Source organism: Cryptomeria japonica, chromosome 2 (assembly GCF_030272615.1).
Source record: "Cryptomeria japonica chromosome 2, Sugi_1.0, whole genome shotgun sequence".
NCBI classification, from domain to species: domain Eukaryota; kingdom Viridiplantae; phylum Streptophyta; class Pinopsida; order Cupressales; family Cupressaceae; genus Cryptomeria; species Cryptomeria japonica.
In genome coordinates, this window is record NC_081406.1 from 287,234,087 (window position 1) to 287,306,175 (window position 72,089).

Consider the following 72,089-nt stretch of genomic DNA (forward strand, 5'->3'; position numbering starts at 1 on the left):
ATATATTACAAACAAAATTCATATCGACTTCTATGCCAGTATGCTTCCTTTTGCTATCAGTGGTCTTTGTGCCAATGTAGAGTCTGTTATTGCCGGTGCCGGTGAATTGTCTTTGCCAGAGTCATAGGATTGTAAGGTTTCCATCAATGACAAAACCTTCAATCACCTACAATGTCTCATTGGAGTGTGAATTTGCCAATACTTGCAAGGTGTTCGAAAAGTGGGAGATTTTTTGGGAAAATGGTGTCTCAATCCTGCATTTACATGTGGTCACTATTTATAGTAATTTTTTATTTGAGCACGAAATGGTATGAAATTCTCCCTGAAGCTTCTCATTGGCTAGATAAGTATTCTGGTAAAGATACGTTGCAAGATCACAACTAGTTTTGAAGATATTAAATTTTCCATTTTGGAGGGGTCTAATAAAAGATTTAAATTTGATTTTTGATGACTTTAGAGGCCCCAAAATGCCCTAAAAAGTGGGCATAAATGATGTAGCGGTTTATGAGGCAATGCAACACTTTATGAGCTTTCTGGTGCTTCAAACAGTTCATCAATAGAACACATGGTTCTCAAGTTATATCCTCCAGAAGTTTGTACTCCTAAAATAGGAAATATTAAATACATCAGACACATAAATGAGCTATAAAAAGGGAGGGACATGTCATTGGGCATCTAGAAGGGAGATAAGGTTGGCTATACCTTAATGGGTGGTTTTAGCCAATAGTTTTGTAATACCATTGTAGCGTCATAAATTGTACGCACTTGCTAGGGTGGTACAATTTCACACCTAGTTTAGCACTCGCCTTGGCACATTTTGCATTTTGCATTGCATTTCCCCTTAGCACTTAATTAATTAAATTAATTAGGTCTAAGGTTCTATTTTATCATCTCCCATATCATAAAGTTGGGCCCTTTTCATTAAAGTGTGCCCCTTTCATTTTATTCTTCCAATACATCATTTAATCAAAAACCCTAATTAGGTCCTATTTTGAACTTGGGGGCTTGATTTCGGGGGTCTAAGCATCTCGAAATCACTTGTAACTTTGGGATTCTCTCTAAAATAATCATATCTGACGGCCCTGAAAATTTGGTGAAAATTTGTCGGGACCATGGCGCCCGACGTGCACATGGTCCCGGACATTTTTTCTGAAATTTTAGGAGCACGATCCAATCATAAAATAAAGCTTAACCCCAAGAAATTGGCGGGATATTCAATCTCTAGGTCGGCCAAAAGTTGAAATTAAGACCTAGGGTTTCATATATAAGAGCTCTCTTTCTTCATTTGAAAGGATCCGAGATTTTTGGTTTTCAAGGACCTTCTATGCAGAGAACGAGTAGATCTTTGAAGACTTCAACAACATTCAATATCCATCCATCAAGCATTCATCAATTTCATTCATCCATTTAGGGCTTTGAAGACATTGAAGAGTAATAGGGGATTACCGACTGAAGATTGGCTTGTACCCCTCCCTTGGGGTTGGGTATGATTTCATGTTGTTTTCATGTCTTTGCATAAGCTTCATTATATCATTTGTATTCATGCTTTAGATCACTTTGCATCTTGATTTGGAGCATTTACATTATCATTTACAAGCAATTAGGGTTTACTTTCTAGGTTGCTCTAGTTTGCTTACTTGCATTTTAGGATCTTGCACACACACAAGGTCTGCACTATAATGCCCCGCCAGGAACCCTAAAGGATAGCAACACAATAAGGCAACTAAAAGGTGCAAATTTTTTTTTTTTTTAAGATTAAATGAATTAATCATAACTTTGCACAATAATTAACATAAGCGGAAGACTAACATTTACATCCTAAAGGGTTACCAACGAAGATTACTTCTAATTAAAACCACATCACAATATTAATCCAATCATCCATCGAAAGTTAGAGAAAGACAATAACGATTAAATAACTCATATTCATAAATTGATCTCCAAAAGATAGGCTTAAATAATTACAGCATATATACTTCCAATGATTCATTTATACATATTAGGAAGATAATTGAAACAATATATATCCCATGAACTTAAATTACAATATTCCATAAATTACATGGCTTCCATAGAACAATAAAATACAAAGGTTACAAGTTGTTGATACAATGACCACACGGGCCTCAAGGGTACAAAATCAAGAACAAAAGTGCTACACGAAGCAAGAACCAAGATGCACCGGCGAAGCCAATCCTCGCGTGAAGGTACGAACAAGATATCCGATGGGAAGTGGCACTACCACCCGACCATGTGATCCCATAATGGAACCACCCCACCGTGCTAGGAGATAGCAAAAGACCCTCAAGCAAGCAAGAAAAGTACAACAGTACACATGACTCCGCAGTACACAAGTGACTCGACTCACAAAACACTAGCGACCCTAGAGAGAGAGTGTCATCACATGGCTTAAGATGGTTACCCTAGGTAGGTCTCTATAGGTCCCGGCCCCCCTCTTGGTTTATCCTGGTAACCTCTCCCGAACCCCCGATTCCATCTAAGCATCATGCGGACCCTACCATCCTTTCGTGAGGACAAGGTGATAGGTTTGCCATTCCAAGCCTTCACAAACAACTTGAGCCTATACAAGCACTCAACCGTGTACGGGGTACATTATCTTAATTAAATTAATAACTACCCACCCCCTAAAAAAATTATTAGGTTATCACTTAATAGCTGACTTTCGAGGGGTTATCCTGCCATCCACTTCGGGTGCAGCCCCCGTCTGAAAGCACCTCTCTCTACTAGGTCACTAACTGGATAAGACTATCTATGAGAACTCTATGGTGGGCTAACAACCATAAATTATCCAGACATAACACAGGTGGAGGACTCACAGTCACAAACCCAGGGTTGACCATTAGGGACATAACACATAATAGCCCACTTCCTCAAGGTTTGAACATCGACACCTGACCAAGGGTAAACATTGACAACATAATGACAATTTTAAACATAATGCAACGACATTAAAACAACTAGACTGCAATTGTTAAAAAACACAAGATCCTACACAAGCAATCTTTCTATAAGCAGTCAACATTTAAATCAAATAAACAAATATATACAAGCTAATATAAAATAATTCCAAAATAACAACTATTCGTCGAATACAATCATCATACGATTATTTTGCAATACTCGGATAACAAACACTAATATTAAATTTAACCCAACTTCCCCTTTATTCCAACGTTAATGCTAACCTCCATATTATTCTATTTATTTTCAACATATAAAGCAATTAAATTCTAATCACTAAATCGAGGAATAATTAATTAATCTTAATAACATTATAAACTAACAATTAACTTAATATTATTATTTAATATTAAATGATAACATATTATTATTTTTATTTAAATAACAATATATTATCACGTAATATTAAACACAAAATAACACTAAGGATTTTATTTTAACCACTAACAAATTATAATATTATTTTCTTTTTTTAAAACTAAAAAAAAATATTAAAAAAAAAACAAATTTCAAACAAACAACGTGGGGCCCATAGCACCCACGGCAGCATGCGTTGCTTTTCCCAAGCTGGGGAATGTAGCGCTTGCTGCATCCTCAGACTTGGGGAAAGCAGCGTTGCTGCTAACCCCAAGCTGGGGAATGCAACGATCTACAGGGAAAGGGGGGTGCGTGGCTGGGTTGAGCCCAGCTCCCCGCCACCGCCCCCAATGAATTTGATTTCAAATTTAATTAAATTTTTTTTGTTTAAGAAAACAATTTAAATTTCATTTTTAAATAAAACGCCCGAGACCATAAAAAAAAAAGCTATTAACAGAGACAGAGGTGGAAATCTCTGTTAGAACAAAATTAACAATTAATTCCCCAGCCACATCATTTTTTTTTTTTATCAAACATACAAACGAAAAGATAAATTATAAAAGTCATTGGTAATGCCAATTTTACCAGCAAATAAAAATCTTCTGAGACAAAACAAGGGCAATAAAATTTCATCCAAATCAGCCCAGTTCACTCTAAAATTTAAATTAAATGGGAATAAAATTAATCTCTAACCTCCAATTGAATTTCTTTGCTCCCAACAAGCATGAACAAGAAAAATTAACTCATAATCATCATTTTTAAACTGAAATTTACTAGGGAGAGGTATTTTATGAATGCTTGGCAAAATTTTGCCAGCATAACACTACTAAAACCCAACAATATTTCCAATTACAAATAGCAAAACAAACCAAGAATTTCTTGCACAAGCAAAAATGAAACAACATAAATTAAGTTATGAAACTACTTGGAGAGAGCTTAAGTTTGAATTTGATAACAAATTGATAGAATCCTTCTTCCACAAACCCATGACAAGCAAACACTCAACACCCAAAATTCATAAATCAAGCTTTTAAACAAATAACAGAGAATTGGAAGAAAGCAAGGATTTTTTTGTTGAAATAAACAAGGATTCAACCAACCTCTAAGATTTCCAAGAAGGAGTGGTATGCTTCAGCAGAATTCCCAGCTAGTTCAAAACCCAAATCCACCCTTCAAGCAATTTTTCCAGAATTTCTTTTTCCTCCTCCAAACAAGCATAACCCCCAAAATCTCCTCCAAGGTAAATTAGTAAGACCATCTTTTAACCTAATTTTTTAGGTTGCAATATTTTCTATTTAAAAAAAAACATTAAAATCCTACAACTGACTTTCTTTTTTTTCTTTTCTTTTTCATATCCCTCAAAACAAATAAATGAAAATTCCCTTTTTGAAAATTACATTTTTCATATATAGCAATCAAATCAACTTTTCTACTAAATAGGAAAACAATGAGTTAGCTTTATTTGCATATATTAAAAGCAATTAACTCTATTTATTCTACCTCTTCCGTTGGATCTAAACACGATTACTTTTCCAGAATAAACACCTAAAAGTTAAAATCTAATAAACTAGTCAATTAAGCTTGATTCAAGACATAAAGGCATAATAAGGAATAAATCGCTCAAGCCAACAAAAAATGACAACTTATACTTTAAATAAATAACCGAACCACTATGGCATGCAAATCGAGGAAAAGTAAAAAGACTCAAAATTCGAACAAAAGGGATGAACGACCGACTGACGGCACTCACAAAATATAGACTGAGGTAAGGACTAGGGTCAAAAGCTATCTCGTCCACTCCCATCGGACATATAAGGCACGCTCAGACCTGTGAAGCCAGGTGGAGACGATACCCCGTACCTACCCGGTACTTGTACCTGCAATATCCTGCATCATCGAAGCACACATACATGCGTATAAATATAGAATACACGACACGCACACTGATGAAGGAGAATCGTGACGTTCCCTGTCTCATCGAAACGAGTGAAGGAAAATCGTCCCCTTGCATCCAATACAATAGCAAACACGCAACATATATATGACACATCGCCTAGATAAAGTAAGATGTCAGTACAAGCAATAATCCATGAAATACTAGAAATCACCAATACTGAAATACTGAAAATAACTCATGCATCCAATATCCAGATAAACATGAAATAATATCAAATACGTCTGCAAAATGTCGAGCAATAAAGTGTCGACTGAATAGTAAACTGCAACACAAAGTCAGTCTAATAAGTCCGATCGAAAAGGGGTACTACATTCTCCCCCACAAAACTAGGCTTACTCCTGGAAGCCTAAAACAGATAAGGATAGAGCTCTCTCATCTTCGCTGCATCCTCCCATGTCACCGAGGTCTCATCATTTAGGTCCCATAGGACCCTTACCTAGTCGATGGTGCGTCCCCTGAGGGTCAAATCCTGACGCTGAAGAATGCGCACGGGCTCCATGGAAAGTTTCCCGTCCTCGACCTGCAAAGCGTTCCAATCAAGAACATGAGTCACATCTGGGTGATAAGGTTGAAGAACTAAAACATGAAAGACATCATGGATGCGGGATAGACTCGGTGGCAAGGCAAGATGGTAGGCAACAGGTCCTATCCTCTCAAGGATCTCAAACGGGCCAACAAAATGAGGTGCCAACTTAGAACCCTTTCCATAACGGATCGGACTCTTTCGCGGATGCACTCTCAAGAAAACACGGTCGCCAACAGAAAACTGATGATCTACCCTGTGAGCATCTGCATACTTCTTCTGCCTATCCTGTGCAGCTACCAAATGCTCACGAATCCACTCTACCTGCTGCTCCATCTCTCGAAGGATATCCAGGCCTATAAGCACCCTGTCCTCTAGCCAATCCCAACTCAATGGAGTACGGAAAGGACAACCATACAATGCCTGAAAGGGAGACATACCTATGGAGCTATGATATCTGTTGTTATAAGCAAACTCCACAAGATAAATATAATCCTCCCAACATGACTGCTGGTCCATAACATACATGCGAAGCATGTCCTCTAAAACCTGATTCACACGCTCAGTCTAACCATCCATCTCTGGGTGATAAGTTGAACTGAAGTTCAGCTGAGTTCCCAAAGCATGCTGAAGTGAGGTCCACAATGCTGAGGTAAAGACTGGATCTCTATCAGAGATTATCTACCTCGGAATCCCATGCAATCTCACCACATCTTCCAAGAAGACACGAGCCACCACTGCTACTGTATAGGAAGCTCGGATAGGAACAAAATGAGCAACCTTCGTCAACCTGTCAACAATGACCATGATGGCATCATGACGACGTGAAGAAACAGGCAACCCAACAATGAAATCCATGGAAATGATGTCCCATTTCCAATCCAGTACTAAATTAGGCTGTAAAAGCCCTGCTGGGTGCTGATGCTCCGCCTTCACTCGCTGACATTCCAAACACTTCGACACAAAATCGGCAATGTCACGTTTCATACCAGCCCAATGATAAATCTGTCTAAGATCTGCATGCATCTTCTTGACACCTGGATGTGCCAAATAAGGTGCACGATGGGCCTCAGTCATGATCAAAGTGCAAAGACCCTCCAAACGAGGTACGTAGATCCGACCAAGATGACGTAGAATGCCATCCGCCTCAAGACTATACCCAGTGAATCTACCCTCTAAGGGCCTTCCAGATTCCAACACGGCTCTAACATCCTGATACCAAGAGTCTTGAGGAAGAACTCCAAGGATTCTCTGTCTCAAGTCCACTCCAAGGGACAATGCTGAAACTTCATGCCACCTACGACTCAAGGCATCAGCCACTACATTCTCCTTCCCCTGAATATATCGAACCTCAAAATCATACTCGCAGAGGAATTCCATCCACCTTCGCTGTCGAGCATTCAAGTTCGGCTGCGTGAAGATATATTGCAAACTGCGGTGATCACTATGCAGCTCAAACCGACGCCCTAACAGAAAGTGACGCCACCTAACCAACGCATGCACTACAGCTGCCAACTCCAAATCATGAACTGGATAGTTCAACTTGTGGTCCTTGAGTTTGCGAGACTCATAGGCAACCACACGTCCATCCTGCATAAGCACCGCACCTATACCTTCTAAAGAGGCATCTGTGCATACCATAAACTCTCTGGATGGATCAGGGACTGCCAAAATCGGAGCACTGACAAGGAGTTCCTTCAAGGCACGAAACGCTGACTCACACTGCTCTGACCAAACAAACTTCTTCCCTTTCCTCTGAAGAGAAGTAATCGAGTGACCTATACGGGAAAAATCTTTAACAAAGCGACGGTAATATCCGGCCAAACCCATAAAGCTCCGAACCTCTGAAACATTGGTCGGCGCTGGCCAATCCACTATGGCTTGGATCTTTGAAGGATCCACAGATACACCCTCTCCTGAAACCACATGACCAAGATATTTCACCTCAGTCTGGAAGAAATCACACTTTGCCAAATTGGCATAAAGCTGATTCTCCCTCAAACACTGCAAAACTAGACGCAGGTGACCCTCATGCTCTTCCATAGATCTAGAATAAATCAATATATCATCCAAGAACACAAGGACAAAATGATCCAGGTATGCATGGAAAACCCCATTCATGAGGCACATGAAAACTGAAGGCGCGTTTGTCAACCCAAATGGTACTACTGTGAACTCATAGTGACCATAACGAGTGCGAAACGCTGTCTTATGAATGTCTGCATCATGAATGCGCAACTGATGGTACCCAGATTTCAGATCAATCTTAGAGAACACCATGGCTCCCTTCACCTAATCGAAAAGATCATCAATACGAGGCAATAGATATCAATTCTGGATGGTTACCTTATTCAGCTGTCGGTAATCAATGCATAACCGAAGAGAACCATCTTTCTTCTTTACGAAGATAACAGGCGCACCCCAAGGAGAGACGCTAGGACGAATGAATCCCTTGGTCAACAATTCCTCCATCTGCAACTTCAACTCACTCAACTCCTGAGTAGTCATCCAATATGGAGCTCTCTAAATAGGTTCTGCACCAGGAACCAAGTCAATGCGGAAATCTATGTCTCGCTTTGGAGGCATACCAGGAATCTCCAATGGAAACACATCAGCAAACTCTCGAAGAATAGGGTGACCATCAAGAGCGATTTCTCGACTCTCTCCCTCATCCATATCCTCAAGAGTTACTGCAAAAAGCTGACATCCTCTACGCATACACCGCTTAAGTTGCATAGCGGAAATCATATGTAAGGATATCGATCTCTGAACTCCAACGATCCCCACTTTCCTGCCATGGTCATCTAAACACTCTACTGTCTTCTGACGACAATCCACATGAGCACTGTGAGATGATAACCAATCCATCCCCAACACTACTCCATAGGATCCCAAAAGAATGACATGAAGGTCAACAGAAGTCACAAAGGGACCTAGATCCAACTCACAACTAGGAACAAAGACATCTACGAACACGCGCACCCCGATAGCCAACTCTACCTGCCACCTATCCGCCTGCTTAGCAGATGTGAGTCCACACCGCTCCACAATGGACGAAGAAATAAAAGAATCCGATGCACCGGAGTCAAAAAGCACTAAGATAGGGATACCACACAACACACCTGCGGCCTCAATAATTGTCCCCTGATGCTCAGCCTGGCGGTTATCAACCGCTGCAAACACTCTGTGGGACCTACCAGCATCCCCTATTGTAGGCTCTGATGCAGCTGGCCCCTAATTCCCTGTCTGGTGGATACGCTGAGGACACTGCACGGCTATATGACCATACTACCCACAAGAGTAGCAAGCTCCTCTACCTGGTACTCTTCCTCCAATCGGCCCACTGGACTGCTGAAAGCTTCCCCTACTAGGGGCCTGTGATGCACTCTGAGAAGACTGTCCTGGAAAACCCTGTTTGCTCCTCCGCCAGTTCCTGTTTCTTCTATGAGGAGGGTTGCCACCTTGCTGGCCCTGAGACTGTTTCGGTTTCTGCTGCTACGGTTGCTGTTGTGGCTGCTGCTGCTGCTGTCCACCCTTAGCGGGTGCCTGAGGAACCCTGAATGGTGCTGCTGACTGGGACTGATTCCCATGAGCTCTGTTCCCACTGGAAGGAACACTCCCTATCTGAACTCCTGTCTGTCCACCATGCGCACAGATGAGGTTCTGCTCAACCAATCTGGCTTTCGCCACTGCTGCCTCCACTGAAACTGGCTCAAAAACTCTAACCCCTCCACTAATGCGGTCGTTAAGACCTCTCAAGAAGTGTTGTACGAGCATAGTCTCATCGTTGCCAATCCCAGCATACTGCTTCAGCTCATAGAATCTATGCTCGAACTGGTCAACTGACATACCAAACTGCTGCAATGCATAGAATTCATCTGCCCGAGTCTGTCTCCACTGCGGTGAGAGAAACCGTGCTCTGAACCTCTCTAAGAAGATCTCCCAAGAAACAGTATTGATATTCATACCAATCTTCTCCTCCTCTAACTTCCACCATATAGAAGCAAAATCATCGAGACGCATGATCGCACATCTCGCTCGGGTGTTGCTACTGTATGGGAACATAGCGAAACACCTATCCAAACTAATCAACCAAGTCTCTGCCTCGAGACCTGTGCCTCGACCATCGAAGAAAGGAGGGTTGGTCCTCAAAAGATCCTTGATGTGACTCGAGGGAGCTGAATCATGGCCAATAGGAACCTCTCTCCTCCTAGGAGACCTCTCTCTCTCTGTCTCCTCTGAAACATGCTGATGCGACTCCCCAACCTGAGCATGGATGGGCTGCTCACCTTCAGGCCTGGGGCCTAGCCTAGCTAGAACTTCCTGAAACATCTGCCTCAGCTCTTCCCTTTCAGGAACCTGCTCTTCTCAATGCGGTAATTCCTGATGCACTGACTGATCCTTCTCCACACTCACATGAGCGGGAGGTGGTGAAGGACTATGGCGGTCTGAACCTCAGCCCCATCTCCCACCTCTACCTCTATTGCGGCCACCAACACAGCCAACTCCCCTAGCTTTCCTAACCATGACCAAAACTGCAAAAGAGAAAATGGTTCAGATCAATGACAAGGATACAGCAAGGGAAATTCAAACACTAAGATCTACACACAAGGTCAAACTGAATGGGCTCACTACAATCCCAGAGTACCCAATGTTGAAACATGGGCTCTGATACCAAATGTAATGCCCCGCCAGGAACCCTAAAGGATAGCAACACAACAAGGCAACTAAAAGGCGCAAATTTTTTTTTTTTTAAAGATTAAATGAATTAATCATAACTTTGCACAATAATTAACATAAGCGGAAGACTAACATTTACATCCTAAAGGATTACCAACGAAGATTACTTCTAATTAAAACCACATCACAATATTAATCCAATCATCCATCAAAAGTTAGAGAAAGACAATAATGATTAAATAACTCATATTCATAAATTGATCTCCAAAAGATAGGCTTAAAGAATTATAGCATATATACTTCCAATGATTCATTTATACATATTAGGAAGATAATTGAAACAATATATATCCCATGAACTTAAATTACAATATTCCATAAATTACATGGCTTCCATAGAACAATAAAATACAAAGGTTACAAGTTGTTGATACAATGACCACACGGGCCTCAAGGGTACAAAATCAAGAACATAAGTGCTACACGAAGCAAGAATCAAGATGCACCGGCGAAGCCAATCCTCGCGTGAAGGTAGGAACAAGATATCCGATGGGAAGTGGCACTATCACCCGACCATGTGATCCCATAATGGAACCACCCCACCATGCTAGGAGATAGCAAAAGACCCTCAAGCAAGCAAGAAAAGTACAACAGTACACATGACTCCGCAGTACACAAGTGACTCAACTCACAAAACACTAGAGACCCTAGAGAGAGAGTGTCATCACATGGCTTTAGATGGTTACCCTAGGTAGGTCTCTATAGGGCCCGGCCCCCATCTTGGGTTATCCTGGTAACCTCTCCCGAACCCCCGGCTCCATCTAAGCATCATGCGGACCCTACCATCCTTTCGTGAGGACAAGGTGATAGGTTTGCCATTCCAGGCCTTCCCAAACACCTTGAGCCTATACAAGCACTCAACCATGTACGGGGTACATTATCTTAATTAAATTAATAACTACCCACCCCCTAAACAAATTATTAGGTTATCACTTAATAGCTGACTTTCGAGGGGTTATCCTGCCATCCACTTTGGGTGCGGCCCCTGCCCGAAAGCCACTCTCTCTACTAGGTCACTAACTGGATAAGACTATCTATGAGAACTCTATGGTGGGCTAACAACCATAAATTATCCAGACATAACACAGGTGGAGGACTCACAGTCACAAACCCAGGGTTGACCATTAGGGACATAACACATAATAGCCCACTTCCTCAAGGTTTGAACATCGACACCTGACCAAGGGTAAACATCGACAACATAATGACAATTTTAAACATAATGCGACGACATTAAAACAACTAGACTGCAATTGTTAAAAAACACAAGATCCTACACAAGCAATCTTTCTATAAGCAGTCAACATTTAAATCCAATAAACAAATATATACAAGCTAATATAAAATAATTCCAAAATAACAACTATTCGTCGAATACAATCATCATACGATTATTTTGCAATACTCGGATAACAAACACTAATATTAAATTTAACCCAACTTCCCCTTTATTCCAACGTTAATACTAACCTCCATATTATTCTATTTATTTTCAACATATAAAGCAATTAAATTCTAATCACTAAATCGAGGAATAATTAATTAATCTTAATAACATTATAAACTAACAATTAACTTAATATTATTATTTAATATTAAATGATAACATATTATTATTTTTATTTAAATAACAATATATTATCACGTAATATTAAACACAAAATAACACTAAGGATTTTATTTTAACCACTAACAAATTATAATATTATTTTCTTTTTTTAAAACTAAAAAAAAATATTAATAAAAAAACAAATTTCAAACAAACAACGTGGGGCCCATAGCACCCACGGCAGCATGCGCTACTTTTCCCAAGCTGGGGAATGCAGCGCTTGCTGCATCCTCAGACTTGGGGAAAGTAGCGCTGCTGCTAACCCCAAGCTGGGGAATGCAGCGAGCTGCAGGGAAAGGGGGGTGCGTGGCTGGGTTGAGCCCAGCTCCCCGCCACCGCCCCCAATGAATTTGATTTCAAATTTAATTAAATTTTTTTTTGTTTAAGAAAACAATTTAAATTTCGTTTTTAAATAAAACGCCTGAGACCATAAAAAAAAAAGCTATTAACAGAGACAGAGGTGGAAATCTCTATTAGAACAAAATTAACAATTAATTCCCCAGCCACATCATTTTTTTTTTTATCAAACATACAAACAAAAAGATAAATTATAAAAGTCACTGGTAATGCCAATTTTACCAGCAAATAAAAATCTTCTGAGACAAAACAGGGGCAATAAAATTTCATCCAAATCAGCCCAGTTCACTCTAAAATTTAAATTAAATGGGAATAAAATTAATCTCTAACCTCCAATTGAATTTCTTTGCTCCCAACAAGCATGAACAAGAAAAATTAACTCATAATCATCATTTTTAAACTGAAATTTACCAGGGAGAGGTATTTTATGAATGCTTGGCAAAATTTTACCAGCATAACACTACTAAAACCCAACAATATTTCCAATTACAAATAGCAAAACAAACCAAGAATTTCTTGTACAAGCAAAAATGAAACAACATAAATTAAGTTATGAAACTACTTGGAGAGAGCTTAAGTTTGAATTTGATAACAAATTGATAGAATCCTTCTTCCACAAACCCATGACAAGCAAACACTCAACACCCAAAATTCATAAATCAAGCTTTTAAACAAATAACAGAGAATTGGAAGAAAGCAAGGATTTTTTTGTTGAAATAAACAAGGATTCAACCAACCTCTAAGATTTCCAAGAAGGAGTGGTATGCTTCAGCAGAATTCCCAGCTAGTTCAAAACCCAAATCCACCCTTCAAGCAATTTTTCCAGAATTTCTTTTTCCTCCTCCAAACAAGCATAACCCCCAAAATCTCCTCCAAGGTAAATTAGTAAGACCATCTTTTAACCTAATTTTCTAGGTTGCAATATTTTCTATTTAAAAAAAAACATTAAAATCTTACAATTGACTTTCTTTTTTTTCTTTTCTTTTTCATATCCCTCAAAACAAATAAATGAAAATTCCCTTTTTGAAAATTACATTTTTCATATATAACAATTAAATCAACTTTTCTACTAAATAGGAAAACAATGAGTTAGCTTTATTTGCATATATTAAAAGCAATTAACTCTATTTATTCTACCTCTTCCGTTGGATCTAAACACGATTACTTTTCCAGAATAAACAACTAAAAGTTAAAATCTAATAAACTAGTCAATTAAGCTTGATTCAAGACATAAAGGCATAATAAGGAATAAATCGCTCAAGCCAACAAATAATGACAACTTATACTTTAAATAAATAACCGAACCATTATGGCACGCAAATCGAGGAAAAGTAAAAAGACTCAAAATTCAAACAAAAGGGATGAACGACCGACCGACGGCACTCACAAAATATAGACTGAGGTAAGGACTAGGGTCAAAAGCTATCTCCTCCACTCCCATCGGACATATAAGGCACGCTCAGACCTATGAAGCCAGGTGGAGACGATACCCCGTACCTACCCGCTACTTGTACCTGCAATATCCTGCATCATCGAAGCACACATACATGCATATAAATATAGAATACACGGCACGCACACCGATGAAGGAGAATCATGACGTTCCCTGTCTCATCGAAACAAGTGAAGGAAAATCGTCCCCTTGCATCCAATACAATAGCAAACACGCAACACATATATGACACATCGCCTAGATAAAGTAAGATGTCAGTACAAGCAATAATCCATGAAATACTAGAAATCACCAATACTGAAATACTGAAAATAACTCATGCATCCAATATCCAGATAAACATGAAATAATATCAAATACGTCTGCAAAATGTCGAGCAATAAAGTGTCGACTGAATAGTAAACTGCAACACAAAGTCAGTCTAATAAGTCCGATCGAAAAGGGGTACTACATGCACACACATTACTATTACAATACAACTTGGCTATTCGTGGAGGTGGAAATCACCGAAGCGGGGGTTTGACTAAGGCAAAACCCTATATAGCCGCCCACCATCCCTTTTTAGATATAAGTGCAGGTTTCAAAATTTGGACGACGCCGCAAGTTGCAGATCCAGAAGAAGCAGACCAAGACAGAACTTCACACCAAATTCCAGCCCAGAAAGCTAGGACAGGGGCGTGGGGCACCCTGGTCCTACCAGGACAGGGGCGCTAGGCACCCTGGTCCTTGGGACAGGGGTGTTGGGCGCCCTGGTCCTTCTGTCAGACAGCAACTTTCAGCAACTTTCAGATAGCTTTTCAGGTTGCAAAAATAGCAGTTTCAGGAGCAGAATCAGGACAGTGGTGCCCGCACCCCCGTCTCGAACATTTTCACTCATATTTTAACACCGGGTACGCATTTTCATTCTTGTTTTGTCCTTGTGTTTATAGCTTTCCATTATTCAAGTTCAATTCTGCAATTTTGTTATTAGTTCATACTTGCACTTTTGGGTTAGGGATTGAACTTGCATCATTTTATCTATCATTTGCAACAAAGGAATAGAAATCCTAATAGGTAGCCCGTGGCTCTCTCTTCCACAAAAAGAAGTAGCCAATTGTGTGATACCTCTAGGCTCTTTCGTATTCCACAAATGTGTGATTGAAAGTGAGATTAGGGCATGTTTGCTTAGTGTCACTTTTTCCCCCACACATTTTGGTGAACCCGACGTGAACTCCAATTTTCTCTAATTCTGATCTATGTTTTCAAATTTGAGTGTTTATGCTATTTCAAATTCAAATTTGTATTTACAAGTTTTAATTTCTTGCAAGATTCAAAAATCTAGAGGAAATTTTTGCTAAAACCCTAATTTTTCAATTCAAAGTTGAACTTGTGGATAGCTTAATTGGGATCAATAATTTCAAATCTGATTTAGGGACTCATTTGAATCATAAATTTCATTTTCTAAATCTACATTCTAAGTGCTTGCATTTGTTAAAATTAAACATTTCCTTCTATTTTTCATGTGTTATCATTTGAAAAAGGAAAATTGTTGTCATGATGCATTCATTTCATAGATGTGATAATGGGTTAGCTTCCCTTGTTTCAATTTTTCCTTCTCCTAAAGAACCTCCCCCCATCTATAACAACATTTTAGTGCCTGAAAGAGTTTCTACCAATCCCTTTGAGACTCTCCCATGCTCTAAGGATGAAGACTTTAAGAGTGATCTTGACAATTCTCCTAAAATGTGTCTTTCCTATTTAGCTATCCTAGAGGAAGAGAATGATATCATAAACACCTTTCTTAATGTTACTTCACCTTCCCTACATTTATTGATGGATATTGACTTACTTTTTCCTAAAGTTGGTCCTTCCAATGGGGGCATGTTAGCACAACAAGAGGTTATGAACACTTCTTTCAAAGATCTTCTTCCTAAGCATGAATCTTTGGAGAAATATGTTCATGTTCCTCCTAAAAAACACTCCCTTCATGAGGATCCTTTTGTGCAAGAAGATGATATTATCCCTACATTTCCTAGTGATGTAATTTCCTTTTCCAACAAAATTCCCACTAGAGATGATGAATTAATGATAAATGCTTACCCTTCTCCTAAAGTTTGTCTTACCCATAAGCATCCCTTAGAGAAAGAAGATGAAATAATAAGCAATTTCCTTAATTCTCTCTCCTCTAAAGATCATATTGAACATATTTTGAGGAAAGAGGATGAGTTTAACACATCTATTGATGCTCTCCCTCCTAAGGATGAGGAATTAATAAACAATGTTATCTCCTCTCCCGAAATTGACAATACTTCAAACATTCCTTTCAACAACCTCACTATTTGGGATGAACCATTAGAAGAAGGTGTAGATTATTCTCTTCCCCATGAGAGAACCCTAGCCAAAGGGGATGAAATCAAGATTGAAAACTCCCTTGATAGTTTCTCACCTTCCTTGAATCTCAATTATTCTCCCTCTAAAAATAAAGCATCTCCCTCTCCTCAACTTGGTTCTACTCATAAGGATACCCTAGTTCAAGGCAAGATGGTTAACATCTCTTTCAAAGATCTCCCTCTCAAAAGTGAGACTTTAGAGAGTAATGTTGATCCTTCTCCTAGAGAGTTTATTCCCCATGTAGATCCTTTGATGATAGAGGATGATATGACCTTTCCTAGTATTACTCTTCCTACTGGAACATCAATGCCTACCCCTTGTCTCTCTCCTAAAATTGATTTAATCCGTGATGAGATTTTAGTGCAAGAGAAGACTATCAATAATTCTTCCAACACTTTTGTTCATTCCTCTAAACCATCCTCAATCAATTTGATACATGTGAATGAAACACCTAACAAACCTCTCCTCACTGTCCAAGGTGCTTGTCCCTCTCAAAATTCTCAACCTTTAAATAAGCCTATCTTAGTGGTCCAAGGTGGTTATGCTAATGATTCTTTTTGCACTCCTAAGAAACCTATTATTACTGTGCAAGGAGGTTATTCTACTAAGAGCCCTTATGAGTATGCTAAGCAACTGACTAGAGAGAGTTATAATGCGGTTGCTCATACCTATAATACTAGAAATAATAGGCAGCCTAATCCTCCTCCAGTTATCCCAACTTCACTTCCTCCTTCCCAACCTATTCTTCCTCAAGCTCCTCGTATTTCACAAATGCTTAGTAAGGACTATGATCTCATAGAACAACTTAAAGCTACCCCTGCTAAGATATCCCTTTGGGATTTGATCCAAACTTCTTCTGCTCATCATGGAATGTTACAAGATGCCTTGAAAGATTTGAATGTTCTTCCACCTAATACATCTAGTAATATAGTGTCTTTGGTTAACTTTGTGATGAATTCTAAAGCTCAAATTGTGTTTACTCAAGATGAGTTGCCTACTAGTGAAATTCGACATCAATATGATCCCTTGATGATCGTGGTTATCATAAATGACACTGCTATAAGACGAACACTGGTAGATAATGGCGCTGGCCTTAATGTGTGTAGCATTAATCTATTGCATAAGATGAATGTGGATACATCCCTTATTGAGCTTGACTCTCATCCCATTCGAGGCTTTGATAATGTGGCTAAGTCTTCATTAGGTATTATCACCTTACCCATCACAGTGGGGCCTGTTACTTTGCCTACTCCTATCCATGTTATGTCAGGAAATCTAACATACAACTTGCTATTAGGGAGACCTTGGATTCATAGTATGCAAGCTGTCCCCTCTACATTGCATAGACAAGTTAAATTTATTTACAATAATAAGACATATACCTTGATAGGTGATACTAATTTTCAAGCTTGTTTGCAAAAATCTACTTCCAAAGGGAGTTCTTCTAAGCCTTCCTCTTCTAGTGATGACTCGTTAAACAAGATACCTATGGATGAGTCTAAAGTTCCTGAAGAAGATTCTTCTCAACTTGAATCTACACATGAAAAGGCTTTTGATCTTGAGAAGGTTCTCGCAGAAGATGATTGGGGATCTCTTGATTTCAATCCCACCTTTGTAGGTGAGTATAGGGTTCCTCCTAGGGAGCTTAAAGTTAAAAAGAAGGAAGAAACTAGAGATCAATTAGTCTTACCTGAGCCTATGAGCAATAATTTTGTGGCCGCTTCTCAAACTTCTTCTCCTCACACCTCTAATTCTGAAGAATTTGATTCTTTGTCTTATGAAAAACCACCTTTTCTTTCTGAAATGGCTAATCGTTATGGTCATGGTTTTCATATTTTGGCTAAGAGTGGCTATAGTGGAAATGGTTGTGGCACAAATGAACAAGGAATTAAAGTTCCTTTAGAACATAACATGCATGAATATTCATTTGGACTTGGATATAATCTTTCTAAGCCCACCAAAGCATCTAAAAGACCATCTCTCAATGTGAATGCTATATTTAGTAGTGATGATGATCTCACTTCAACTAAATCATCTTCTACTTCTATCAACTCTCATTCCCCTCATAAGGAAATCTTGGCGATAAACAAATCTCTTTATGAATCCCCTCAAATTTCTAAATCCACTTATGAATCTTTATCTCCTATTCATCATAAAGTCCTTTCCTCCAGGGATAAGGCTCTAATAAATTACACTCATCTTTCTTCTAAGATTTCTCGTAACTATCCTTCTTCAATTTTTATCACTTTATACATGTTTTTGATCTCACTTATAGTTGAGCATTCAGCATGTCATATTCAAATACCTCATTCAATCTATCATGTCTTTAAATAACATTAATGGCTATTATGTTTCTCATCATTATGTGACATTGGTAGCTCATTTACTAGGGGCTCATTTTCATTCATGATGGTACAATTTCAAGTGCAATCATATTTTTGAAGCAACATAATAGCCTAATTTTCTATGTTATCTCTTGTTCCTATGAAGACAAGAGTGATTTCATACATCTCTTCTTTTTATGGTTAAAATTTACCTTTGGGGTAATAGTGTGGAAATATTGATCATCTTTTCTTTAGAATCCTCTTTTCCTAGATATGGGAGAAGATGTGTATTCTCTTTCTTACCTTACCCACTTCTTGTGAGGAGCATTTTACATACACTAATGTCTTGCTTGCATGAACTCATGTGAGTATGTAGTACATTTTGCTTATGTCTAAAACTCCCTCTTGAAGATTGTGTAAGTCCTTCCCATTGTCCTTATCCTTGGGAGGCAATGATCTTTCCTTATTTCTTATCTAAGGATCCACTTTTTCCTATTTCGTGGATGGTGTGAACTTTATTACTTGATGTTATTCCTTGTATGCATTTGTTGTTGTTTGTTCAAGGATTCTCTCTTACAAGAGGTGTAAGTCCTTGACTACAACCTCTTTTGCACTTGGTAAAATACATCCATAATGAATTCACTCTCTCAATTGGGTTAAAAAGAGCGTCATCCTTCATTAAGAATCACTTTCACCTCGCAAAAGAAGGAAGTATTGCATTCTTATTCTCTTCTTTGTCTAAGACAATTCCTCTTGAGGATAGGTGTCTTTTGTACAAAGATCTCTTCTCCTCTAAGGATCTCCTTTACACATACTACAAGATATCCCTTTTTCAACTATCTTATCCTTGCTTAAAGAGTGCAAAAACTCCCTTGCTTGGATCTATGACATTGTTGCATTTTTGGGGTATCTTCTTTTGTGATGAAGGTAGGTATCCTTGTTCTAATTTTCTTATGACATAAACATTACACTTTTTGAGCAATGGGTCATTCTCAGAACTAGAGCACAGACTCTTAGAGCAAGATGTCTCCATTTTTTTTTCTTTTATGCAAGGTGATTATTCTCGGAACCAGAGCACAGACTCTTAGAGCGAGATGTCATGCTTTTGTACTATACATATACAGGTTGTAGCATACTCGGGCATAGAATCCTATGAGGTGCTTCTAACCTCCCTTACACACACATGCACGAGGTTGAGTGGAACTAGCGGCATAAGGCTAGACTTTCTCACTCTCCTCCCTTACATGGATCACCTAGACAAACTCTAGGGGCTAGTTTTCCATGTCCTTTCTCTCATGGATCACCTAGACAAGATCTAGGGGCGAGAAGTCCATGTTTTCTCTCTCACTATTCTTCTCATGGATCACCAATGGGTGTATTCATGCTTTTTTCCTTTCTTTTCTTCTCTTTGCATTTTGTTTCCATTTACATCCTTCATCTTGTGTTAGAGAACTCTCAAATCCTCACACTCTTTGTTGTGTTGGAATTGAGATTTAGTCCTCTTTCTTACCAAATGATTCTCCATTAGTTTTTGATCTCATATCAAATCTTCTTGTGAGCATTTGTCATCAATATTCTTTAACAATTCGAAGTGGTATACATGATACCTTGTTTCAACTCACTAAAATTAGCAAGCCGAAACAGGGGGGGACATATAGCTACCCTTGAATTTTCATCACCTTCCTTAGTAAGCATTAGGCGATTTTGTGATCTAACATGTGTTTTGTAGGGTGCGGTTCCTAACTGTGTACTGCAGATACCGCTGGGGGCTTCGTTCGAGAAACTTATGGATATATCCTTTTTCAAATAATGTTTACTTTTCTGTACTTTAGCTTGCATATGCACATAGTGTTCATATGACCGCTAAAGTGGGGGCTACACGTAGTGTTCATATGACCGCTAAAGTGGGGGCTAAATGTAGCATCGTAAATTGTACGCACTTGCTAGGGTGGTACAATTTCACACCTAGTTTGGCACCCGCCTTGGCGCATTTTGCATTTTGCATTGCATTTCCCCTTAGCACTTAATTAATTAAATTAATTAGGTCTAAGGTTCTATTTTATCATCTCCCATATCATAAAGTTGGGCCCTTTTCATTAAAGTGTGCCCCTTTCATTTTATTCTTCTAATACATCATTTAATCAAAAACCCTAATTAGGTCCTATTTTGAACTTGGGGGCTTGATTTCGGGGGTCAAAACATCTCGAAATCACTTGTAACTTCGGGATTCTCTCTAAAATCATCATATATGATGGCCCTGAAAATTTGGTGAAAAGTTGTTGGGACCATGGCGCCCGACGTGCACATGGTCCCGGACATTTTTTCTGAAATTTTAGGAGCACGATCCAATCATAAAATAAAGCTTAACCCCAAGAAATTGGTGGGATATTCAATCTCTAGGTCGGCCAAAAGTTGAAATTAAGACCTAGGGTTTCATATATAAGAGCTCTCTTTCTTCATCTGAAAGGATCCGAGATTTTTGGTTTTCAAGGACCTTCTATGCAGTGAAAGAGCAGATCTTTGAAGACTTCAACAACATTCAATATCCATCCATCAAGCATCCATCAATTTCATTCATCCATTTAGGGCTTTGAAGACAATGAAGATCAATAGGGGATTACCGATTGAAGATTGGCTTGTACCCCTCCCTTGGGGTTGGGTATGATTTCATGTTGTTTTCATATCTTTGCATAAGCTTCATTATATCATTTGTATTCATGCTTTAGATCACTTTGCATCTTGATTTGGAGCATTTACATTATCATTTACAAGCAATTAGGGTTTACTTTCTAGGTTGCTCTAGTTTGCTTACTTGCATTTTAGGATCTTGCGCACACACAAGGTCTGCACACACATTACTATTACAATACAACTTGGCTATTCGTGGAGGTGGAAATCACCGAAGTGGGGGTTTGACTAAGGCAAAACCCTATATAGCCACCCACCATCCCTTTTCAGATATAAGTGCAGGTTTCAGAATTTGGACAACACCGCAAGTTGCAGATCCGGAAGAAGTAGACCGAGACAGAACTTCACACCAAATTCCAGCCCAGAAAGCTAGGATAGGGGCGTGGGGCACCCTAGTCCTACCAGGATAGGGGCGCTGGGCGCCCTAGTCCTTCTGTCAGACAGCAACTTTCAGCAACTTTCTGACAGCTTTTCAGGTTGCAAAAATAGTAGTTTCAGGAGCAGAATCAGGATAGTGGCGCCCGCACCCCCGTCCAGAACATTTTCACTCATATTTTAACACCGGGTACGCATTTACATTCTTGTTTTGTCCTTGTGTTTACAGCTTTCCATTATTCAAGTTCAATTCTGCAATCTTGTTATTAGTTCATACTTGCACTTTGGGGTTAGGGATTGAACTTGCATCATTTTATCTATCATTTGCAACAAAGGAATAGAAATCCTAATAGGTAGCCCGTGGCTCTCTCTTCCACAAAAAGAAGTAGCCAATTGTGTGATACCTCTAGGCTCTTTCATATTCCACAAATGTATGATTGAAAGTGAGATTAGGGCATGTTTGCTTAGTGTCACTTTTTCCCCCACACAACCATTTTATGGTTTCTTGTATTGTATCCCCTATATATGAGGTGCATGAGATAGAGGTTGTGTGTAAGAACCTTATGTCTATTGAGTTACCTTTGAATCTCTGATTAGTGGTACTCCTATGAAGAGATTTCTCTGCAAGTATATTGTAATCTGTTTTGGTAGCTGAATAATATATTGGGCGGCTTTTGGAGTGTGGTGTTTTTTTTCCCAAAAGGGTTTTCCCCACATAAATCATTGTGTTATGGTTTGAATTTTATTATATCTATTTGAGTTTTCTATAACTGTTGTGAAGATCTATTAAAAAAAATTCATTACCCTCCTCTCAAGGTTAGTGTAGGAAGTTGTTCTTCTACTTCTTCCTTACATAGTCCTATGCTTTGGAGAATGAAATAAGGTCCCACACATACTTTAAATCTAGGCTGATACCTAACCTACAAGGAATCATGAATCATAAACTCATAAATTAACTCACAACAAAAATTTACGACATAATGCACTTGATGAATCACAAAGCAAGGCTTAACCACAAAAGATAGACTCAACCACAATGCACAAACTCCCTAGAGGCTTCCATAGAAATAAAAAGACTAAAGTAGTAGGACACATATAGGGAAGAGCATCATCACAAGCCACCAACAAGGATTATCCTTGCAGTCTGACCCTCTCCAAACTCTAGTCCCTAATGTCCATTTCATGCACATAATTAAAAAACCAACTCAACCTTTCACGAGGACAAGAAAGCACAATCATTCCATCAAGTCCTTCCCATTCTCATTCGAAGCCTCTACTAGCACTCTAGGCTATGAATGGGACACCCAAATTATCTTGTTTAATGTGAAAGAACTACCAAACACTCCTAGATTAATTTATTAATGTTCTCACTTGATTACAAAAACTTCCAATGAGATATCCTAGCAACCACTTGGGGGACTGAACACCCACTTGGAATCCGCATCCCCTATCATGTTCCTAAAACCTATGGTGGAAACATGAATATAAATAATCTCATTAAAATTATATAATACACCATTATAAAGGTTTCATAATAACATTTGAATTTTCAATAACTTCTGATCTTTCATACATGTTCTAATTAATCGATAGAATAATAATAATACAATTTGGTAAATCAATATACAAGGTCAAAACATATATCCCTCAAAACAATAAATCAAAATAGGAAAGAACATCATGGAAAGACATAAAATTTCAAAATTAAGCTTTTGGTCTAACTCAACATGACACAAACTATGAAAATCAAGTAGAAAGGTTAAAGCAAAGAAGTAGCACTTTTGTTGAATGTTTTTGACACATTTACTAATTTCTCTAACACTTTAAAAGGTTATTCTAGAATATTTTAACTCATAAAAGCACATACAAAATATATAGTAGCGCATAGATGTCTTAGAACGATACATACATTAATCAGAATACTACATACGTGACTCAGAATAACACATTAGTTAACCATACTAATGCATTTATTCACCAGATTATCGCATTTTTAACTAGAATAGTGCATACGGTAGGTATATTGGTGCATTCGACTCCCACTTTAGCACAGTTGTGACAAAAGGTAAAAAAGAACTAAGAATCAAAGCAACTTTATCGACTAACATAAAAAATTGATTGATAAAAACTCGCACTTAACAAAATACGAGTAAAGATGTTAAACAACCCAAAACATAACTTAAAAATTATAGAACGGAAAGTATAATCGATAAGCTTCAATTCTCAATTACATCCTCAAAATGAAACCCAGAAACTCCATATCTTTCAAAAACTAAAATATTGAATATAATATATAAAATTCTTAGAATACACAAAAGACATCCCCAACTACACACAACAACCAAAGGAACAATAACCATAATTATTTTATGCAATTATAAACATAAGGATGGAAAAACACATATTTTTTTTAGAACAACAAAAGACATATTTTCAAACAATTAGCATATTATCCTTTCGAGAATGCATAAACAAAATAAGATTAGTTCCACCAACCTCAAATAATGAATGGACAATAAAGTTTAAAGAACAATGATGCACAAAAATGTTTGAAAATACCAAATGATCCATAGCCCAACAAGATCCTTCAATGTGCATGCAACAAAAAATACAAATTCAAAAAGGAAACTCCACTCACCTAAAATGTATGCATAAAATCTGTTAGTATTTTGGTATGGTTTTGTCATTGATGTCAACACCTACTAAAACACTACTACTCTGGAGATCTAGTAACATTCACCGACAAGCAAGTAACTATTGCACAGTTACTGGTATATGGTTCACCGGAAGGATATAATGATCACCGACACTTGGAATGATATGGAAGATACCTGGTAATGTCAAAGACATCATGTGACACTTTGTTTTGAAGAATTAATCATTGTTATATTCATACTTGCATATTTTCTTTTACCGACAAATAGGTCCAGGGTGATCTAGGGTTTCACCGGCAAGTTTATCTTTTCTAGATCAGCATGGCATGCTATGAAGATGATTTATTATTATTGTAAATGCATTAAGCCAACATGTTTAATCGGTTATTGCATCAGATATTATATTGATTGTAAAATGTTTTTATTGTAATATCTTGTAGAGCCGACCTACTAAAATTGGTCCTAGGTTATGGTATAAATGTAAGATCTTATTTGTAAGATCAAATGTGGAATGCAAAAAAGAATTGTGTGAAGGTATATGCGAGATTAAGCAGAGGTATACATGAAGACATCATTTGAAGGTGAAGCTAGGTTTTTGTGAAAGCATATCAGCATTACACCGGTACTGAATCCAGCATATGAAGATGCTATTTTGTGTAGTACATTCTTATTGGATTTAACCATCCAATTGTAGTCAGTGTGACTCCCATTTTGTTATTGAGTAGTGAGTTCTAGGCTGTTGGCCTTTCTGCATGTGCAAACCCCATTTATGTACACTTACTATCTGCAGTAGTATCATCTGATTGTGGTTAAGGTTTCCCACCATGGTTTTTCCCCTTACAGGGTTTCCACGTACAAATATTGGTGTTATGTGTTGTGGATGACTTTGTATTTATGTTTCATGCATTAATCTTTACCGGTATAACAATTTATTGTTAACACTGTCTACTGGCATACTTAACTAGTTTACCGGTATTAAGCATTAAGTTGGTTAAGTGGTTTTTGGTTTGAATTTATTAGACAATTGATTCACCCCCCCTCTCAGTTTTATCTGGGACCTAACAATTGGTATCAGAGCTTAGTCCTGTTTTTGCAGAATTTTAACAACTTGAGGAGATCTAATGTCTACTAATTATTTCAAGAAGGACAATCCTAAACTTGATGGAACCAACTATGGAATATGAAAGATCAGAATGGAGACACATCTAAATTGTATTGGTAAAGACATCTGGGAAGTTACAAATAATGGTTATACTGCTGCTGTAGTTGGTCAGACTACTCCAACTACCTTAGCTAAAGATGAGGAGAATGATTGCAAAGAAAGAGAAGCACTTTTAAGCGTATTATCAGATCAACAAATCATGGGATTATCAGATAGGTCTACTATTAAAGCTATTTGGGATCATTTGGAACCACTGAATGAAGGAGATTCTATAATCAAAATTGAAAAACTTGAAAGCTTCCGAGTTAGGTATGAACATCTGAAAATGGAAGAAGATGAAAGGATTTCTGCCTTTATGGAAAGAGTAAATGAAATTGTTTTGGGTATTAAATGTTGTGGAGGAACCTTGAGTGAGGATGAAATTGTTTCAAAAATATTAAGAGGATTGCCACCGGCATATAAAATGAAGGTTACTACTATAAATGAGTTGAGAACAATGCCTAATACATCAGTAACTAGGGATACATTGATTTGAAAACTATCAGCTTTTGAAATTGAGGAATTTGGCCCTATTGCTACTATAAAGATAGATTTGGCCTTCAAAGCATCAACATCATCTACTATATCATTTGACAAATCAGATTTTAAAGTCTTTTATGCAAGAGAACTTGAAGAAACTAGGTAGGAGAATGAAGAGCTTGAAGAACTTGAAGCACTATTTGCAAGGAAAATGCCAAAAGGTCTAGTTGACAGTAAGTATGAAGGTAAAGCACACTTTAAATGTTTTAACTGCAATAGGACTGGTCATATGGCTTCGAGATGCCCTAATAGACATGCTAGACTAAGAGAAGAATCTAGAAGAACATACAAGCCTAATCCTGAATATCAGAGATACAAATTTAAGAAGAACAAAGAGAAATCTTGTTACATTGCTGATGAAGGTGTGATTGATGATTCTGATGAGGATCCAGTAGACAATGGATGGGATTTTGTTGCTATAATAGAAGATCAACTGACACCTATTGCTCAACTGGTAGAACAAGCCCTAGGAGCTAAAGTTGAAGTAAAGGATGAATGGATCATTGACTCGGGATGCTCACATCATATGATAGGAGACAAAGGTAAATTCTTGAACTTTCAAGAATACAATGGAGCTTTAGTAAGATTTGGACATGACAAAGCCTGCTCAATCAAAGGTAAGGGTACAATATCTCTTGATGGTAAGCATAACACTAACAATGTCTACTATGTTGAAGCATTAAAACATAATCTTTTAAGTGTTGGTCAATTGGTTGAGAAAGGATTTCAATTACAATTTAAAAATGGAAAATGCAAAATCAGGAATAGAACTGGTTTGGAAATTGCAACTGGTAATGAGACTAGAGGTAATAGCTTTCATTTGAATAACAGTGAAAAGGCATGCTTGATTGCACATATAGATGAAAGTTGGTTATGGAATAAGAGACTCTGTCATGTAAACTTTGATTGCATTGTGAAGATTAGTACTTCTAAGGCAGTTAGAGATCTACCTAAAATTTGGAAAACAAGTTAGAGCTAGTTTCAAAAGTATTCTAGAAAAATCCAATAATGCTCTTGATTTGATTCACACTGATTTACGTGGTCTAGCTAGAACTAAAAGCTTACAAGGTGATAGATATTCCATGCTAATTATTGATAATTACTCTAGAATGTGTTGGGTTACTTTTCTCAGAGAAAAATCAAAAGCACTTGGAAAGTTTAAACTGTTCAAAGCAATGGTTGAAAATGAAATTGGTAAGAAAATCAAATGTTTAAGATCAGATCAAGGAGGAGAATTCACATCTAAGGACTTTAATACATTTTGTGAAGTGAATGGAATCAGAAGACAGTTATCAGCAACTCGGACACCACAGCAGGATGGAGTTGTTGAAAGGAAAAATAGAACTATCTTGGATGCAGCAAGAAGCATGTTATCAGAAGAAAATCTACCACATGTGTATTGGAGAGAAGTAGTCAGCACATCTGTCTATACATTCAACAAAGTTCACATCAAAGGTGAAACCGGTAAGACCCCTCATGAACTATGGTTTGGTAATACTCCTACTCTTAAGTATTTCAGAATTTTTGGAAGTAAATGTTATATTAGAAGAGATGAGTATATTGGAAAATTTGATCCTAGAAGTGATGAAGGAATATTTCTTGGTTATTCATCTAAGAGAAAGGCATATAGATGTTTTAACAAGAGATTGTAGAAAATTGTTGAGAGTACAAATGTAAAGATTGATGAACAATTCAGAGGAACTTCAAGGTATATAGACTCTGAACTGGCAACAGAAATTGTGACAAATGAACCTATACTAAATCCACCAGTACAAAATGAAGATCCAGTTACCTCAGTACCATCAGAGGATTCCACAGTAATTGAAGAACAACAGCAAACTAAGACACCCCGGTATGTAAGATTGAATCATTCTAAAGATCAGATAATTGGAAACAAATTTAAAGGAGTTATGACAAGAGGAAGATTGGCAAATGAAGAGGTATGTCTTATTTCTCAAATTGAACCATCATCTGTTAATGAGGCATGTGAAGATAAATTTTGGATTAAAGTTATGGAAGATGAATTAGGACAAATTGAGAAAAATAATACTTGGACATTAGTTCCCCAGCGTAAAGATAAAAATGTAATTGGAACTAAATGGTTCTTTAGAAACAAACTTAATGAAGATGGTAAGGTTGTCAGAAATAAAGAAAGACTAGTGTGTAAGGGATATTCTCAAAAAGGAGTTGATTACAATGAAACCTTTGCACTAGTAGCTAGAATTGACGTAGTCAGATTATTCTTGGATTTTGCAGCTCACAAGAACTACAAAGTTTATCAAATGGATGTTAAATGTGCATTCTTGAATGGAGATCTTGAAGAGGAAGTCTATATTGAACAACCTGATGGATTTTCTTTGACAGATGATAGTGATGTGGTTTGCAGGTTAAGAAAAGCTCTATATGGATTGAAACAAGCCCCAAGAGCTCGATATGCAAGGTTGGATAAGTATCTTTTAAAGATTGGTTTTACTAAAGGAAATGCAGACAACAATTTATATTACAAGATAACTAACGATGACATCTTGATTATAGAAGTATTCGTTGACGATATAATTTTTGGAAGAGAAGATGGATTATGTAAGGAATTTTCTATTAAAATGCAGCAAGAATTTGAAATGTCTATGATTGGAGAAATAAAATTCTTTTTAGGATTGCAAATTTCATAGACTGATAAAGGTATATTTTTGAGTCAATCAAAGTAACTAAAAGAGTTACTAAAGAAATTTGGAATGGAGAACTCTAAACTAGTAAGCATACCTATGACTACAAATGACAAATTATCTCAAAGGGATGAATCTACACCTGTTAGTCCAACTAGATACAAATCTATAATAGGAGGTTTACTTTAATTGACCAGACCTGATATTATGAATGTAGTATGTATTGTTTCTAGATTTCAAAGTAATCCTAGGGAAAATCATGAATTAGTAGTAAAAAGGATTTTTTGGTACTTACAAGGCACTGCAAATCTTGGATTATGGTATCGTAGAGATAAAAATTTTGATCTATATGCATACACAAATGCAAATTGGGCAGGAGATGTGGATGATAGAAAAAGCACCACCGACGGAGCATTCTTTCCTGGAAAGAGATTAGTTTCTTGGTTGAGTAAGAAATAGAGTTGTACATCTTTATCAACAGTAGAATCAGAATATGTTGCAGCAGCAACTAACTATACATAGGTACTATGGCTTAAACAAATGTTGAAAGACATAAAGGTAAAATGTAAGGAACCTATCACTATATATTGTGATAACACTACAACATTTGATATATCTAAGAATCTGGTATTACATTCTAAAACAAAACATGTTTCTATCAAACTGAATTTTCTAAGGGAAAAAGTTGAAGAAAAGGAGATAAAATTGGTTTATGTGAATACTAAAGAACAACTTGCAAATATTTTCACAAAACCTTTGCCTAAGGAGACTTTTGAATATCTCAGAGATCAGCTTGGAGTAGTACCACCAATAGTAGAAACTTTGATAGTTAATGATTGTCATCAACTAGCAGAATTGAAAGAAATCTTTTACTCTGGTCTTTGATATGGAAGCTAGTTCTCAGGGGGAGTAGTTGGTATATTGAATTGATTGGTATTTTGTATATGAAATTGGTCTTATTATAACTTTGGCATTTGATGTTAAAGGGGGAATGATATCTATGGAAAAACACATTATCTTTTGGATAAATTGATATGAAAATATTTAGATAAACACATGTTGTTCCTAGGGGGAGAGATTGTTGTTTAAAGGAGATTGTTGGTTTTTGGTTTTTGGCATTTCTGTTTTGGCACTTTGATGATTTTTCCATCTTGTGTTGCGATCAATGCCAAAGGGGGAGATTGTTGGTATTTTGGTATAGTTTTGTCATTGATGACAACACCTACTAAAACACTAGTACTCTGGAGATCCAACAACATTCACCGGCAAGCAAGTAACTATTGCACAGTTACTGGTATATGGTTCACTAGTAGGATATAATAATCATTGGCACTTGGAATGATATGGAAGACACCTAGTAATGTTGAAGACATCATGTGACACTTTGTTTTGAATAATTAATCATTGGTATATTCATACTTGCATATGTTCTTTTATCGACAAATAGGTCGAAGGTTATCTAGGGTTTCACTGGCAGGTTTATCTTTTTCAGATCAACATGGCACGCTATGAAGATGATTTATTATTGTGTTAAATGAATTAAGCTAACATGTTTAATCGATTATTGCATCATATATTATATTTATTGTAAAATGTTTTTATTGTAATATCTTGTAGAGCCAACCTACTAAAATTGGTCCTAGGTTATGGTATAAATGTAAGATCTTATTTGTAAGATCAAATATGGAATGCAAAAAAGAATTTTGTGAAGGTGTATGCGAGATTAAGCGGAGGTATATATGAAGATATCATTTGAAGGTGAAGCTCTAGGTTTTTGTGAAAGCATATCAGCATTACACTAGTACTGAATCCAGCATATGAAGATGCTATTTTGTGCAGTACATTCTTATTGGATTTAACCATCCAATTGTAGTCAGTGTGACTCCCATTTTATGATTGAGTAGTGAGCTCTAGGCTATTTGCCTTTCTACATGTGCAGACCCCATTTATGTACACTTACTATCTACAATAGTATCATCTGATTGTGGGTAAGGTTTCCCACCATGGTTTTTCCCCTTACATGGTTTCTGTTGGGTCTCAAATCAACAGATTGGATGGGTTCTAAGGAAATGCCAACTCCTATGATCAAACCCTCCAGTTGACTTGGCCAACTTATAGAGTGAACCTATTAGTTACTAACTCTCTCTCTTTAGGCTCTGCAGGACCTAGGCGGGTATACCTATTCACTGAATGTCTCCAATAAACAGTGCTTTTTATAGCAGATATGTTATTCTGTTCTGATATCTCCTGATCTTGAAATGGCATGAGTTCCTTGAATGGAGATATAGCAGACGAGTTCAAGATTGTTATTTCGCTTTGTGTTTCTTAATTACTCCTGTAGCTGTCAAAATAACTAATTGTGAAAAGAAACGATGAGTATAACTTGAGATTTAAGCTAGTGCCTTCTTCATTGCATGGGTTACAGAGTCATTACAATTTTCTTCAGGACTTATAGTGCGAATCTGTGAGACATTTTTTTAACTCATCCCTTATGAACCTGTCAGTTACTATTTCTTTCAAAACCAAATAAATGCTTATATTATGTGCTGATTGAGTGAATTTAACCCTACCCTTAAGGGACCAGTCAATTAAGCTTTGCAGGGAACAATTACAATCCGCAAGCAAAACTTTTGTTGCAACATTATAACATAAAGCATAGATTTAATCTTAAGAATATGAATAACCCTATCTTTATCAGATAATATCACAGACGATTGCCAAAAGAAAATGAAATAATCCACAACACATATGCAGGGAAACAATTGATCAAGATTTGTATTCCATTGAAGTTCGTACACAAAGACTTACAGGCTGTTGTTCTTTCGCTCATAATCCTATCTAATAATTATTTTTTTTTACATTACAAAAAACATTCTCATATATATATGAGGACGCAAGCTTTTCATGAAGAGACACGACTTTTCAAAATATTAGTCGTCAACTCGAGTGTTTCTAAACTTAAGCAAAAAGAGATTCAAAAGTCCCAAATGATGAATGTAATCATCGTCTTTGAATGTTCTGATTCGAGGCGTTTGCTTTTTTAATTCATCCCCTAGCGTCAGGTACTTGAATATCATCTTGTTGACGGTAGGGGCCATATCCTTACTCCGATCAATTTCTGACAAGGCCCAATCCTTGACGCTGACAAGTTCCTTTCGCAAATCCTCCAAGGTTATTACCTCTCCTTCCTTGTAGACGGAAGGCATTCCAACGGGTCTTTCATCATCTAATTCTTTTAGATCTCTTCTCAGCATATCTTCGAGTTTGACATGATTATCCATATACGCGTTACCCTCAGCCTTTTCTTCTGGCGTCATGGAATCGTTATTGCTTAGCACCCCCTGCAATCGTGCTCTTAACCGCTCATGCTCTGTTAGCGCTTTTATGGTTCCATGGTAAACTATCCAATATGGTTCGACCTGTAAGAGCATGGTGTTAAACCGATGTCCTATGATGTCATTGACCAATTTGTCCATTTTTTGCTGGATATTGTCTGCGCGTTTATTGGCCTTCTCTGCCTGATATTTCCAGTACAGGGCATCAGAGACGTCATCCAAGCTGCGTCCTGCAGGGTATGAGGTGTATTCGCTGATAGGAGTCCCCGTTTCTAATTGCAATACCTTTTCTTGCAGCTTCTGGTTTTCCTCCTTGGATTTTTCATATAATCCCTTGTATGTAATGTTTTCTCTGACCAGAAACTCTGTCTGGTCCAAGTTCAGTCTTGCAACATCCAGGTTGAGCTTCGTAGTGACCCTAGGATCGGTCTTTCCAACCTGATGAACCATGAGGTGCCCAAAGGTTTCTTCTATATCCACAATGATTGGCCTCTTCCCTTTTGGATATAGTGCCCACTGTAGGAGAGCCTTTTTGTCTGGATCATATCCAGAGCCTAGGAACAGTTTATCTACCTCCTGGGGCAATACCTGCTGATTCAAATCTTGTTTCTTCAAAAAGCCATCAAATAAGAGTGCTGAGTTGATATCCCAACCAGAGAAGATGATCACACCGGCCTCTTTTAATAATTTCCTCCCTTTTTCAGGAGTCATATCTTTCATGAGGACATCAATTTCATCCTGTAATCTCTTCATCTGTTCTTCCTCTGGTTTTCCAGCCATGCTTCGTTTGACATGAGCCCCTTTGTATTGATATAGAAATGAGAGGAATTCCCTAGAGGAGGCGAATCCATCATCAGCAATGAAGTCCTCATGCTCAGTCATTCTTATGTCAACAACATCTTTGATGTTGATTTCTCCTGTGTCCATGTTCATTTCTGTTTTGAAACCAGGAGGATAATCCTCTCGAGGGGAATCAGGTGGGATACTACTGGCGGTTGATTTTGGTGACATGTGAGCTAGGGGCTGACTGTCTCTTTCAGTATTAATGAAGCGAAGGAATTGTGAAGGAACTCTGTGCATAATTTCAGCTTCATGTTGAAGCAGCCTTTTAGCTACCTCCAGAGGATCTTGGAGATTTCCAATTTGGTCTCCATCTATCATTCCCCTTGCCCTTTTCCATTTGTAGGCCTCCCAGACTAACTCACTCTTTCCTTTCAAAACTTTGGCCTCCTCTCGCTCAAGGTTCTTAATTAGGTCGTCTGGCATTTTGGCCATATGTATCCCAGCTTTGAGTTTCTGTGAGGCTCTGGCAGCTTCTATATATCCTTCGGGATCAAAATTCTCCCTAGGCTCACCCAGAGTCATGCCATAGTAATTTAATTTATTCTGTAATAAATGATAGCTCTTTGAACTTTTGACAATGAAATCAGAGAAAACTAATAGACCTGGAACAATAGATTGTTTACCAAAATCAGTTAAATGTTTAGCACTGGCAATAGACAATTGCCTTATAATCTCCAAGCTAGCCACTCTGTCTGGCACCGTAATTGGAAGCATGTGTGGTTTCCCTTCATATCCAAATACCCTTATCTCTGTGTGATTATCATGGCAATACCAATCACCCCAATTATGTTCAATCTGTGATTCTGGAGAGAAATCCTTTGGCCTGAGGAACCTCTTAATTTCAGGGGACAAAGTATAATCCCTGCGTTGTCCAAAAGCTGCACTGAGAGGTTTCACAAAGTATTCTTGAAAATGCCAATATTGGTTGTTCATAAACCTCTGGTCCCATGCTGATACCCACAACTGAACCGGCTTCTTCAGACCATTCTTATCATAAGACCTGATGCTGAACTCATCTGGCCAGAAGTTAATTTCTTGTCCACAATAAAGAAGAATATGCATTAGCATGGAGTATAATGAAAAGTGAACATTCACAAGGTCTCCTTTCATTTTTTCCAGCCCATGATTCAAGGTATCTGCAACATAAGTAGCAAAATCAAATGACCTAGGGTCTTTTGATTGAATATCAGCACACAGAACCATAATCCCAACATCCATGAGTGGATGAGCCTCTATACCTAGTACTTGGGCTGCAGTATAATACGTATATTTGAAATATGGATGGAAGTGGTTGACATCAAATGGCACCTTGTCACTTTTGCCAAACTGAACAAATGACCCACCCACTTTTGGCCTGTGAACAGGTAGCCTCCAAGTCCTGTAGATATTTTCCAAACTAAAGAATTCCTGTGAGAGTTTCTTCATATCGATGCTTTCCTCGACTTCCCAGTCTAGATCAAAAACCATATCAATAGTCTGCTTGTTGATTACTACTAATGTATTCCCTCTGTAATCACATATGGTTTTAGTTCTCGGGTTGTAGCAATTTACCAGAGCTTTCATTAATTCTACGTCTACAAATACATTTGGAACTACTAACTTGCCTAAGTTCCTCTTCCACAGATTACTAATGGGTTCGGGTGCATCCCTTCTTTTGTAACCAAACAAAAATAACTCATGCCCTCTTATCTCAGTCCAAATGTCTCCTAGATTTTCAAATTTGTCCTCTAATCCTTCTTCTTCACTTTTAATCTTCTTGGACCTTACACTAGACGATGGACACTGGTCTAATAAGTCCTGAGTCAAAGCTCTCCCTTCTTTCTTCTGTCTCTTGGGCTTCTCTTCAGGGTTTAACTCTTTTCCTTTCCTACTCTTTTTAGAAGAAGAAGACGAAGGTTCCATAGTTACAGTAAATAAGAGAGACAATACTTACTTGGTAAAATGCTCAACTCTTCTGGTTATCGTTTGCAAATCTCTGCAAGTTCTTCACAGCTTTCAATCTCTTAGCATCGATCTGATTCTTACGAAAATTCACTCAGCTTAACTGTAATTGAATGGGCAACTTGCGTATAGTTAATGTTCTGCATCTGTAACGGCTACTCAAGTGTTTTAAATTTAATTGCAGATGTGACACTTTTCAACTGGGCCTTTAATTCCTTCGCGGGAAGTACAGTCCGCTCAAAGTGCGCGCGTTTCAAATTATCGATGAAACCCTTGCCTTCGGCCGAGTGTTTGAATCTTTCATCGAAAGCTCATTTTCTTCGATAATACTATTTCGGTGAAAAACTTACGTCGAGAAGCCGCTTTTAAGACTCATCGAAATTACTTTTTCATCGATAGTCTCCCTTTTTGACAAGTTGGTCGCGAGTTTCATCGATGCCATACTTTCGATGAGTTTCTTTCTTCGATGAAGGCTTATGAGTGTTCATCGATATCCCCTTTTTCATCGATATCCTTTTTATCGATGAAACAGCTTTTCTTTTGTTCGACACCACGTTCATCGATGAAACTTGCATTTCGATGAATGTCTCTTGAGTTTCCTCGGTAACGATATTTCTTCGAAATCACCTTTTGCCTTTTCGATGAAACATGGGGTATCGATGAGCGGTTTCTTGCATTCATCGAAGGTAACTTCTTGCCGAAACACCTTTGCTTAGCGCTTTATATGCCCTATGTCGATGAAAACGCTCTTTCGATGAAACTTCTCCTGCAGTGCTCGACACAGCTTACTGGCCGAAATATCCATTAGTCTTCATATATTATTATTATTTTTTTTTTTATTATATTTTTTCTTTAAAAAATAGTGCTCAACAGTTTCCACGTACAAATACCGGTGTTGTGTTGCGGAGGACTTTGTATTTATGTTTCATGCGTTACCACGTACAAATACCGGTGTTCTGTTGTGGAGGACTTTCTATTTATGTTTCATGCATTAATCTTTACTTATATAGCAATTTATTGTTAACACTATCTACCGACATACTTAACTGGTTTACCAGTATTAAGCATTCAGTTGGTTAAGTGGTTTTTGGTTTGAATTTATTAGACAACTAATTCACCCCCCCCTCTCAGTTGTCTTCGAGACCTAACAAAATCATCTTCCAACCCTAGATCCAAAATAATGTGGTGTCCCCAAAAACTTCATGGAAAAACTAGTTCGAGCTAATATTGCCTAATAATAATAATTATCATAACAATACTAATAATAACAACAATAACAATAATAATAACCTTTCTCAAAAATTGAGTGAAAATAAAATAAATTAAATGATAACTACCAATTACAATACCTTGGGACCAATAATGAAATCGAATAAGTAAATAAATAAGTAATAATTAAATAATTAAATACACAAATAAACATAAATCTCAACTAATATAATTTTCACAAAATAATCATTCATTTATAGTAAGCTCCCAATAATTAAATATACTTATATATTCATACCTACCATCGTAATTGATTCTACACAAATGAATGAATTAATTACCACAACTCAATATAACCAACCCAACACAAATTAAATAAAATTCCACATAACACTTAACAAGACAATTCTAGCCAAAACACTAGTAGTGACAAGACACCAACTAAGCCTCAAGTATGATAAGACCCTATGTCACCTTCAATCAACTTTCCATTGGGATTAGAGACATGCTCAGACCTATGAAACCAAGTGGATCCAATGTATAGGACTTACATCTTGCATAATACCAAATACCTATTAAAAAACATATATACATATAAACATAAAGTAAACAAATAGTTGAAAGAGAATTACAACAGCACACCCTACTCATAAATGTGTTATAACATCATCCCTTTTACATCCACGATAATAAAAAAACATGAAAAAGATAACATCATTGACAACATCGTCATATCCAATAGAAGCATGAATTAGTGTTAGCAAATAACACAACATCATCATAAATAAATATAAGCCACAACATAGACATAATGAGTACACATAAATAACCAAACATGTAGCCCAACATTATAATAGTACCAAGTATATCATCACCCACATTAAACCATAATGTATCAACTATCAATGTACAATGTCTAACCTCAAACTAGAAAAATTAGAAGCATAAATAAAAGCTAGAAGTATCTATTAAGAGTGTCATTAAAGAGTTTGATATGGGAGGGCACTACACTTTATTCTGAAAACAACAACAAATTAGTGACATGGAAGAATTCATTCATGTAGATTTATGAGGCACAACTTCATCATTTCAGACACTGCTACAATTATCCTTATATTTATTCAACAAGACAAAGTCAAAACTTCTTCAATATATCGATGTTTTGATTGATAACTCTTTGAAATATTCCATGGGAACATTAGGGCAAGGTCTCCTTTAGTTGTGGGCTAACTACAATCCATTAAGTTGAATGTTAGTTTCTCAAAGAAACCATTTATCCACATTAATGATATATCAAACACAAGAATTCTCATAGCATATTGATATACTCACATGTTGTGTATATCATTAGCTAGATAAGAGTATTCTTCAGGATGTCGTTAAAGCATGTAAAGTTTTTCATAAAAATAGATATAAAAACATTAAAAAAAGTGAGAATTATATAACTCATCATCCCCCAACTACACCCTTTCTTATAATAAAAAAAATTAGGGTTTAAGATCATACCCTAAGACATTGAGCCTATCATCTATAGACTTAATAACGCTTTCCATATATAGTGTAGATAAAAGTACATATATTTTTTAATAGTCTCTTATTTTTCCTTTTCCTTGGACAAATCTTTCACTTCCTGCATGGCTTGAGTGGTACTAGGAAAATGAGAAGAGGATGATAAACATAAGTGTGATCCAAGATGCTTTGGTGTCTTCTAAGGCTTTGATGTACCTATTTTCTCTTAATTCCAAGAGAATATAATTATAAAGGCATTGCAACTCCCTCCTCTTAAGCACTTAGGTTAACTTTGTCCATCTATTTTGGTAGTGCATTATCTTCATTTCTTTACCTAATTCAATCATCAAAATTCTAAACCTATTATTATCCTATTCTTTACTATCATGAATATATATAACAACCTATGGTTTATTAACAAATTGAACTTTCAAGTTTGGTTGAATAAACTCTAATTTGCAAAGGATATTCCTTTTGTATCTATTGATATTCTTGGTATACTTTTCCTCTTTTCTACGTGTTCCTTACTTAAGTTGCTAGTACTTTCATGTGAAGATCTCCGACATAGATTTAAGGATTTCAATGTCTTGTAGGGTATTACCAAGTAAAGTAGATAAAATTCACATATTTAGTCTTACTTATTAAGTGTTACTCTAAATCATGTAGTGAGGAATGACCTTAGTGTCATGATTGAAATTGGTTCATTGCAAACTAGCTAGTTGTTATGGGAATATAAGAATATTTTTTCCAACTATAATGCATACACTTTGTAAGGAGGATGGAAAATTGTAAGCTAGTTTTCTACGTGAGCCATGTTTTAAATATTAACTATCAATTTATTAACCATTGTTTCTTTCTCTCCCATCTCTGCCTCATAACAAACCTTGAGTGTTCCCTTTTCTCTTTCCATTATTTCCTATATCATTTAAATTTTGAATATTGCTTCGATAAAGGAATGCCAAGGGTAAGTGTAGTAAGATTTGCAGGAATATTCCTTTCGTTAGTAGTTGGGGTTCTTTTTTTTGTAACTACACTATAGCTAAACTAGACAGCTTTTCTAAACCTTACCCTTCTCACTAGTGAAGTGTTAGTTGTGTTTTCATCTGTTTTATTCTCCCCTTAAGTCCAATTTCCCTTTCTTTAAATATTTCTAGTTGTTCTTTTAAGACCTTAATATTGTTAAGATCCACCTACAATGCACCATTCCTTTCTATTCCCCAAAGGATATTCTCCAAGTTAATGAAAATATCATCCCATTCATCAGTTTCATCATTATCATCATAGCTCCCCATTTGAGGTATTATTTCTTGTTAGTCTAGGCTCAATGTTAATGGCTCTTTTCTTTGCCATGAAAGGGTCTTCAATATAAATGTCTGCTGGCATTCTACACTCTTATGAGAATAGTTGATGTTGTCATTGATGGAAACCAATTGGCAGTTCACCGGTAATAGGTTTCTACTTGCACCAGCACCGGTAGGTGCTTCCACTGGCATTCATCGGCAACAAAGCATACTGACACTCAAGCTGACATAGGATGAAATTTTGTTTATTGTAATGTAATTATCTTTTATAAGTTGACATGGTATATTGTAAAAGACTCATATATGTATGAGATCTTATAGGTCATTTTGAGAGTAGAAGAGATGATATGTATGGTAGAAAATAATTGTTTAGTGGCAGCGAAGTCTTTTAGATAAGGTATGTATCTGAGCTTAAACCGGCACTGAACTTGGCATTGGAGATGTTGTTTTGAGTAGTACATTATATTGGATTTAATTATCCATTTTGTAGTCAGTGTGACTCTTCATTGAGCTATGAGCTCAAGGTAGTTGGCCTTCTTGCATGTGCAGGCCCCTTATTGTAAGTAATATTTATTCATTGGTGAGTGAGTAAATATTGTGGTCACAAATCCCACTAAGGTTTTTCCCACATTAGGTTTTCTTGTTAAATATCTTGTGTTATGGTGTGTTTCTATGTTGTCTCTGTTGTTTGTGTTTACTGCATTATTTCTTATTTACCGATACACTGTTTTGGGATGCAAAGTTAGAAATAAGTTTAAATATTCTGCTAACTAGTTAGACATTGATTCACCCCCCTCTCTCAGTGTCTTTAGGACTATCATTGAATCTAACAATTGGTATCAAAGCCTAGTCCTCTATTTGCAAAAGCCTAACAACTTGAGGAAGACTTTGAAACCGGTACAGATGGAGAATTTGAGAAAACAATTGGAAGGAGCTTTTGATGATTTTGATGCTGAAAAATTGAAGAACATTAAACTTGAAGATGATCTGTGGACTGCATAAGAATTCATTAAAGGACTTCAAGAGAACCTGGTTATAGCACAAAATAAGAGAAAATAACTTCATGAAAAAATGCAGAATGATGATGATGAAAAGGAAACTCTTAGAGATATTGCAGATAAGTTGAGACAAGAGAACACTAATATGAAGAATGAAATGCAAGATATGACTATGAGGTTATGTAAGGATATTGAAGATAAAAAGAAGAATGAAGAAAACTTGACTAGGGGACTTAATGATGGAGCAAATAAAAATCTAATACTTTGTCATGAAAATGATATGCTAAAGATAGATTTGATTCACATACAACATGATAAAGATGAGCTTACAAGACAAGTTCAACTTCTGGAAAGAGAATTGATCACTGCAAATGAGTACAAAGACAAATTCAATAAAAGTTCAAAAATGCTTGGTGACATGCTGTAAAACCAAAAACCTGATGGAGACACAATTGGACTTAGATTCGAAGTTGGAGAAAGTTCCGGTACTACAAATAATCAAGATCAAAACAAACCGGTAAGACAACCTAATGCTTACAAATTTAATGGGAAATGTTTTAACTACAACAAGTATGGTCATAGAGCAAATCAGTGTAGATTTAGAAATTATCAGAATACAAACCCACCCACTAGTCAATGTTCCAAATGCAACAAAGTTGGTCATAATTCAAAAAATTGTAGAATGAATGTGAAATGCTATGTTTGTGGAAGATTTGGGCATTTATCGAATCAATGCAAATCACAAATCGGTCAAGGATATGGAAAGGCTATACAGAGGAATAATGTAACTTGTTATGCATGTAATAAGATTGGACATATTGCAAAATTTTGTAGAAGCAAGAATACACCAGCGAACAATAAAGGATCTAGTTTGAAGGGCAAAGAAAAGGTAGATGAAGTAAAGCAAGAATTTTCAAAACAATGGATTAAGAAGAGTCATCATAAAACTGATGAAACTATCTTTGCACTAGTAGAAAAGAGTAATCCTCTACCAGCAGGAGATTCTTCATCTAACTGAGGAATAATCCTTAGGGGGTATTGCAACAAATTGAAAATCATGCATTCTACCCTTGGTTGATGGTGAGAAGATACATTTCTTCTTTACCAGGAGATGTGTTAAGTTCTCACTTAACCGGCAAGCTTTTCATTATGTTTTAAAGAACCTTTTTGGCTATAAAGTACCTAAAACCCTCATTTCAACTCATCAAGTATTCAAACATTCAGTGAATGTGAAACTAAGCAAGGGCATTCTAAGGCGATGTTGCGAAGTGATTTTTTAGGCATTTAGAGAACCTCAATTAAGAGGTATTTTTCATAATGGAAACCTCATCTTCTATTCTTGAGTTTCTTGCAAACCCTACCATTGTTGAAAATGTTAAACGCCCTAGACCCGTGTTTAAGATTATCCTTGAGATTGCAAAACAAGATGATTATGTTGGAGCTTTTTCAAAAATTCTAAAGGGTGTCACATTTACTGAAGACCCTAGAATCTACATACATTGCCACATTGAAAACCTAGGGACTGAGGATTTGAAGAAAATGTTTAATGAGGTTATTACAAATGAACAAGGTATGATTAAACCCAAACACAAGTTTGTGGAAGACTTAGGTTTTGTAGAAATTCTGAACATTCCTGAATTTCCCAAGGAAGTAGTAGGAATTATTTTAAGAAGATTCCATGGAGAGTTCATATGGCTAGAGTTAGTTTGCAAGATAACCAAGGAAGCAATTAAGGCAGTTACTAATTTACCTTCAACCGGTAGTAGGCCTGATAAAACCAAGAAAATACCTAACAAGGGAGTAATGGAGTTAACCAGAGCCACATATGATAGAAGGTCACTTAGAGTGAATGATGCTAAGGATATAAATGTGAAATATTTGAGTATGGTACTTGGATACAAAGCCACACATGCAAATAGACTAAATTCTATTTCTAGTCTTTGTATTCATAGTGCATATGAAATGGTAAACAATAATTTTAAGATTGATGTTTGTGAATGCCTTAAATATGAAATGATTGACAATTTGAAGAAGATTAAAGGAGATGAGAAAGGTACTTTCCATTTTGGAAACCTACTAGTATGTCTAATGCTATACTTTACCAAAGAGATACCTAGCATAAGTCACAAAGATTTTGGTTATGACATCCCGGTAGGAAAATAGATACAGGTTGCTTTCATCGGTATGGGCACTTACAATGTTAAGAACATCATAGATTACTTCAAAACATTTCAAACAAAGATGAGAGAAAGAATGAGACTACCACATAGCATAACTGATAAGTATGACAAGGAAATGTATTTTATCATTAAGTGAGACGAGACTTGGATGGAAGCAGTAAGCCCTAGAACTATTTGGGTTACTAAGATGGGTTATGAGGTAGACCTATCTATTCTGGAGACATATGCTAAAGCTCTACATGATGCACTAAGGGAGCCATATGAGAAATTCTTTGGTAATACAAAAACTATTGAGAGTAATATATCTATGTAGAAGAGGACAAAAAGAAGAGAAAAGTTTATCAGAGATGCCTCCAAGGAGGTCAAAGAAATAAAAAAAAATATCATGAATATTAGTGGTATATCAGCTAGTGATCTTGAAGGACTGCAACCTAAAGTACATGTTTCACTAGTTGTAACATCTTCAGATACTAACAATGGTAAGGTTGCTAAGTTTAAAAGAGTACAAAGGAAGAGAAAACCCTCACCGATACCCTCTCCTTCTCCTAACAAAACTAGAATACTAAGGAAGAAGCAACAAGCAATTAGGGAACCAAAGAAGAAGCTTACACCTAAGAAGAAACAAACACTGGTTACCCCCACATTGGATGATCTATTGTATGAGATTATAGAGGAAGGAAATATGTCTAATGTGTGCAAATGGCATAATTCTTCCAATGATTCTGACAAAAACACAATTGAAGAAAGCATTATTCTACATTTGGATATTTACAAGAAATTTTTGATAGAAGTGATTGATGAGTTACCCAATGATTTATACATGAGATTGGAAGCTAAAACACTATCTATGATGGAACTGGATAAGAAGTTGAAAGTTGAAGTGCTCTTGGTTATACATCCAGTAAATTCTAAGGAAGAGATAGATGAGCTTATTTTTGAAGCTAACCGATCAATATTTGTTAGTGGACACTAGCAAGTGAACCTGATGGCTGGAAGGGTTAAAGAAATTATAGATGAGATTGCAAATAAATGGGACATATTCTTTGTAGAGAAGGAAAAGGAAGAGGAAAGAAGAAGAATGAAAATGGGAAAGGCATTCAAGGTATATCAGAAAGACAAGGGAAAAGGTAAAATAGGTGGTGTACCTTCTATAAAAAAATAGATAACATCCCTCCACCAACTCAGGATACCCCTCCTTTAGCACCTTCAACATCACCAGTTCATATAGCTAATCCACCAGATATAGCTACTGAAGGTATAACTCATGATGATACTAACCCGGAGTCTGTGATACTTTTTACAATGAATGTAGATACTGAAAATATAAACATAGTTGTGGACAAAGAGACTACAAAGGTTAAGGCAAATAATGTTGTGGGCAACAAGATTTTAGAGAAACCAACACAAACTATAGACTCTCAGAACACTAAGATACCAGTTCAAACAGAGCAACCAGAGATTGAAAAACTAATAGAGGACAAGACAAATAGCGTAGGACCATCAGAATCTGAGAAACTGGTAGTGGTACAGATAAAGAAACAATCTGAGGTAGAGGTTCATGTTGAGTTTGTGACATCGGAAGTTATAGAGGAGCTTAATAAAACTGAGAAACCATTAAAGGTAGAGGTACAGACATAGACAGATCCACTAGAAGAAAATGTAATTAAAGTGGATGCATCTGATGGAAATAAAGATGATATAGTGAAAGTGATTGGTCAGACATATATTGAAAAGAAACCTACAATAGAACCAAGCACATCTATAGGTGAATTTAGACCCTCTAACATAACAAAGGTACTTTTGGATTCTATTAAAAGGATTACTGATGGCAATTCCTTAGAAATTAAGGTAATTGATAACACTTTACCTATTCTGAAGATGATTGCACCTAATTGCAAGATAGATCACATTAATGATTCTTTAGGGAGATTGAACACATTGTCTAAATTCATTTCTGATAATGTAATAACTATATATATGGTGAATGAGGATACTATTAAGGAGAGAGTTGACAAAGAGAAAAACACATTCTTTGAGAACACCATAAAGAAATGTACCGATCACTTGGACACACTTTTATTGGTACTCAATTCTACAATTTTGGAGTATAAGGAATTATATAGATAAGCCTACAAACCACACTATTTGACAAAGGACATTGATGAGGAGATCAAAAAGACACAAAAGGAAATTGATGAAATTGTGGATAATATAATAGGTTCATCTAGACTTATATCAGATTTTGAGTAGGAAATGGCAGTTTTCTAGGAGAAGTTGAAAAAACTTGAGAATGAGAAGGCAAGAATAAGGTCTAATGCCCAAGAACTAAAGGATAAACTTGGTCTGAGGTTGGATAATCTTATTACTTAGAAAGTTGAATTGTCTAAGGCAACAGTTCAAGGAGAGCGATCACCAAAGCAACAAATGCACTATCTCACTGGTATGATCCAACAGACTGAGGCAACTCTAACTGATAGCAATAAGTTTATGCAGAGTCTGAATCTAATTGTGGCAAATATCTTTTAGATAGTAACCAACTGGTTATAGACTTTGAGGTAGCATTTTTGTACTCTTTTGATTATTTATGACATCCTTTTTCATTGATGTCAAAGGGGGAGTAGTGGAGAGAAAAATGCATGTACATAGGAGATCACTTGCTCAGGGACAACACATCTTTTTGGATTTTAGTTTTGAATTTTTCTCATGAGTGTTGCCATCAATACCAAAGGGGGAGATTGTTGGCATTCTACACTCTTATGAGAATAGTTGATGTTGTCATTGATGGAAACCAACTGGCAATTCACTAGAAATAGGTTTCTACTGGCACTGACATGCGCTTCTACCGGCATTCATCAACAACAAAGCATACCGACACTCAAGCCAACATAGGATGAACTTTTGTTTATTGTAATATAATTATCTTTTGTAAGATGACATGGTATATTATAAAAGACTCGTATATGTATGAGATCTTATAGGTCATTTTGAGAGTAGAAGAGATGATATGTATGGTAGAAAATAATTGTTTAGTGGCAACGAAGGTTTTTGGATAAGGTATCTATCTGAGCTTAAACTGGTACTGAACCTAGCATTGGAGATGATGTTTTGAGTAGTACATTATATTAGATTTAGTAATCCATTTTGTAGTCAGTGTGACTCTTCATTGAGTAGTGACCTCTAGGCAGTTGGCCTTCCTGCATGTGCATGCCCCTTATTGTAAGTAATATTTATTCATTGACCAGTGAGTAAATATTGTGGGTCACAAATCCCACCAAAGTTTCTACCACATCGGGTTTCCTTGTTAAATATCTTGTGTTATGGTGTGTTTCTATGTTGTCTCTACTATTTGTGTTTACTGTATTATTTCTTATTTACTAATACACTATTTTGGGATGCAAAGTTATAAGTAAGTTTAAACATTCTGCTAATCGATTAGACACTGATTCACCTCCCCCCCCCTCTTAGTGTCTTTGGGACTATCATTGAATCTAACAATTTCATGCTCCAAGTCATACTACTCTTGACCCTTTCTATATGCCCTCCCAAATGGTTTCTTCATCTAATATCTTTTCACAAAATGTTGTAGTTTTACCTTTCAAATAGATACTCCCTTTAAAATTTATTTTAAATTAAAAATGGAATCTTTTTTATGAGATTCCTTTTTTCTTGCAATTCCTTTTTCTAAGAAATCACGAGAATGCCTCTAGCTACTATAGCTAATGAATAATTTTCTTCTATTTCATGTTTTGTTGGGTTTTTTCTCTAGAACTAGAGGTCTTATATTTCCCTTTAAATTTTTATTTCCTAGACACCCCTCATGATGTTCTCCTAGACTTCTCTACATATTTCTCCCTTTTTCATTAATGTTTCTTATACCTTATTCAATTTCTAATTTCTATTTTTTGGTCATTAAAGAGGAGGAGCACAATATTTCTCTTTTTTAATTTTTGGTGGGTCTAGATATATAGGGCTCTTTGATTAATATGTAATAGTAGTTTTATTATAAGTTGTAGGTGATCCTTCTGATGTTGTGGGTGAGATAGGAAACACATTTTCACTATTTATTCTAGTTCCAATTATTCCATTTCAACCTCCCTAAGGCTTAAGGAATACAAACTAGGGGGTGAAAAAAATTTCTTATTTTTTACTAGTACATTCCCTATGAAGGTTTCAAATTATTCCACTTCCATAGTTTTCTTCCATTTTTTCCTCAACCTTACCAAGTTCATCTTCAATCCTAACATTAATAGGAAGAGGAAGATGTTCTTTACTTTCTAAATTCTATCACAATTATTATCAACATGTGATAAAAATAATTGGGTACATTCACTAAGCTCTTATGATGAACATGTCTTAATAGCTTAAAATGAATACTATAATGTAGAGAATGGCATCCATCATATGTGAAATACCTTATCATCTAAGATACTACATCCCTCTATGACATGTTGGATTGGTTGAATGGAATGGAATATTGAGAAGGGGGGTGAATCAATATTCAATATTCCCACAAATCTAAAACTTTCTTACAAATCTTAAATTGTTTTCTAATTTGTCAATTTTATTAACCACATCAACATCAAATAGAAAATGTAGATTAAACAAGAAAACATAGCCACAAATGGAATGCCAGATTTTATATGTGGAAAATCTAAATGGGAAAAAAAACATAGTGTTATCTCTCAAGAAAATATAACTAGTTATATGGTGGTTATAGAACGAGGTGGATCACTTCCAAAATATAAAAAACGTCTCATTATCGGAATGCTTACTACAACAAGTGTAAATGAATCGAGGAAAATTGAATCTCTATATGCATAAAATGAATTCCAGGTTAATCTTGGATTACAACTCACAATACCTACAACAGATCTGGTGAAAGATCTATGTATTACTAACCACAATCACCTACAACTAGTCCAATGAAAGAATATTACAAAATTCTCTATGAAATCAATTGCTATGAGCATTCAATCTGGGTAGTTGTGAGACCTATTGTGCCTAATAATGATATCCATTAGTGAATTTTTGAAAGTGATGAATATTAGCTATGTTCATTCAACAATCTAGGGAGTTTGTGGACCAATTGCAGCCCAAAGTTTTTGAGGCATATGGAGATCAGGTAATTTAGCTAAAAAACAAATAAAATCCCTAAAGGCTTGATCACTCTCTAGAACCTTTTTGACTGTGAAGATGCAAGAAATGATAAAAGTTCATAGAAGTTAAGGGAGATTACAGTGAGATCCAAATCATAGATGGTCAGAAACTCAAAGTGGGAAAAAATATTTCACAATGTGATAGAGAGAGACTCATCTTCTTTTGTGATGAATATGTAGGGGTGATCACATGGTCATATGATGAGATGAAAGGCTACAATCCAAAGGTTATCTAGCATACAATTGAACTAGAGGAAGAAGAAAAGCATGTCCGACAAAAACAATGTCAAGTTAATCCTAAAATTGAGTCCCTCATGTCACAAGAGTTGCAGAAACTGATCGATTCTAAGATCATATATCCCATTAAACACAACAACTAGGTTTCCAACTTTCTGTCGATCCAAAAGAAGAACAAAGATACCCACCTTTATGTAGACTTATGGGATTCAAACAGAGCCTCTCTAAAGGATCACTATCCTTTACCTCCAATGGAGAAAATCTTACATACGGTGCCTATGTCTGAAATGTCTTCCATTCTTGATGGGTTTTCTAGTTATAATCAGGTCCTTGTCAAACCAGAAGTCTAGCATAAAACCATGTTCACTATCAACTAGGGAATATTCGCATACTAGAAAATGCTTTTTGGGTTATCCAATATCAGAGCTACCTTTCAAAGAGCCATGGACATAGATTTTTGTGAGATTATCAACAAAATTATCTTAATTTATTTAGATGATCTAACTATGATTTTGAAACACAAAGAAGATCACTTTGACCACTTGGAACTGGTTTTTCAGAAATGCTTAGAATTTGGTGTCTCCTTGAATACAAAGAAATGCATCTTTGGGGTACCACAAGGAAAGCTACTGAGGTATGTGGTCTCCAAAGAAGGATTTTCTATAGACCTAGATCTCATAAAATCCATCAAGGAGCTTCCCTTACCAATGAATAAAAAGGGCATCTAGTCCTGTCTAGGAAAAAATCAACTTTGTTAGTAGATTCAATCTAGATTTTGATGGTATAGTGAGGCCTTTCATGATCATGTTGTTCATAAGGATATGCACTTCAAGTGGACCGCTGAAGCCAAAGAAGCATTTAAAAAAATCAAAGAAGCTATTTCATCTGCCCTTGTTCTGGCTAACCCAGACATGTCTCAAGATTTAATACTGTATGTCTTTGCCAGTGATTTTAGTATTGATGTTGTTCTAAAATAGAAAGATATGGAGTCTAAAAGAAAACACCCAATAACTTTCCACTCTAAAACACTCAAAGCATATGAGACCAAGTATAAATTTGAGGAAAAGGAAGCCTTCACCATCGTAAAAGGTCTGAAGAAATTCAAACATTTCATTGCTTGCAATAAATGATAGTCTATGTATCTCACTCTACGGTCCACAAATATATCATGGAAGGGGAGATCATAAAGAAAAGATAAAATTGGATCACTAAGATCCTCTAGTATGACATAGATGTCAATCCTACCAAACTAATCCAAGGAAAAGGTCTTTGTGAGTATTTATTTCAAGAGCTCGGTGAGTTGGAAGAAGCTTACGACAAAATAGTGCTCATGCATACACGAGCAGAGGAAGAGGGTTGGATGGTCAATCGCCATCATTTCATGTAAAACAATGTGTTTCCTGAAAACTTCCCTATGGAGAAGAAAATGTTTAATAAGCTCCAAAAATTGTGGCTATCAGTTGCTGGATGGTGTTCTGTTCAAGCAAAATTTTGATGGAGTCTTACTCCGTTGTGTTGATAGGCAACACGCTAAGAAAATTATGCATGAATTCCATAGTGGCCCCTCAAGAGGTCACTTCTCATCTCAAACCACTATCATGAAGATCATCTGTGTGGGATATTATTGGCCTTTGTTATTCAAAGATGTGCATGTTTTGATCCAGGGTTGTAAAGAATGTCTGTTCTATAATCAAAAGCACAAGAATGTAACAATGTCACTTAGGTGTATAGTGGTAGATGAACCTTTTTCTCAAAGGGGACTATATTTCATAGGGATTATTAATCCCATCTCCTCCACTGGTAATAAATGGATCCTAATGGCCATAGATTACTTCACCCGCTAGATAGAGGTGGCGTGCCTAAGAAAATCTATAGAAATGGAAATTGTTAATTTCCTTGACGGGTTGGTTACACATTTTGGTTTGTCTAAGACCATTATATCCAGCAATGCTATAGAACTCACCAGGTCCAAAGTTACCCAGTTTTCCCTTGATCACAACATCTATTTGAAGACCTCACTGAATTATTACCTGCAAGGAAAACATCTGGTTGAATCTATGAATAAAAAATTGTAGTGTCGTAAAATTATGACCCAAGCAATTTTTGACTACATTAGGGTCCTCACACATCTGAATTAGAATCCTTTAGCCTCATCAAAGACTAAAGATTACTTAGCTTGCAAAAACAACTTCTTCCTTGGCCTCTGCATCACCCGAACCACACTCTCCCCTAGAGAAGGGGGTAGGATAGGGGTGTGGCACCACTGTCCCCCCTTGAAGAGGTGAATTTCATCCTTGTCCACCCAAGATAGGGGCCTGGCACCCCTTTCTGTGCCCTATTTTAGGGTAGGACCCTTCCTAGAGCATGCATTGTGAGTTGTGCCTCAGGAAGAAAACTCCCCTGATGTCAGCCTTTGATGAAATTCAAATCCACCAACATGTATTTAAGGGAGCACTCTCTCTCTCATTTGGATAAATTCAATAGGTGGAAGTTGGAAAAGATTGGAGTATGTACAAGCAATCAAGCATTCAAGAGAATTCAAGCATTCTTTTCTAGTATTGAGCATTCTTGAGTCTCCCTTCAAGGCTAGGTGTTGCATTCAAGTCAAGGATTCAACCATTGAAGAGGAGATTGATCTCAACATTCAATTTCACAAGAATTTCTATCAACATTGCTATTGCAACCTCCCTTGAGGTGATTTATAATTCAGTCTATCATTTACATCTACTTGCAAGTGCTTTCTTTCATTACTTGGTTAATTCCAAAACTAGGGTTTGACCTAAAGGCAAACCCCCAATCCAAACCCATCTTCTTATCTTTTCTATGTGTAGGTTGCAGGTGCACAACTATACTTTCGGATTTGGGCTCCATTTGTAGAGGCAGAAAAACCCTTTTCATTTCATGGATTTTTTGGAAGACCATGTACATTCCAGCCATGGCCCAAGCAAATTTTCCTCAAATTCGCAGGGCAACTTTATCTCAACATATTACTACTAGATCCAAGTGCACAACTTCATCCCATATTGTGACCTCAAGTTATAATCGATTATTTGTCACTTTTACACTACATAATTTAATCAATTTCCTTTTCAAATCAAACAAGGAAGAAGGGATCAACTTAGCATTCCCAATTCATTCAGAATTCAATCTACCATTTTTGTGTGGAGTGATTGAATCTAGTGAATTATCCTCTCCTCTTGCTAATATAATGGTGAAAAGTGCTTGGATGGTAATCAATAGCGAAACACTCATCTCTCTTTGAGGGCAAGGGTAGTTTTCATTCTTGATTTATCATTCACCATTTTCCCACCATTACATTTTGGTGAACCTGACATCTTGCATGCTTTCCTTTCAAAAAAATTACATATCTTTCATTTACATGTTTTAAATTTTTGCAAACTTAGTGGTTAAATTGTTAAAAACCCTACTTTTTAAATTTAAACTTGAACTTATGATTTGTAAAAATTGCTTGTGGTTATCTTAGATCTGAAAATTTCTTTGTTTTCCAAAATTCAATTTGTCCATTATCTTGTTCAATTTTCAATTAAAAGTTAAAAAATTAAGAGGTTACTTGTTAAAACCCTAATTTTCAAAAATCATCTTGAACTTGTGCAAAAATTGGATTTCCATTTAATTTTCAAATTTTTGATTGTTTTAAGATTTGTCTTCAATCCTACACTTGAAATTTTCAATTTCGCCTCTTTTTCCCAAAATTCAAATTTGAAAATTAAGTGGCTAGGTCATCAAACCCTAATTTTCTCAATTAATTGGATTTTGTGCAAATTTAAAATCAATTTTATTTCAATTCAGATTTCTAAGCATTTCCCAATGTGTTCCTATCCATTAGGTTTGACCCTTTTCTAAAATTGCAATTTAATTCCTCTTTTTCTTCAAAACCCTAATAGGGTCTTGTTTTCACATTTGCGCCTTCATTTCGCCCATCAAGAGATTGTGAAATTCACTAATTTTGGGGGGTTATCTTTAAAATCATCGTAATATCCATCCCTCAAAATTTTGAAGAAAGTTGGTCAGACCTTTTGCATTTCTACCATAGTCCCTCAAAATTTATGGGAAATTGTTATGTGTTAGATAGTTTAAAGAACCAGAAGACAATTGAGAGGGGAGGGGGGTGAATTAGTTATCTCAGATTACCATAAGAATTATCAATTAAAACATTAATACCAGAATGCTTAAATCAGATACTGGAATACCAATTAAACTAATTAAGCATAAACAATAATCAGAGAATAAATACCATCCATATGACACCAAGATTTATACATGGAAAACTCAATAAAGGGAAAAACCATGGTGGGAAGCCTACCCATAGCCAGATAATACTTATGTTGTAAGTATGTGAATTACAATTGAGGGGCTTGCACTTGTAGGAAGGCCAACATCCTAGAGCGCACTTCTCATCACAAAAGGAGTCTCGTTGACTACATAGAAATCCAGACTACAATATGGAGAAGTGATTGAACTGCAAAGATAACATTTCCTATGCCTACATATAGTTTTGGTTAAGCTCAATACCAGAGGACTAAATCCTCTTTCATACACCCAACTCAATCTCCAATGATTGACCAAATCCTCTACCTGAATGGTATTACATTATTCGCACATTACCTATCCATATCCTATCCCATATGATCTAAAATGAGATCTTCCATCACATATATACAAACCCTCGACCATAAACAATAAGGTTGGCTATCAAATAATAAGCCAATTACATAACTACAAAATATGTTGGGTTAAGGAAAAAAAATTATATTCAACACATAAGACATCTTGAAAATGCGTCAAGAGGTCCAATCCACATGTTACATTAAGTCGATCCATAACGTAGATCAACGGGGACCCAATATAGGTTGACAGGCTACAAAAATGATCTCCATATTCCAAGTCTCAAACATGATCACCAAAAACATCTTGAAACCATACCAAAAGTATTAATAGCACCACTTATACAATTCATCAAAGATCTCCAAGAAAAGATCTGTGGGTGAAACCCTCACCAGAACCGCAAGCAAAGCTCCCAAGAAAACATGATAGCATCCAATCGCTAGACCAAAACTAACTTACTGAATATGAAAATGAGTATCATGAACAAGCCAACTTCATAACCAAACCATACCAGAGTCTATCGGATCATGATGGATCCAAACCAACTAGAAACCACTCATCCTACCGGGACCAGAAGGGTGTGGGTAAAGAAAATAAAAATCTAGTGTTGAAATCAATGAAAAAACAACAATGTAACACATAATCAATTCCTCCAATTAGCCAACAATATCCCCCTTTATCATTGATGGAAACACTAGATGTGAAAAAACATCTAAATACTAAGAAATGCCAAACAAGTCTCCCCCAATGGAAGACAACCAACAATCTCCCACTCAAAGTATAGTAATGAAGTTTTGCAACAAATACCAAACTCCCCCTATGAATGATATCTCTAAAAAGGTTTGAATTACACATATATCTCTCCCTCTAATGTATACAACTCCTTTTTCACATCAATATCTCTCCACCTTTGACATCAATGCCAAAAATCTGACATAAATATCAAATCAAAAACATAAACCAATGAATTGAATAAAGCTAACTACTCCCCCTGAGTAGTAGCAACCACACATCAGTGCCAAAATGAATAGTATCTCTGATAATGCATACTAGACTAATGCTAAACTACATCAATCAAGTCTCTACCGGAGGGGCAGAAACTCCTAATCTGTTTGTGAAATTTATTCAAATGATTCTTTAGGCAAAGGTTTAGTGAAGATATCTACAATCTACTCTTCAGTGTTCACATAAACCAGTCTAACTTCATTTGCTTCCACCTTTTCCATCAAAAAGTTGTACTTGACAGATATGTGCTTTGTCTTAAAATGAAATACCAAATTCTTTGATATATCAATAGCAACAGACTTATCATAGTGAATAGCTACTGATTCATTATAATCCACATTTATATCCTTCAACATTTTCTTCATCCATAAAACTTGTGTACAGTTAGTAGTAGAAACAACATACTCAGCTTCAACAATAGATAAAGAAGTACATGACTGTTTCTTTTTGATCCATGAATCAAGTTTCTTTCCAAGAAAGAAAGCTCCACTGGAAGTACTTTTCCAGTCATCAATATCTCCAGCCCAGCCAGTATTTGTATGTGCACATAAAGTAAAGTTATCATCCTTGGGGTACCATAAACCATATTCTGATGTATCTTGCAACTATCTAAAACTCCTTTTCACTGCACTCTCATGATTTTCTCTAGGATCACTCTGAAATCTTGATACTGTATACACCTACAAATGGTCTGAAGATAATTAATTGAATAAACAATTATTTAATTAATCCCTCTTCCTAATTGAATTGAATTCATTAAGTAATTTGATTAAATTCCCCCTTTCATCTACTTATTAATAAATCTAAGGATTTATTTAATAGGTTCATTTCATAATCCCCTTTGATTAATTAATTCAAATTAATTAATTCCCCCCATCAAATTCATCATCAAATTCATTTCTTCTATATCTCCTAATTAATTAAAACAAATCAATAATGAGTTGTTGAGATTAATTATCCTTTTCTTATTATTTGAATTTTTAAATTCAAATTCTCCTAACCTAACCCCTTCTAAGCCTAACCCATTCCATCTAACCTTGAGTTTAATTAACTCCATCCTAGCTTGCACATCCTAACCACCATGTCCCCTTCCCTTGGACACTTGCTCTTTCATGACAAAAGCTTCTTGACACTTGTCACCATAGAGATGACAAATATTCCGTTTCATCCAACCTTTCTAGAAGCTTCTTGACACTTGTTACCATAGAGATGCCAAATGTTCCCTTTCATCCAACCTCTTCTTCAACCTCCTCCAATTTAACCATTGATATCTTCAGACTTATTATTGACCATTGATTCCTACCACCTCACCTCTGGCCTTGGAAATCCTATAAATAGACCCCATTTTGGAGCAATAATGATCCCATCTTATTTGCATTCAAGCATTGTTACCATATTCATATAGCTCTTAGCAATATCATTTTAGCATTGTCATCATGTTCAATTTTAGCTTAAATCTAGCTTATTTTCTAGCATAATCATGGAATCGTGTAGCTTAAATAATTATCTCATCTAGCTTAAATGCATCATTTATCATTTAAATCCTCCATTTAAGGGTAGTGAAGTCACTAGAATTTGCATGACCAGATCTAAGAGCAAAATTCATACTCGCATTTACTAGGAGGCAATAGATCGATTAGCTATGGTTTATCTTTCTTTTCTTTATTTGCTAACCATTCTTATAATGATCTATTGAGTGTTTTGTGTTACAAGAACATGTATACACTTCACAAGCACAACATTTTGGTGCCCACCGTGGGGCTGGAGTTATCATTTTTGGCCTCTAAAGCTTCATCAACATTCATCTTTGCCTTTTTTGAATCAAAATGTTGTACGAACTCATTTCTAGCCTAGTACAAGCCTTTCAAAAAATTACAGTGTCATACGAGCTATCATCCTGACTTGTATGGTATCAGAAAGTGGCTCGTACGATCAGGTAAAGTTTGTCGTATGAAATTCTACTTTTGTATTCTAAGAGCAGATTGCATTTCAGGTTTCATAGTTTAGTTTGACTATGACTAATGCTAACTTTGTTCTTTTTATGAGTTTTTTGGTAGTCTAACTCTTTTCTACAGAATGATTGATGAAGATATACTTGTCAAAGACCAAATTTAAAATGCATCAATGACTACTAATGGATCTATTTTGCAGGTTGCCTAAAAGAATTCAACAAAACTTTGTGTATTCCTTAAAGTTTTTTTTTAGGCACACTTGATTTTTCTAAAGGAATAAACAATCATGTATTTTATGTCTTTGATGATAGGCAAGTATTCTCTCACCTTTCTCAGGTGATCAAAAAGCTAGACTCATCTTTTGCTTTCACTAGTGCATTTCTTTAGTAGGCCTGCCGTCCCAAGGAGTTAATAACTCTTAAAGCCACTACGATCGATGTGAGGGGAGTGACCTAAGTAGGAATAGCTAACGCAAAGTAATCCAACCCACTATAAAATAAATATGATTTGATGAAAATTAAGTCAATGACAGTGCTCGGGAATAGCTCTCCTCCATACCTTTGGATATAGCAAACCTTGGTTTTCAAGGCTGGGAGACCTCTTAATTGAGTATTATACCCTGACGCACCAAACGGATCCCTTAATAGTGCCAGTTAAATTAGAAGCTACCCGATTCACCTCCAAAAGGGTGATAATCTTTGTGCAAGAGAGATAGTAACTCTCCTAAGATACTTGCCATATTGTGCCCCCATTAGCGTTTGGAGTTGGATAATACGACATTGAGAATCCATTTCATGAGACTCAGTGGTCCTATTTTGATTAGCTATTGGGTGTGTACCTAAGCTTGCAAGAAAAGCTTTTCTCTCCTTAGGGTTATCATACTTGTGGTCACTTATCGTATCGCGTGTTTTCTATGTATTCATCCCTAAATTGAAAAATCAGACATCTAAAACTAGAAAACATAAGCAAAACATCAAAATTCACAATCCAAATTCAGCAAAACAAACATTTTTTATCTCTACTCTGTTATCTATCGTACGAGTTAGGTTCTCTATCATCTTATCTGGTGATTTTTCGTATGGCTCAAAAAGAAATGTCATATGAAACTGAGCTTTTTACATGAAATTTCTGTTTTCTCATTTGGTCTTATATCTCTTGTCATTCAGGGCTATATAATTTGTTGTACAAGTCTCTATTTCTGCTAGTACAGAGTTGTGTCCTACATGAATTTTTTTGGATCTGTCATTTCTGCTTGATCAATTTGTAGTAATCATAAACATCTGTTATTTGTTGCTTTGTGCTTGGATTGTCTCATTTGTTGGTTTGGTCAAGTTATCATTCATCAAAATAAGACTTTAGAACATAAACACCTCAAGATTTTCTATGGCTCACCCCCAATAAGTTAAAGATCTAAACATCTCAAAGTGCATTATCACCCTCTTTAGTAAACTGATCACTCCAACATAGTTTCTCATCAGGATCTATCATCCTCTATCATGAAACTGAAACATTTGGTCAAGATAATATTGTCCCACATCATAGGATATATCGTTCCTACTGGACTTGGTTTTTATCAAATCATCATCATTGCACTCCAAAACCGAAGATCAAAAAACTTGCAAACCTTTAAACACTTAAACTATCTCTCCATGTCATATCACACTATCACATTTACCTTGATAGTTGATCACTTATCAAAACAAATTTTGGACAATCAAACCCCTGAAAGGGAAATAGAAACATGTGAAACAACATGACATACCAAAACAAAACACAAGAAGAAAACATGACAAGCCAACATATCAAAGCAATCAAACAAGTTCAAAATCAAAATCCAACTATGTTAAAATATTACAAGGATTCAAATACATCTCAAAAGAAAGGTGGCTCTTTTATGCAACTCTTAAAGATATCCCTAGAGGATTTGGCTGAGAAAGATCAAAATCGTGCACCTATGCCTAGCAAAGTTTCATCCACCCATAAGAAAATTGACTCTCCAAAGGCATCTATTCCTACACCTCCTGAAAGCTTGCAAGAACTTTTCATAGCATCATCACCAAAGAATACAAACAAATATTAATTTCCCCAAGGGATATCCATAATGGCCATCAAGCCTATTTTAGAGGATCCTATTCAAATCTCATCTCCTTCATATCCAAGCATTAATTCATTGCAGCATCCCCATAACGCTTCCTTCAAAACTGAAGTCCTCATTCATAGAACGCTCGTTAAATGTGTCCTAATAGATTGGGGAGCTGGCTTGAACATTTTCTCTTTGAGTCTTGTTCATGCTTTGGGTTATTCAAAAGATGTAGTTGATCTCCTGAAATAGATCACCATTAAAGCCTATGATGAAGAAGAACATTAATCTAAAGGAATTGTGATGTTACCTATCAAGGTGGGACCTTTACAAAAAGACACAACATGCCAAGTTCTAGACTTGGACCTACCATACAATATACTCTTGGGAGGACCATAGATATATGACATACAAGTTGTTACATCAACATATCATCAGTATCTAAAGTTTCCCTACAATGGGCAAAAAATCACAATCTCAACAGTTTTAAATCTAGTGCGGTGTTGTAATAAATTTAAAATCAGCTCAAGAGGTCATAGTTTCACATAACAAAGAGGCAGCATATTCAAGCACACAATCCAAAGAACAATCATTTGCATCAATTTTGTCAAAAATGGAAAAACAAATGCAGTTAAGAGATCGAGGGAATGAAGAATATTTGCTATCATGGAAAAACAAACAAGAGCAACTTCAAATTGAAAGGGAAGAAGCATATATAGTAGTCAATGTAGTTCACACGTATGCAGAACAAATGTTAGGAACTAGCCTACTTGAATCAGAATCACATTTGGTTGACATGGACTTAACTGAGGATGATCAGGAGCTTCTTGTACAAGGTCATTCTAACAAGAGTATCATTCTAGACATCAACATACATATTGAAAGTCTTGACATCTCTATCATGACCCCTAATATCTTTGAAACAATTCAACATGAGGATCCTTTATCCTTAATCTCTCCTGAACCTATGGATTGGGAAAATGAAGGACATACCACCATTGATACCTTTCCTAATGACCATGCCATATCTTTATATCTTAATGAAATCGAACCCACAACAGCTCTCACCAGGAATTTCAGCAATGTGTCTTCAAGTCAAACGGGTGTCAAATCTCCTAGTCACAAAAGTGAAAATCAAGAAAAAAAATATCAAGTCTAATGCTGAAAAACATTTATTGGTAGCATTAGGTCAGGAAAAAGAAAAAATAAAGGACGTATCTAATGGTGAAAACCTCCTCGAGGTGCCAGAAGATGGGAGATTTGAAACCTTACCTGAATGTTATCAAGAGAAGTTATCTATCCTAATAGAACCAGCAAAGGCAATTACCATTGGCACAATTGATCTATATCCAGCAACTTCTCTATCAAAACTAGCAAGGAAAAAATATTTGGAACCCTTCAAAGGATGGTAAATCAATTTTCCCTGGTCATTTACAAACATTCTAGGGTTCGATCCATATCTTACAATACATCACCCAAATATCAGTCTAGGAGCAAACATAAATAATAGAACACAACATGGATTAGGAGCACGTATTCTATTCATCACACCATAAGGTCATACAATCCCAAAAGTGTACAAATTAAGCTTTCCATGCAACAACAACATAGCAGAATATGAAGCTTTGGTTACAGGTATCAAAATGGCTATAGAATGGAACATTACACAACTTCAAGTCTTTGGAGACTCTCAGCTCGTCATTAATCAAATCAATGATGACTATCAAACAAAGGACAAAAAGCTAATGCCTTATAAAAAGATGGTTGATGATATCAAGAAATACTTTATAGAAATAACTTTCCAGCAGATTCCAAGGAATGACAACAAAGCAACAAATGTCATGGCTACACTTGTTTCTCTACTTCAGACACAAGAAAATCAACAATGTTATGAATTCCTAGTGGAAGAGTTGTTTTACCCTAATCATAATTGTCCTGATTCCCAAACTATCTGTCACCTTGTTGGGCATGATTCTTCTTGCTACGACCAAACTTAAACATACCTAAATGATAACACCTTACCTCCCGATTTATTGAAGAACCAAAAGAGAAACTTTATTCGCCAATCCTCCCATTTTACTCTTGTCACGGATACCCTATTTAAACGAGGTCTAGATGCTACTCTTTTAAGATGTCTCGAACAAGAAGAATTTGAGAAGGCCTTACATGAAGTCTATAATGGTATTTGTGGCACTCATTCAAGTGGTCTTACCCTTCAAAAACACTCATACACTTGGGCTATTATTGGCTGACCATGGAACAAGATTCCTTTCAGAATCCTTCTTCATCTAATGGTCACAAATTCATCCTTGTAGCTAAAGAATATTTCACAAAATGGATTGAGGTAGTACCTCTCATAAATATCATAGGAAAAAACAAATTGCTACATTTATCTTGAACTATATCATCTATTGCTACAGAATACCAATGACCATTATCACTGATAATGGGTGACCATTCAAGAATTAGGATGTACAAGAGCTATGTGAGAAATTCAAGATTCAACACAGATTCTCCACACCCTACTATCCACAAGGGAATGGGTAAGCAGAAGCATCAAACAAAACTATTTTAAAAAGCCTCAAAAAGATAGTGAATGATGCTGGAAAAGATTGGCATATCCAATTAAACCCTGCTTTATGGGCCTACCATACTAGTATTCACACACTAATAGGTGCCACACCTTTCTCTCTTGTTTATGGATCAGAAGTCTTACTGCTAATAGAAGTAGAGATACCCTCTCTCTGAGTATCATTAAAAGGTCTCATCCCAGATGAAGAACAACGAGTATCTAGATTACAAGAGCTAGAACTGATCCATGAATGAAGACAAAATGCCTTTGATCATCTAAAGGTATATCAACAAAGAATGTGTCAGAGCTATAATCATAGGGTCAAACTATGAAACTTTCAAGTTGGAGAACTAGTACTAAAAGAAAATCCAAAAAAAAATCAAATATGAGAAAAAGTACAATAGAAATAGATGGTGAAAACCTGGCAAACATGCGCTATCTATCAGCTAGCTCTTCCATCTATTATTTCATGCATCTTCCGCTTGCATTCATTTTCCATATGTAGCGTCGTAAATTGTACGCACTTGCTAAAGTGGTACAATTTCACACCTAGTTTAGCACCCACCTTGGTGCATCTTGCACTTTGCATTGCATTTTCCTTTAGCACTTAATTAATCAAATTAATTAGGTCTAAGGTCTTATTTCATCATCTTCCAGTTGGGCCCTTTCATTAAAGTGTGCCCCTTTCATTTTATTCCTCCAATACATCATTTAATCTAAAACCTTAATTAGGTCCTATTTTGAACTTGGGGGCTTGATTTCGGGGGTCAAAACATCTCGAAATCACCTGTAACTTCGGGATTCTCTCTAAAATCATCATACCCGACGACCTTGAAAATTTGGTGAAAAGTTGCCGGGACCATGGCGCCCAGAGTGCACATGGTCCTGGACATTTTTCGCAAAATTTTAGGAGCGAGATCCAATCATAAAATAAAGCTTAACCCCAAGAAATTGGCAGGAGATTCAATCTCTAGGTCGGCCAAAAGTTGAAATTAAGACCTAGGGTTTCATATATAAGAGCTCTCTTTCTTCATTTGAAAGGATCAGAAATTTTTGGTTTAAGGAGCTTTCTACGCAGCGAAAGAGCAGATCTTTGAAGACTTCAACAACACTCAACATCCATCCATCAAGCATTCATCAATTTCGTTCATCCATTTAGGGCTTTGAAGACATTGAAGAGCTATTAGGGATCACCGACTGAAGATTGGCTTGTACCCCTCCCTTGGGGTTGGGTATGATTTCATGTTGTTTTCATGTCTTTGCATATGCCTCATTATATCATTTGTATTCATGCTTTAGATCACTTTGCATATTGATTTGGAGCATTTACATGATCATTTACAAGCAATTAGGGTTTACTTTCTAGGTTGCTCTAGTTTGCTTACTTGCATTTTAGGATCTTGCACACACACAAGGTCTACACACACACTACTTTTACAATACAACTTGGCTATTCGTGGAGGTGGAAATCACCAAAGTGGGGGTTTGACTAAGGCAAAACCCTATATAGCCACCTACAACCCTTTTTAGATATAAGTGTAGATTTCCAAATTCGAAGGACGACGCAAGTTGCAGATCCGACGGGAGAAGACCGAGACAGAACTTCACACCAAATTTTAGGACAAAAGACTGGGACAAGGGCATGGGGCACCCTGGTCCTGCTAGGACAGGGGCGCTGGGCGCCCTGGTCCTTCTGTCAGATAGCAAGTTTCAGACAGCTTTTCAGGTTGTAAAACAGCAGTTTCAGGAGCAGTTTCAGGAGCAGAATCAGAATAGTGGTGCCCGCGCCCCTGTCCCAAACATTTTCACTCAGATTTTAGCTCTGGGTACACATCTACATTCTTGCCTTGTCCTTGTGTTTACAGCTTTCCATTGTTTAATCTCAATTCTATAGTCTTGTTATTAGTTCATACTTGCACTTTGGAATTAGGAATTGAACTTGCATCATTTTATCTTTCAATAACAACAAAGGAATAGAAACCCTAATAGGTAGCCCGTGGCTCTCTCTTCCACAAAAAGAAGTAGCCAATTGTGTGATACCTCTAGGCTCTTTCGTATTCCACAATGTGTGTCAAAAGGTAGGATTAGGGCATGTTAGCCTAGTCTCGCTTTTTCCCCTACACATTTTGGTGAACCCGATGTGAATCTTATTATTGCTTTCTCTTGCATTGCTTTTGTTAGATCTAGATCTAGATTTAGTGTGTTTCATTTAAGTTTCATTTTCTTGAAAAAAAAAAAGAAAAAAAAAAGAGAAAAAAAAAAAGAGGGAAAAGAAAGAGTGTGTTTCTTTGTTTCTTTGCATTGTGTGTTTAAGTTTTATGCAGTTTTTTATTTCAAAATGTCAGATTTTTAGTTGCAAGATGTTCATATTTATGATGATGTATGCAATTATGTTGATTATGAGTATAGCCAAGATCAATTAGATGAAGCTTTAGATGAGTTTTTGAACCCTAAAGATACCAAACCTTCATTTTACCAAAAACTCATAAACATTGTTACTATGCCATTTCATTGTGATGAGAAAGATAAGTTGAATGATTCCTCTCAAGGGTACATTCCTATCAACTCCTCCACTAAATCTAGTAACATGGTTGTTTTCAATGATCCCCTCTATGAAGAGATGTCTCCTTTTGAATCAAAAGATAAACCTTTTAATAGATATGATCATGCTTTGTTGGATGATGCTCTTGATGACTTTGTGGCTTTATCGAAATCTTTAAACAAGAACAAAACTTCTAAATTAGTTAACATGATAAACCTGAAAGAGCATAATAAGCCTCTCTTTGAAGTCCAAGGTGCTTATCCTTCTCCCACCTTCCAAGTTCCTAAGTCACCTCTCCTTACTGTCCAAGGAGGGTATGGTCATGATTCCTTTCTTACTTCGAATAAACCTATCATCACTATACAAGGAAGAAAACCTATAAGTCCTTATAGTTATGCCAAGCAATTAACTAGAGAGAGTTATAATGTGGTTTCCCATACTTATAATACTAGAAATAATAGGCAGCCTAATTCTCCTCCTGTTAGTCCAGTTTCTCTTCCTAATCATCAACCAATTCTTCCGCAAGCTCCATGTATTTCACAAGTTCTTGGTAAGGAATATGATCTCATAGAACAACTTAAAGCTACCCCTGCTAAGATATCCCTTTGGGATCTGATCCAAATTTCTTCTGCTCATCATGGAATGTTACAAGATGCCTTGAAAGATTTGAATGTTCTTCCACCTAATACATCTAGTAATATAGTGTCTTTGGTTAACTCTGTGATGAATCCTAAAGCTCAAATTGTGTTCACTCAAGATGAATTGCCTACTAGTGAAATTCAACATCAGTATGATCCCTTGATGATTGTGGTCATCATAAATGACACTGCTATAAGATGAACATTGGTAGATAATGGCTCTGGCCTTAATGTGTGTAGCATTAATCTATTGCATAAGATGAATGTGGATACATCCCTTATTGAGCCTGACTCTCATCCCATTAGAGGCTTCGATAATGTGGCTAAGTCTTCACTAGGTATTAGCACCTTACCAATCATAGTGGGACCTGTTACTTTGCCTACTCCTATCCATGTTATGTCAGGAAATCTAACATACAATTTGTTATTAGGGAGGCCTTGGATTCACAGTATGCAAGCTGTCCCCTCTACATTGCATAGACAAGTTAAATTTATTTATAACAATAAGACATATACCTTGATAGGTGATACTAATTTTCAAGCTTGTTTGCAAACATCCAAAGGGAGTTCTTCTAAACCTTCCTCTTCTAGTGATGACTCTTTAAACAAGATACCTATGGATGAATCATCATCCTCTGATAGTCAAGATTCTTTGGATGAGCCTGAAGATCCTGAAGAAGATTGTTCTCAACTTGAAACTACACATGAAAAGGCTTTTGATCCTGAGAAGGTTCTCACAGAAGATGATTGGGGATCTCTTGATTTTAATCCCACCTTTGTAGGTGAGTATAGGGTTCCTCCTAGAGAGCTTAAAGTTAAAAAGAAGGAAGAAACTAAAAATCAATCAATCTTACCTGAACCTATGAACAATAATTTTGTGGCCGCTTCTAAAACTTCTTCTCCTCACACCTCTAATTCTGAAGGATTTGATTCTCTGTCTTATGAAAAACCACCTTCTCTTTCTGAAATGGCTAATCATTATGGTCATGGTTTTCATATTTTAGCTAAGTATGGGTATAATGGAAATGGTTGTGGCACTCACGAACAAGGGATAAAGGTTCCTCTAGGGAATAATCTTTATGATGAGACCTTTGGACTTGGTTATAATCCCTACAAGGGCACTAAAACTTCTAAGAGACCATGTATTAATGTTAATGTTATTTCTACGTCTCTACCAATGAGACACCCTAAGTATATTGATGGGGATCCTTCGTGTGCCTATGCTTTGGATGTCTTTCCTACCGATGATGCTTTAGCTGAGTTTTTAGGAGCAAATGATACTCTTCCTCGTTATCATCACAATAGGGGACTTCCTTATTGTTTGAACACTGAAGCTTATTTTGGAAATGAGACTAATAATGATGAGATTGTGAAAGAATTCCCTCAGTTAAAGGATACTCCTCAACAAAGTAATCTTCTCATAAGTGACACCATTGATGTTAAGATGGATCCTTGCAATGAAGAAAAAGTTATTAAGATTGGAAAGTATTTGGATGAAGAAGAACAAAAACAATATGCAGATTTATTGCATGAATTCCCTGAGATCTTTACTTGGACATACTTTGACATGCCTGGTATAGATCCTAAAATTGTCACTCATAATATTGTCTTAGTTCCTGATGCTAAGCCTGTGAAACAAAAGATTCAAAAAATGAATCCTAAGGTAGCTTTGCTTGTTAAGGCTGAGATTGAAAAATTATTGGAGGCTGGATTTATCCACCCTATTGATTATTCCCCGTGGATTTCAAATATTGTCGCTATGGCTAAATCAAATAATAAAATAAGAATGTGCACCGACTTTCGAGATTTAAATAAGGCTTCTTTAAAAGATGATTTCCCTCTTCCAAACATTGACATGATAGTTGATTCTACAGCAGGACATGCTTTGTTATCCTTCACGGATGGTTTTCAGGATACAATCAAATTTTCTTTAATCCTCAAGATCAATTCAAAACTGCTTTCACCACTCCTTGGGGTACGTTTTGTTGGGTGATGATGCCTTTTGGACTTAAAAATGCCGGCGCAACTTATCAACGAGCGATGACCCTTATCTTTCATGATTATATGCATAAGATTTTAGAAGATTATGTTGATGATATTTTAGCCAAATCCATTCTCTGTATAGATCATATTAAGATCCTTCATCAAATATTTGAAAGAATTCATAAATATCACATGCACTAGAATCCCCAAAAATGTGTTTTTGGTGTGGATAGTGGAAAACTATTAGGATTCATAGTTTCGCATCATGGGGTTGAGGTGGACACTAAGAAAATAGATGCTATTGTCAACATGCCACCTCCTAGAAATATGTCTCAACTCAAAAGCTTACAAGGAAAGATTCAAGCTATTCGTAGGTTCATATCTCAACTTGCAGATCGTACTTTTCCTTTTACTCAACTTCTCAAAAAGAATATCACTTTTCAATGGAACGAAGATTGTTAGCAAGCATTTGAAGATTTAAAAATATATTTGGCTAATCCTCCTATCCTTCAACCCACCGAACCTTCTAAACCCTTTCTTCTTTATACAACTGCTTCCCCTCATGCTCTCGTAGCATTATTGGCACAACATGATAAAGATGGTAAGGAATGTCTAGTTTATTATATAAGTCGTACCTTACTCAATTATGAGACCCGATATTCTATGATAGAAAGGCAATGCTTGGCCTTGGTGTTTGCGACTCAGAAATTGAGACATTATCTTTTAAATTCAGAAGTCCATGTCATGGTAAATTTTGATCCTTTTAAGCATCTTTTCTCTAAAACTGATTTATCAGGATGCCTAGCTAAGTGGGTTATGATGTTAACTGAATTTGACCTTAAATTTGTTTCACAAAGAGCAATTAAAGGGCAGGCATTGACCGACCACTTAGTTGAGGCCCCTTCACCTTTCTCCTTCCCTAACCTTGAGTCTTTTCCCGATGACTTCATTCTTTGTATAGGGAAAGATGAAACTTGGGAGTTGTACTTTGATGGCTCTAAGTGTCGTACGGGATCGGGGGCAGGTGTTGTTCTAATTTCTCCTACAAAGAAATCCATTCCCTTATCTTATCGTCTCAATTTCCTATGTACCAATAACATTGCTGAGTATGAGGCTCTTATAGCAGGAATAAAGGCAGCCTTAGCTTTGAATGTAAAGCGCATACATATTTATGGAGATTCTCAATTTATTATAAGACAAGTAACAGGACTGTATCAAGCAAAACAAGACAAATTATCACAATATAAAGACCTTGCTATCTCTTTGTTACAAAAATTTGATTCTTATACCATGGAACCTGTTCCTTGAAAAGATAATCGACATGCGGACGCAATGGCATGTGTGGCTTCTCTTGTATCTCTAGAGGACCCTATGGTTGATCTTAAATTTGTTATTCACAACCTTATTTCTCCAGCTATTGTAGATGATTCTAGCTTGGTGACATGTTGTGACTTTATAGACTCAGATGAATGGTATTCGCATATCGTAAGATACTTGACCGATGGTACCTTTCCTAATTCCACCAATAGGAACACTAGGGCTAGAATCCACAAGCTGTCCGCTAGATATATCATTCTTTCTAATGTTCTTTACCAAAGGGGTTATAACGGTCTTCTCCTTCACTATCTTAACAAATCGGAAATCCTATTACTCTTGAAGAGGTATATTTAGGTGCCTATGAGGGGCATTTTGGAGGCAAATCCTTGGTTCAAAGATTGCTTCGTATGGGATACTATTGGCAAACTATGCAGAAGGATTCTTTTTCATTTGTTAAGAAATGTCATCAATGTCAAAAACACAATAATCTGATTCATGTTCCTGCCCAAGATCTTCGTTCTCATGTAGCTTCTTGGCCTTTCTCTACATGGGGGTTGGATCTCATCGGTAAAATCTCTCCTCCTTCATCTCAAGGAAACACTTTCATTATAACTGCAACAAATTACTTTACAAAGTGGGTAGAAGCTGTTCCTTTTTGCTCTACTACTGCTGAAGTGATTTGTCAATTTCTTCTAGAAAACATTATTTCTCGATTCGGGATACCTTCCACTATAATCTCAGATAATGGGACATCATTTAAGAACAAGGACGTGAAGAAATTCCTTGAGAAATATCATATCAAACATCGATTTTCTACACCATACTATCCTCAATCAAATGGTCAAGCCGAATCATCCAATAAGATAATTGAACAAATTCTTCGCAAAACCATGAATAAGCATGGTAAGGATTGGAGTACTCAGCTAATCTATGCTCTTTGGGCCTACCGAATGAGTGTACAAATTGCTACAGGAACCACCCCTTATAATCTTGTTTATGGTGCTGATGCTATTATGCCTTTAGAATTAGAGATTCCATCACTTAGAGTTTCTCTCAAAGGTATAGTAGATGATGACTCTTATAGAGAACAAAGACTTCAACAGCTTGAGATGCTTGATGAATAGCATACAAATGCTCTTGAGCATATTCAAGCGTATCACAAAACTCTACAATGAAGCTATAATGATAAGGTTATTCAACGTTCCTTCTCAGTAGGTGACTTAGTTCTCTATGAGAATCAACATAATGTGAATACCTTACCTGAAGAAAAGAGAAAATTTAGTCCTAACTAGCTTGGACCGTATATTGTTATTGAATATTATGGATCAGGTGCTTACAAAATAGTGGATGTAGATGGTAGACCTCTTAAAGAACCTATAAATGCTATGCACTTGCATAGATACTATGCTTAATTCCTCACATCTTATCTTTCATTTCATCTATCTTCTTTTCACTTCTTCAAAATTGGATAATATGTTAGCATATCTTTGTTAGATCAAATAGAATTAAATGATATTGCTTTATTCTTGACAAGCGTGTTTCTTTACTCTATAGTTTGTCTTGAATTCATTGATGTAAATTGCAAAAGATTTACATTTCCATCATGTTGGCATATTATACAATGTCTTTATGTGTTAAGTAGAATTGTATCATGTTGTGTTTAAGTTTAAATTAAATCACATTAGTTATATGATTCTTAGGCTTTAACACATATTTCTTCTCTATCATCAATGTAGTACTTGATTAAATATTTTATTTTAATTAAGTCACACATGTATCAATTTAATCATGGAGCATTGAGAAATCAATCACATGGAAATTAAATTCAGAACATACATGTACATCTACCAAATGTATTAACTTTAATCAAAATATACATTGTTTTAGGCATTAAAGATAACACGTTTGAGACAAAGAGAAGCATGTATATATATATATATATGTGGATCATGTTTTCATATACAAAAGTAGGTCACTATACATCCAAAATGTGACCTATCCTACATCATGAGATCATCTCCTATCCCTAGGGCTAGTGGCTGGAGAGTGATGACTAGATGCTCCCTCTTGATTTGGCTGTGAAGGTGGACCCATAGGTGTATAGCGTGATATAGACCGTGAATGACTCCGAGAGGAACTCCTATGATCCCTATCCATAAAGATCACACGATATGAGGTAGCCTCGGCCTGAGCTGCTGCTAGGTTATGCTGTGCCCGCTGAAGGTTCTCTGATAGAACTCTCTGTCTCTCCCTCCATATTTTCACTTGTACTCAAAATGGGGAAAACAAGTCCTCATGCCGACCCATGTTCCCTTGAGGCCTATAATCAACCTGTGAGGAACTAGGGATCTGTGCCATCATGGAAATATCTATCACTGCTTGCTGGATCAAGGAGTGCCACTCCTGCACATTAGCTGTAGCAGTAGAATAGATTTTGTATTAGTACCATTCTATATCACCAAAAAATTAATCAATCAATATAAACCTACTATACCTGTATCTCCCTCGCGCTAGTAGGGATCGTGATATGGCAACATTTGTGACTGGGAACTACTAGGCTCCCCACACTCAAATAATCTATGCATGATGGGTACAGGTCTCTGTATCACCTTGTGTTCCCCCTTTTGGGGAATAAGAGGAGGATCCAAGGCTATGGTATCATCTCCTGAATGATGGGGAGCTGCATCTGACTCCTCCTCATCATCTCTATCCTCCTCCTCCACATCATCCTCATCTTCATCTACATCCTCACCCACATCCTCATTCTCCTCATCATCATCTCTATCTATGTCATCCTCCTCTCCTTCCTCCTCCTCCTTGGCACTAGGCTAATCTCCTATGGTTGGATCAGGATCTCCTACCTCCTCATGACCCTCTCCCTCCTCTGGCTCCTCCGATCTGGATCCCTAATCCTCATCTCAGTCTCCATGTCGCCATGGACCTGGATGGCCTATCGAGTAATCTGGTGGAAAGATAGGCCCTGGGTATGTCCTCACAACCCATGAGAGATACCTGTGCTGTGCTCTGGGATCTACGGAGTAATCAGTGACCACATCCTGATCGGACCCCTCTATATCTGTAATCTTGATATCATCTGTCATAGGTCTCGCTACTACTCTGGGTCTAGGAAGGACTCGTAAGTGTCGAGTATAGATAGGTACATCGGCTGGAACACACTGCTCTAGCCCAAACTGCCTCCGTACTCGGTCAAAGTAGAATGGAACTATGATATGTGAGTATCATCCTCTCAGTAGGCGGTTCCTCTATAAGCATGCTAGCTGCCTCTCCATTCCATCCCATCTGTGCATCCGCAGATATGGTCTCCATACTGTCACCTTAGCTGTCAATCTATGAAATGTCACTCTCTAATATAGTAGATCCCCAAATCTCCACTCGCCGGTAAGTGGATAGGCAAACACCCTAGGTCACTTGCTAGCCACACTCATCAGATAGCCAATAGGCCTGGTGCATGTGAAGTGCTCAAATATCCACACCTGCAGAAGTGTGCATGTCATCAAGCTACAACACTATCCAAACACATACTCCTCAAGGTCGTGATAGAGATGTGCAAGCATACTCTGACCCCAAGCATATACTCTCCTATGTCTCTCCATAGCCCTGATGCACCATGTGAGACCCCCATGCATGTGCGTACCTCGCCCATTAGGGCAGACGGCTAGTGCAATGATGGCAATCATAAGACATCTCACAAGGGGCACCTCTCATGTAGGATGTAAGAGCCAACTGACCATGATGTGACCTCTCGTCTCACTTGGCATGACTCTCCCTATGCAGTATATCTACTCCCTCTAGTGATCCTCCACTGACCGATTAGTCGTGTATGTCATAGTGGCTCCTCTGATAGGTAGGCGAAGTATGTAGTACACATCCTCAAGTGTAACCGCCATCTCTCCTGCTGGGAGATGGAATGTACATGCGTCAAGATCCCATCGCTCCATAAGTGCCATCAACATCATAGGATGGAATCGAATGGCTGGCATGAGGATCGTATACCATAAACCCACTATCAATAACATATCCCTCTCTGCCTGAGTCAGCCGGGGAATCTGATCTCGCAGACTGTGAAGAATCTGCCCCACAGTGTGCACTCTCATGTATGGGAGATCCTGCAATACAAAAACATCAGTGTAATCAGTACTCAATCATCAAAATCATCTATGCAAAAGAATGAAAGCTATCGAACATCGAAAGCTAACCCTGATACCCCTTGCCAAGTCCTGATTGGGACCATGGCACTCTGTCAGGGACCATGGTGCCCTTCAGGGACCATGGCGCCCTGAGAGGACCATGGTGCCCCACATGGACCATGGTGCCCTGATAGGACCATGGTGCCCTAGGTGGGACCCAGGGTCAGATTCTAGGGCCCGCATTCGATCACAGAAACTCAAAGTCAACACAAATATAGAAAGTCAAAGTCAAAGTTTAGTCAACTCACCTCGTCCAGTGGCTCGTCACCGATCATGGCCTGTCGCATGATCTCCATCCTCATGGGATGCTTTGGTCATCATGAAGGCATGATGATGGCTATGTGGGCTCCACTACAATAAACAGTACTCAGAAATCAACAAAGTGACAAATGCAATAGTCACTTTCAAGGTATACACTTTCATTCCTTTACCTTTGATTTCAAAACCCTAATTTTCTTCTATCACTCATTTCATCATAACTTGAGTTTGGGAGATGCATTTTTTGAACCGTTTGTTGTGTAGGAATCATATTTTCGTTCCCTTACTCCCTGGATGTTCCAAAACATGCTTTGATGAAGCCTCTTTAGTGAACATCTCTCATCAATAATCCCTCACACAATTTGTCGCAAGTAAACATGCTATCCTGTTTCACCTCCCTAATAAGCAAGCTGAAATAGGGGGGGCATATAGCTACTTGAAAATTTCATCACTTTCCTTAGTAAGCATTAGGTGATTTTGTGATCTAACGTGTGTTTTGTAGGGTGTGGTTCCTAACTGTGTACTGCAGATACCACTGGGGGCTTCGTTCGACAGACTTATGGATATATCCTTTTTCAAAGAATGTTTACTTTCTTGTACTTTAGCTTGCATATGCACGTAGTACTCATATGACCACTAAAGTGGGGGCCAAATGTAGCGTCGTAAATTGTATGCACTTGCTAAAGTGGTACAATTTCACACCTAGTTTAGCACCCACCTTGGCGCATCTTGCAATTTGCATCGCATTTTCCTTTAGCACTTAATTAATCAAATTAATTAGGTCTAAGGTCTTATTTCATCATCTTCCAGTTGGGCCCTTTCATTAAAGTGTGCCCCTTTCATTTTATTCCTCCAATACATCATTTAATCTAAAACCCTAATTAGGTCCTATTTTGAACTTGGGGGCTTGATTTCGGGGGTCAAAACATCTCGAAATCACCTATAACTTCAGGATTCTCTCTAAAATCATCATATCCAACAACCCTAAAAATTTGGTGAAAAGTTTCTAGGACCATGGCGTCCGGAGTGCACACAGTCCTGGACATTTTTCCCGAAATTTTAGGAGCACGATCCAATCATAAAATAAAGCTTAACCCCAAGAAATTGGCGGGAGATTCAATCTCTAGGTCGGCCAAAAGTTGAAATTAAGACCTAGGGTTTCATATATAAGAGCTCTCTTTCTTCATTTGAAAGGATCGAAAATTTTTGGTTTAAGGAGCTTTCTACGCAGCGAAAGAGCAGATCTTTGAAGACTTCAACAACATTCAACATCCATCCATTAAGCATTCATCAATTTCATTCATCCATTTAGGGCTTTGAAGACATTGAAGAGCAATAGGGGATCACCGACTGAAGATTGGCTTGTACCCCTCCCTTGGGGTTGGGTATGATTTCATGTTGTTTTC